General features: G+C 45.3%; 1 protein-coding gene and 1 pseudogene across 2 annotated transcripts; both read right to left on the bottom strand.

The window, feature by feature from the left end:
• Window positions 1–11468: 11468 nt before the first annotated feature.
• Window positions 11469–40208, bottom strand: TNFRSF6B (TNF receptor superfamily member 6b). 2 transcript variants are annotated; one of them, XM_063147425.1, is made up of 5 exons: window positions 40187–40208; window positions 27046–27211; window positions 18962–19337; window positions 12704–12904; window positions 11469–11788 (listed from the first exon to the last, which is right to left on the bottom strand). In XM_063147425.1, the coding sequence occupies exons 2-5, from the start codon at window positions 27091–27093 to the stop codon at window positions 11502–11504; spliced, it is 912 nt and encodes a 303-aa protein (XP_063003495.1). In that variant the 5' UTR covers window positions 27094–27211; window positions 40187–40208; the 3' UTR covers window positions 11469–11501. The 2 variants fall into 2 exon arrangements, with proteins under 2 accessions (XP_063003495.1, XP_063003496.1); XM_063147426.1 differs by lacking the exon at window positions 40187–40208 and adding an exon at window positions 39994–40015.
• LOC134413473 (U5 spliceosomal RNA) lies at window positions 12353–12420 on the bottom strand (annotated as a pseudogene).
• Window positions 40209–69292: the final 29084 nt, after the last annotated feature.

Genomic DNA, 69292 nt, shown 5'->3' on the forward strand with positions numbered 1-69292 from the left:
ACTCCGAGAGAGGCTCGGAGTGTGGCAATGAGGGACAGGGCCTTTTCGGTGGTGGCCCCCAGACTATGGAATGATCTCCCTGACGAGGCTCGCCTGGCACCAACGCTGCTATCTTTCCGGCGCCAGGTTAAGACTTTCCTCTTTGCCCAGGCATATGGCGGCACATCTTAATCACCCACATGTTTAGTTTTTAATGGTTTTTAATGCTTTATGTGTTCTGTGTTTTAGAATTTTAAATTTTATATACTCGTTTTTATCTTAATTTTAGAATTTCTGTGAACCGCCCAGAGAGCCCCAGCTATGGGAGCGGTATATAAGTGAAATAAAATAAATAAATAAATACCCCTGCTCTAAGCTCCCTTCTATACGACAATGGGATTGCTCCTCATTGAATATAAACCCAGATTTTCATTGATTCAAATCTAGCCAATGAGTGTCACACTGCAGCAGCAACAGCAATTTATTTCCTGATTTTTTTAATAGTGCAGTTATTAATGTGCATATGAGGACATTCACACATACAAGGCTATGGATTATAGCAGCAGAAGGTGGTTTTACTTTCACAGTATGAAGGTTACTAATATCTAGCACTCATGGTCGGAAAAGATAATTTAAGGAACACTCAGATCTTGGCCGTTGTCCAGATGAGAGGATGCTTTCGTTATGTTAGTGGAGGCTGCAGGCAGTTGCAAGGAAAGCAAAAGAGGAAGCTTAGTTCGTACTGGAACAAGAAATATGATCCCCGTGGACACAGGTGCCAGGAGAGTCAAAATGAAATGAAATGAAATGAAATGAACGGAGTGAGGTGTGGAAATCCGCCCTTTTCTTTTCCATGCTGGCTCAACATAAATTCTGCCAGGCATGAGACCATCATCAGTACTGGATTCTCCTGTACTGCAGAGAACTAGGCAGGGGGGAATCTACACAGCGTACTGAAGGCGCACGCAAGCGCCTTCAGTGCGCCCTGAAAACGCCTGTGTAGATCCTGCCTTCTGAGGCACAGGAAGAGGCGGAGGAGGTGGCGGTTGGGGAACCGGCCGCGTCCTTGCCACCACTGCCGCCTCCCTGCCGGCCTCCTGCTGCCGGAGTAAGAGCCACCAGGGTCGCCGAGCTCTCCGACCCGGGTGGCTCTTACCCCGGTGGGGAGGCCGGTGGGGAGGCAGCGGCGGCAGCGGCAAGGACGCGGCCGGTTCCCAAGCCTCCTCCTCCTCCGCCTCTTCCTGTGCCTCGGAAGGCAGGATCTACACAGGCGTTTTCGGGGCGCACTGAAGGCGCTTGCGTGCGCCTTCAGTATGCCGTGTAGATTCCCTCCAGGATCTACACTACTGCTTTAAGGTGCTTTAAAGCGCTTTATAACAGTTTTGACAACTGTTGGAGCCTAGGACACACTGCATATACAGTTTTCAAAATGTTTTCAAAGTGCTTTAAAGCACTTTAAAGGCAGTAACGTAGATCCCCCCCTAGTCATGAATGTTTATAAGAATTTGGGGCATTGAGTTGGGTGGGGGCAAGGGAGCAAGTTAGGGTGACCCTATGAAAAGGAGGACAGGGCTCCTGTATCTTTAACAGTTGTATAGAGAAGGGAATTTCAGCAGGTGTCATTTGTATGCATGCAGCACCTGGTGAAATTCCGTTCACAACAGTTAAAGCTGCTAAAGTTTATGTATTTTATATTTATTGTTCCCCGCCTCCATCCAAATGGAGAGGCGGGTAAGAAAATTATTATTATTATTATTATTATTATTATTATTATTATTATTATTATTATTATTATTATTATTATTACTAGACTTACCAGACACAAAAGAGGGCAGGGCTCCCACAGCTTTAACTGTTGTGATGAAGAGGGAATTTCACCAGGTGCTGCATGCATAAAAATGGCTCCTGCTGAAATTCCCTTTTCTAAACTACCATTAAAGATACAGGAGCCCTGTCCTCCTTTCCATAGGGTGCCCCTACTCCGTCTCCTGGCACTGATTACGTACTGCTGCCACCAGCACTAGCTAAACCCACCAGGGTAAAAGGGGGCTCTCTAATGTTTTCAGGGGAGGCTACATTCTTCTTCTTAGATGCTGCAACAACACCGACCTTATACAGAAGGCCTTGCCTAGCACGCCCTTCTCAAGCCAAGAGCCACCTCTTGAAAAGCCTGAGGAAAGCGTAAAAACAACACAACCTCTCCCCTGTATGTGAGGGAACAAGGTAAAGGGTTTTGGCAAATAGGTTCTATTACTGAGGTACGGAACAGCAGGTGTATTTTTAGGTGTTTTTACACAGTGTAATATAGCAGGTAATCACTCTGAGCTGACAGGTGGTTTGTGGTAACAGAACACAAAGTAAAGTTTATTGAAATTTAACAAGTCTTTGCATTCTGTTACCACAAACCACGTGTCAGCTGCATATTTTTATATTCAAAATAACAATCCCAAGTCCCTTAAAATTCTCACTCCTCACACCGAACACTCTCACGAAGCACAAGCCAGACTAAAACTCCCAGACTAAAACCAAACCTCCCACCGAACAAACAAAACTAACTCAATCTCCTCAGCCAACCTATTTATACTCCTCCCTCCCCCTCTCTCACCGCATCACTAGCCACACCCACTCAGTCAAACATTCCGCACTCACTAGACATACAAACCTCAGACATACCAGGTGGGTATCGCCACAGTGCCTTCTCCTATTAGAGGTTAGCTATCACTGCAGCCTGTATCTTTAACAGTTGCATACAAAAGGGAATTTCAGCAGGTGTCATTTGTATGCATGCAGCACCTGGTGAAATACCCTCTTCATCACAACAGTTAAAGCTGCAGGGTCAAGATGAAGAGGGGATTTCACCAGGTGCTGCATGCATACAAATAACACCTGCTGAAATTCCCTTTTCTTTGCAACTGTTAAAGATACAGGAGCCTTGCCCTCTTGTCCATAGGGTCACCATAACAAATAATGAATGTACGCGTTCCCTTCTTAGTGGCACATGTTTCATAACAAATGAAAAGAGAGCAAGAGAAAATTGTTTGGCTCAATTTTCCTTTCTTATGAAATGATTGCACATGCCGTAGAGCTGAGTTAACATTCCAGATGTATTTCCTTGAGGGCGTGTGGCTTACGTAAATAAGATTTATTTTTCTATTCTATTCCTTTTATTGGAGCTTCACAATGGATCATACGTGGCCTCTGGACAAGGGATGGAGCGCTGCTATAGGTGGAATAATAGATTCTTTCCATGCGATGCTGACTCACCCTTGTGACTGACATGGAACTTTCTAACTTTTGCCCGTTGATAGCTCACCCGCTTACGAAAACAGAGATGTTTTTGATTGTGCTTCCTCCATCACTGGGAATCACCCTGTGATGCTGGTTTGCCAACGTCAAGATGACAACAGCCTGGAGCTATAGTTAGCATTTGGGTGTATAGCCAATTATGAAGTGGGTTGTCAAGTTTTATGAGACAGCGAGAACGAAAGGCTGTGTCTGTGTTTGCGTAAAAATCACTGTTGCCTGGATACTCTTGCGATTCTTAAAACAACATTCGGTCCGCCGTTTGGTACAGACAGGCAGATAACAGTAAGCAGACCAAATATACTAGTTGTGTATAAAGTAGGGTGACCCTATGAAAAGGAGGACAGGGCTCCTGCATCTTTAACAGTTGTATTGAAAGGGGGAATTTCAGCAGGTGCCATTTGTATGCATGCAGCACCTGGTGAAATGCCCTCTTCATCACAACAGTGAAAGCTGCAGGAGCCCTGCCCTCTTTTATGTCTGCTCACTCTAATATAGCTCCTGTAGCTTTAACAGTTGTGATAAAGAGGGAATGTCACCAGGTGCTGCATGCATACAAATGACACCTGCTGAAATTCTCCTTTCAATACAACTGTTAAAGTTACAGGAGCCCTGTCCTCCTTTCCATACGGTCACCCTATACTTATGCAGACATTTAATATTTTGTTATTGTTTGTTTGTTTATTTCGGTCATAGACCAGCACAATTTTGTTATTGAGAAAGCATATGTGCAACTGGGAGGATTGGATTCCTCCACTTTAGGGTGGATTCCTGCGTTGAGCAGGGGGTTGGACTCGATGGCCTTGTAGGCTCCTTCCAACTCTGCTATTCTATGCTTCTATGATATTGACAAATGTGTTTAATGAATAGAGGTGATGAAAATGAAATATTAATATACAAAGCATTTTGTCCCTTTATAATAAATTTAAAAATATTTCAAACAATTCACATATGTACACAGGCCTCTGTGGCAATATGTCTAGTCAATTTTTACAATAATAATATATTTTTAATATATGTTGTCCCTACCCAGTTTTTACAGTGTTTTAAATGTTTACACACACACCCTCCCCGAGGAAGGCCTTAAAAGGATACAGGCTAGGGTGACCATATGAAAAGGAGGACAGGGCTCCTGTATCTTTAACAGTTGTATTGAAAAGGGAATTTCAGCAGGTGTCATTTGTAGGCATGCAGTGCCTGGTGAATTCCCTCTTCATCACACCAGTTAAAGCTGCAGGTGCCCTGCCCTCTTTTAAATCTGGTCACTCTGGTATAGCTCCTGCAGCTTTAACTGTGGTGATGAAGAGGGCATTTCACCAGGTTCGCCATATATACAAATGACACCTGCTGAACTTCCCTTTTCTTTGCAACTGTTAAAGATACAGGAGCCCTGTCCTCCTTTTCATAGGGTCACCCTAATACAGGCCGAAACAGGTCAGGCTTTTCAACCTACAAATAAAAAGCTCAACATCCTGAGAATTTTTTTCTCCCTTCTTTTCACCTGATTTGGTGCTTTTCTCCCCCTATTTTTGGTTTTTATTTCTTGAACACAAGCCAATTCGGAAATTCAAATTTTAAGAGCAGGCTAGACAGTTCTTAAATAAACAAACCACGTATGTTTTGGAGATGCTGCCAAAGCAGAGAACTGGTTATCCCACACACATCACAATGACTAATTTTGCATTCAGTTTCTGCCTCTTCCACGCAGTTCCCAAAATAAATTAACTGCTTTTATATATTTTCTCTGTCACCCAATAATCCAAGTTCTCTAATAGTTTCATCACACCAGGGTTATATTGTGCAATCACTACGAATTGTGCGCAAAGGACTCCGAAGTTTTCCGTCTTATAATCTGCTTTCACTGTGAAGCACTCCCGTGCATCCGGCTTTAATTGTGCTTCAAAGCCAAAAGACCCGACCTATTTTGCTACCTCTTTAGGAGCAAATCATTTGTTTTCCGAGCGGCCACTGGGGGCGCAGGAGGAGGATTTGACATGTTTAAAGTACAAATTAAACAAATGCTTACATCTGTGTAAGTTTTAAAGATAAAGACATCAAAATTGGCACAGTAATAGATATTAAGGAGAGCTTTAAGCATACCAAATTTGAATTGGATTGGGTCATCCGTTGATTTTTTTTAATGATTTTTTACATTTCCCCTCTTAAAAACCTCTTCCTGGTATGCAAAGGATGTCAGGAGCGCTGCCACCCAGGGTGTGATTTAGCTAGCAACAACAACGACAGCTTTACGCTGTAGGGGATAATTCGAGGGAAACAGGTACATGGTATGAAGCTTTAAGCAGTTCACAACACAAGACCGAAAACCACAAAATACAGCAACAGAATAAAACTATTTATTTATTTATTGTATTTCCATACGGCTGAAGCTCTCTGGGTGGTTCACAAAGATTAAAACCATGAAGTACAATTCAAAGTATAAAACGTTAACAATATAAAAAACACAATCTAAAAGTACAATATAAAAGCATAACCAGGATAAAACTGAGCAGCAATGCAGAGATGCATTCAGAGTTAAAACAGCTAAGTTAAAAGACTAAGATGATAAACTGTTAAAATACTGGGAAATTAAGGTCTTCAGCTGGTGTTGGAAAGAGTATAATGTAGGTCAAATGGTCCAGCTGGTGGTGGGGAGAAGTGGGCGGGGGGGGGGGGGTCAGTGCTTTTAACAACCCCATGAATAGGGTGACCATATGAAAAGGAGGACAGGGCTCCTGTATCTTTAACAGTTGCATAGAAAAGGGAATTTCATCTGGTGTTGTTTGTATATATGGAGAACCTGGTGAAATTCCCTCTTCAAGCTCCATCACACCAGCGATTTATCGCACTCCGCATGCCTGATATGTGGTTTTTCAGCCGGGTTGCTTACATGACACCATCCACGTCATACACTCATTTCGCCTCTTCCCCTCCATGTTTCGTTTCTTCTTGGAGCAGGGTAAGTCTGGATTATTTTCCCTCCCTGTGAAATAAATGCGCTCCTCCCTCTTGTGTATAGCTGTCATTGCATTGTATCTGACCATCCTGTTCTTTGTTGGGTGTGTGGGTGTGTAAGGGCGGTCTCGCTAACAAAAGAGGAGGGTGGGGCAGTTCTCTGCTCAACCATGGAGGGGGAGGGAGAGAGGTCCCATTTAATTCTATGTTCTTACTCCTGAGTAGGCATTTTCACCTTAAAAGAAATGTAGAAAATGCACCCTCCTTGGCCCCAGCTCTCTCATTTTTAAAAGATAAAGAGATCAAACTTGACACAGTGATAGCTCTTACATAGAGCTTTCAGCATGCCAAGTTTGAATCAGGTTGGTTCATCCCATTTTCCTGGTAGTCCACCAGTGCAACGGATCGCTCTTCCTTTCCTTTGATCATGCGAAGCTGTGCATCTCCAGGTTCATAAACTACAGATCTGCTGGTTCCCTTACTCAAGAGTAAATCCCATTGATTTCAACTGCATTTACATCCAAGTCATACTAAAATCAGACGCATGCTTACCTTTGAGTAAGCTCCATTGAACAGAGAGAGACTTACTTCTGAGTAACAGAAGTAAGACCTCAGAAGTAAGCATAGGGTTTCAGAGCACTTCTTTCCAGTTTGCTTTTCAGACTTCTTTTTTTTTAAAAAAAAAAGCTTCTGAGTGACCACACTATTAAAAGTCAGTTCTATATGTGTTCTAAATAATGTGTCAAACCTCTTTGCATTTTAAACTTAGGATGATTCCGGCTACAGACTAAAACCACAAGAGACCCTGAAGTTATTGGGTAAAATCCATTATATGTCCCACTTAGCATAGACTCATTGAAATGAATAGGACTTAAGTTGACCCAAGTCCTATCCATTTCAATGGGTCTACTCTAAGTAGGACTTATGTTTGAGTTCACCCATTGTTTTTCTTAGATAAACACCAGTATGTTCTTATAATAAATTAAAAGAGTTCCAGGTGCTGGGTGATGCTTTGAGACTTCAATCCTAGACGTACGAAACTGGGAGTACTACTAACGTCGATAGGCGATGACTGATTCTCATATGGAACTACTACATTAAAACATGGCTGCAGGTGAGATGCAACCATTTGAACAAACCAATTCCAACTAATACTGGCATTAAACAGGGTTGTATCTTAGCCCCTACTTTGTTCAACGTTCACATCTCTCCCTGGTTAAAAGGCTTTCTGGAATTGGCTCTCACCTTCCTAAACTGGCCAGTAGTCCTTTGTCTATTCTACTTAATGCAGATGATGTGGTGATGCTGTCTCTGACATGAATTGGCTTGAGATGGTTGTTAAGAGCTCTGGGCATTTATTGTAAAACTGAAAAAGCGATTAACTATGCCAAATCTAAAGTCTTAGTTTTCACTCAAACACGGACCGAACATCGCTGGCACATAACCAGGCAGGTAATTTGGGAGTAATTTTCCAGGCAGCTGTCTCATGGAGAATTCTTAATGCCATTGCAAATGCACAGAGAAGTATTAAATTGCTCATCTTCTTTTTATGCTGAAGGAGTCCAGCATATACCATCAGCCTCTCAAGTCTTCATTCCCACGGTGTGAACGCAAATGCTATATGGTGCGCAACTGTGTGTTTACAGTCATTTTGCCGCTATGGAATCCACTCAAACAAAATCCCTGAGAAATATTTTGGGTCTTCTGAGCTGTGCGTGCCCAATGTACGCCTACGTCTAGAGACAAATTTCGGTTGCATCCCAGTTTGGGATGTGTAAGTTAAATCTTTGGCTAAAAATGATATTTGCCCCTCGCGGTTTGGCTCCCTTGACTTTCACTGATGTATTTCAGTCAAAATGGAAAAGGGCGGTGGATGAGAAACGGCGTAATTTGGGTTTCTCACAAAACGCCATCCTGGCCCTGGGCCATATAGAAGCCAACGGTGATATCATAGAATCATAGAATAGCAGAGTTGGAAGGGGCCTACAAGGCCATCGAGTCCAACCCCCTGCTTAATGCAGGAATCCACCCTAAAGCATCCCTGACAGAGGGTTGTCCAGCTGCCTCTTGAAGGCCTCTAGTGTGGGAGAGGCCACAACCTCACCAGGCAACTGATTCCATTGTCATACTGCTCTAACAGTCATGAAGTTTTTCCTCATGTCCAGCTGGAATCTAGCTTCCTTTAACTTGAGCCCGTTATTCTGTGTCCTGCACTCTGGGAGGATCGAGAAGAGATCCTGGCCCTCCTCTGTGTGACAACCTTTTAAGTATTTGAAGAGTGCTATCATATCTCCCCTCAATCTTCTCTTCTCCAGGCTAAACATGCCCAGTTCTTTCAGTCTCTCTTCATAGGGCTTTGTTTCCAGACCCCTGATCATTCTGGTTGCCCTCCTCTGAACACGCTCCAACTTGTCTACGTCCTTCTTGAATTGTGGAGCCCAGAACTGGACGCAATACTCTAGATGAGGCCTAACCAGGGCTGAATAGAGAGGAACCAGTACCTCACGTGATTTGGAAGCTATTCTTCTATTAATGCAGCCCCAAATAGCATTTGCCTTTCTTGCAGCCATATCGCACTGTTGGCTCCTATTCAGCTTGCAATCTACAACATACGCCAGTGCATCAGGGATGAGTTACAAGATCATATAAGAGCAGCTACCCCACATTCTTAATTTAGAGATAGGGAATGGGCTTTTTTACCTACTATTCCAACATACAGGAAAGCATTTACGCTAGCTAAATTTAATGTGTTACCTTCTGAACTGTTGGAACAAAGATACAACAGTACCCATATTGTGAACACTTATGCTTCTGTGAAGCTGGTGTGGTGGAGACTGGGGGCCACATACTGCCGTATTGTTCTTTCTATCGTGATTTTCAGCATATTTTATAATTATCCCTATTTTACAAGAAATATCTTGGAAAACTGATGCATTTTATATAGATTGCCTCCTGACCATCAGAATCTACAGGTGGCTAGATTCTGCGCTGTTGCAATTACTTGCTGGCATGGGATGATGTTAAATGTCTAATAATGCTTTAACTTGTTAAACTTTGTATTATTATGAATGGAACATGTGCAATCTTCTTCTTCGTAGGTTTTATATTTTAATTAACTATAATCGCTTTGATGTTATTGTATTCACAGTGTTACTCTACTTTGCTGGTCTTGTGACCGTAATAAATTACTTACTATGGGAACTTGGGACCAAATCCCACAGAATTCAATGGCACTTACAGTACTGTGAAAAAGTCTTTCGCCACCCAATAAAATTAAGTTTAAAGTTATTTATCTGGGCGTTAAGTGTTTATTTGCTCAGTACAACACTGTATAATGTTAGAATAAATTCAAATAAACATTAATACAATTAAAAAGTAAGAAGAATTCCTTGTGTTTTCCAAGAAGTTATTGATATCTCCAAACCTCTTCTCAAGGGACCCCAACCATTCCATGTACTATATTGATTAAATTCCACCAGCAGCACACCTGATTCAATGTAATGAGGTATTGATTAGTTGACCAGGTGTGCTGGTGGTGGAATTTAACAAATACAGTAAATGGAATGAAACGTGGCATGGCAGGGGTGTCTCGAGGAGAGGTTTGGAAATGGCTAATCAACACAGTTTGACAGACATAAAATCATAGTTTTGCATCAACAAGGCAATTCTCAGTGAGCAATAGCCTGCCTAACCGGATTTTCAAGATGTGGTGTTCAAGCTGTCATAAAGAAATTTGAAGAAACTTGGCAAGTTTAAGGCCGAAAATGCAGTGGAGGACCCCAAAAGCTGTCGTCATCTGATGAACAGTACTTAAAGGTCACTACAGTTGGTCATGGCACCTACCAGAAGGGAGGCAACCCTGGACTTAATCCTAAGTGGTGCTGCCCAGGACCTAATACGAGATGTAACTATTGTTGAACCAATCGGTAACAGTGACCACAGTGCTATCAGATTCAATATATACTTAAGTGGGAAACTGCCCAGGAAGTCCAACACAGTCACATTTGACTTTAAAAGAGGAAACTTCTCTAAAATGAGGGAACTGGTGAAAACAGAGTTGAAAGGGGGAATCCTTGTAAAATGCATGGAGCTTACTCAAAAGCACAATAATAGAAGCTCAACTAAAATGTATTCCACAGGTTAGGAAAGGCAGCACCAAGTGCAAGAGGTCACCAGCATGGTTGACAAGCAGTGTCAAGGAAGCTATTGTAGAAAAGAGGGCTTCCTTCAGGAAATGGAAGACTGGCCCAAGTGAGGAGAATAAAAGGAAGCACAAGCTTGCACAAAGTTGATGCAAGCAAACAATAAGAGATGCAAAAAAAGCATTTGGAAGAGCACATCACTAATAACATCAAGGCCAACAATAAAAAATTCTTTAAAATATATCAGAAGCAGAAAACCAGCTAGGGACAATTGAGTTAAAGGAAGGTTACAACAACTGGGATTGTTTAGCTTGGAAAAGAGGCTAAGGGGAGACATGATAGAAGTGTAGAAAATTATGCATGGTACGGAGAATGTGGATAGGGAGACATTTTTCTCCCTCTCTCAAAATACTAGAGCCCGGGGTCATCCCATGAAGCTGATTGGTGGGAGATCCAGGGCAAAGAAAAGGAAGGACTCCTTCACACAGCGCATAGCTAAATTATGGAACTCACTACCACAAGTTGTAGTGATGGCCACCAATCTGGATGGCTTTAAAAGGGGGTTGGATCAATTCCTGGAGGAGAAGGCTATCCATGGCTACTAGCCCTGATGGTTGCGTGCTATCTCCAGTATCCGAGGCAGTAAGCCTGTGTGCACCAGTTGCTGGGGAACATGGATGGGAAGGTGCTGTTGCACCATGTCCTGCTTGTGGTTCCCTGGTTAGCAATTGGTTGGCCACTGTGTGAACAGAGGGCTGGACTAGAAGGACCCTGGGTCTGATTCAGCATCAGGGCATTTCTTATGTACTTATGGCAAACTTGCAAGAAGCTTGGAAGAATTTACAACAGGATTGCTTGAACATTTACACAACAGTCTACCAAAGCAAACTGCTTCAGTTTTGCATTTTAAGGGAGGCCACACACAATAATGATGTTTGAAAAACCCAAGAAGTACTTGTTACTTTCCGTTGTATTTTTTTCCATTGTATCTTTGTGTTTAATGCTACAGAGTGTTGTTTTGAACAAACACTTTCTGCTCAGCTAAATGGCTTTAATTTGTATTTTTCAGAGTGCTGCAAGACTTTTGCACAGTACTGTACTTCTGAGTGGATTGTCCTATTAACCTCATAAAACTACAGCGAAACGCTTCTTAATCTTTTCTGCTAGATGTTGCAGGTTCATACGCAAGTGAGCTTTATGGAGCTTCTGCAACACACTGTCTTTGCCTTCAGTGTCCTGGAGCTGGAGGAGGTATGTGTGGAGTTCTACCTGGAGCTCTTCAAGGTTCTTCTTACCACCCCCTTGATGGAGAGAGCTATTACTCAGGATTCGCTTCAAACGTTGCAGCCTTCTCAGTGACTTGATTTGGTAAGGCACAAAGTCAATCACAGCCTCCTGGCAATGCTCAGTTCCTAGAGAAGACAGGATGGAAAACAAATCAAAACCCAGCAGGAAGGGGTGTGTATAAAAGATAATGCCACCACAGTTCCTCATGGCTTTTGCATAGACCCCAACATCAGCCGTTGGGCTCCAGTTAAGAAGCAGCAGCAATACTGGAGTGGGATTTTAATTTGTAAGCATTTAATATCCCATGTTCCAATTCAAAATGGATGATCAGAGTGGATTACAAAGGGGGAAAAGCTTCCCAAAATGCTTCAAAATGATCCAATAATAAAAACAGGCCGACAAAGAACACACATTAAACATTTCTCAGCCTCTCTGACCCAGTGCAGGCCTCCGTGGTACCATCTAATATGGCCTTACATGAGAAGCTGGATCTGGTGGGCTTCAGGCCTTGGAATGGTGCATGAACATTAGAAGCACCCTGCTGGATCAGACCAAGGGTCCATCTAGTCCAGCACTCTGGTCACACAGTGGCCAACCAGGGACCAACAAAGCAGGACATGGTGCAACAACACCCTCCCACCCATGTTCCCCTGCTACTGGTGCACACAGGCTTACTACCTTGGATAAAAATAAATGTTCCTCTCCAAGGAAAACTTTAGTAAAAGGCAAAATATTTATACGATCCGAAGAGAAACCAGAGCATGGTACCGCCTCTATCCATGGCATTGCCTGTACTAGTCTTTCTGGAAGCGGAGACATTATTGGTGTGTTATACAATTCAGTTCTGTGAGCTCCCACTGGATGGCTGTAGTAGTCCCATTCAGACACAAGTTTCCCACCCCAGTGACGACTAGGTCTTATTTTAATGGCCAAATTTCACAGGGAACTCTGGGAAGCGTAATTCCCCGAACAGCTCTCTAACAAAGAGTTCTTCGCACTCTCACAAATTTACAGGATTTAAACGGAAGCCACTCTCTCACCTGATGACCCCTCCTCTGACCCAGCCTCGTCCAACTTGCAAGTGGTGCAGATGGTGTCATGGAGCTGGTTGCCGGGAACGTTGACTTCCGAGCCTTGCTCAGAGCAGTTCTGGTGGGGCTTGCACAGATCCGTCCTGGAACTGGAGGAGGAAAAGGTCCCCTGAGGACACAGCATACACTTGGTGTCTTCGTGTGGGTTGCCTACAAGATACAACAATGTGGTAAGAGCGTCAGCAAGCGAACACTCTTTACAAATTCCAGCTGGAATTCGATGCAGCTGGACATTGTGCAAAGTTATTTATTTTTTTATTTATTTATTTGTGTATATTATTTTAGGCTGCCTTTAAGGGTAGCATTCATATATATTGCAATGGTTCAGCTAGATCTACCCTTAAACTGGGTGAGTAGTCATGGCTTTCCATGAGGGATTCTGGGAATTGTCATTTCCTGTGGATGCTGAAAATTAATTCATAGAATCATAGAATAGCAGAGTTGGAAGGGGCCTACAAGGCCATTGAGTCCAACCCCCTGCTCAATGCAGGAATCCACCCTAAAGCATCCCTGACAGAGGGTTGTCCAGCTGCCTCTTGAAGGCCTCTAGTGTGGGAGAGCCCACAACCTCCCTAGGTAACTGGTTCCATTGCCGTACTGCTCTAACAGAAAGTTTTTCCTGATGTCCAGCCGGAATCTGGCTTCCTTTAACTTGAGCCCATGATTCCGTGTCCTGCACTCTGGGAGGATCGAGAAGAGATCCTGGCCCTCCTCTATGTGACAACCTTTTTAAGTTTTTGAAGTGTTAAACCAACTGACATTTCCAGGGCATAACTCTTATGGCTTTCTGCAAAGGAAATGGAATATGTGCAGTTCCGAAAAGCAGAATGAGAAATCCAACCGAGTTTTTCTTATCTTCCTCACGTTACTATGATGCGGCAGGGTCTTGCTATTTACTGTTTTACTCTGTACAGCACCATGTACATTGATGGTGCTATATAAATAAATAAATAAATAAATAAATAATAATAATAATAATAATAATAAACTGTTCTGTGTTCATTGCACGGATGAGACCTTAAAGCAGCCTTCTCTAACCCAGTGCCCTTGAGTTGATCTGGAGGGTGCGAGATTGGGGAAGGACTGCCTTGAAGGGTCCTGTCTTCTGACTAAAGAAATACCCTTCCCCCCAGGTTCCTTAGGGCAGGCTGTGACTGAGAAGCAGAGCGCGTGCGTTGCGCTGAGAAATCCCCAGACTCGGTTCCTGTGTGCTTGCGTCTATAAAAAGACGGCTACACAGTAGGTTGTACCATGTTACAGGTGAGGAAATCCCCAGCCAAAAAGGAAAAGCAAAAGTAAATGTGAAAGTGGAACAATGTGGAACTGATGGCAATTCTCCAGCTGTTCAAAAGGCCAACATGATCACACCCACCACTTGGGGAGTCCTTATTGTTAGCATAAGTGACTCCATTTTAAAAAGGAAACTATGAAGTAGCCTCTGTCTCCAACACGAAGGTTAGTTTACAGTTGAGCAACGAGATTGTTTAGCAAAGATTAAGAAGACCGTTATGCCCCAGTGTTACGCTCTGATTGGTTCATGCTGTTACTAGGCACTGCCCTTTGCAGGCTACAAATGCTGCACCGAATTCCCTGTTTCTTTGTCTGACTGCTCGCCTTTCAAGAGACCAGACCTTGATCAAAAATCAAAAAAGCGCTTTTGAACCCTCTGTCGCTGAAGTGTGGAGTTGTGCTTAGGGGCTGATTGGATCCCGTCCCTGGGGCGAAAAACTTGTCTAACATTATGGTCATTAGGGATGTGCTCCGCTTCTAATCGGACCGGCGAATTAGAAGCGGAGCGGGGGGCTTCGCCTGCCCTTAAGGCGGAGGCGAAGAGGATTGGGGGGCCGGCGGAGTGTGGCGAAGAGGATCGAGGTGAAGGCAGATCCTTCGCCTCGATCCGGAGCTCCGCCTGAAAGGTAAGTGGGGTTTACCGGGCCCTGCCACTGTCGCTGTCGCCCATGTGGCGACAGCGGCAGGGCCCGGTAAACCCCCCCTCCTCTCCCTTACCTGCGTCCATCCGCGGTCCATCAGCTTCTTCAATTGAGCTCACGGTTCAACCAGGAAGTCTAGGCCGCACTTGCGGCCCAGACTTCCTGGTTGAACCGCGGGCTCAATTGAAGAAGACGACGGACCGCGGACGGAGGCAGGTAAGGCCCCCCCTCCCCCTTGGTCCCTTACCGGGCTCTGCCGCCGTCGCCGCACGGGCGGCGACGACGGCAGGGCCCGGTAACCCCCCCTGTCCTCCTCTCCCGGCCTTACCTGGCGCCACTCCCCTCCACTGTGGAGCTCCGATTCAGAGCCAGAGCTCCGCGGCGAAGAGGAGTGGAGTATGGGCGGAGCGGCGCGGAGTGGGCCGATCCGAAATTCTCGGATCGGCCCGCAGGGCGGAGCGGGGGGTCCGTGCACACCCCTAATGGTCATAGCCACAGGCAATGCTCAGAGAACCCTGCCAGCGAGGAGAAGCATCATTGTGTTCAGCCCTGGAAAACCAGTAGCAGTCTAAAGAGGAACAAATCATTCTCAAAGTCCACTTCGGTCTCTCCCTGCCAAGGAATACTTCTCTAAAATGACTATGCAGCTGTCAAGGAATCCAGACACTTTCTCTTTTTATTCAAAAAGAGCTGCCTGCAGACTTTCAGCTGCCTCTCATCCCATTGATGAGAGAGTCAGTGTTGCATAAGAACAAGCATGTTGGCTTTAGACTGGAAAGACCAGGGAATCCAAGTCAGTCTCTCACAGCCTCACCAACCTCAGAAGAACCGCAGCAAGGATAAATGGGTAGGATATTCCCCCACACACACAGGCCCAAGGTCAACGCGAAAAGGGCAGGATTTAAGTCTATTAAATACGTTGACCCAAAGCTGTTGTTGTTTTTCTAAAGGAAGTTTGAAGGAAAAGACGGGTGTTTTTGAGTTCTTCACACAGCTCATAGTTAAACTATGGAAATCACGACCACAAGTTGTGGTGATGGCCACTAATTTGGATGGCTTTAATGGAACCAGTGACCTAGGGAGGTTGTGGGCTCTCCTACGCTAGAGGCCTTCGAAAGGCAGCTAGACAACCATCTGTTAAGTATGCTGTAGGGTGGATTCCTGCATTGAGCAAGGGGTTGGACTCGATGGCCTTGTAGGCCCCTTCCAACTCTGCTATTCTATGATTCTATGAAAAGGGGATTGGATAAATTCCTGGAGGCGAAGGCTATCCATGGCTACTAGTGCAGATGGCTGTGTACTACCTCCAGGATCAGAGACAATGAGCCCATATGTACTAGTTGCTGCAGGACATGGCTAGGAAGGTGGTGTTGCACCATGTCCAGCTTGTGGGTTCCTGGTCGACAGCTTGTTGGCCACTGTGTGAACACAGTGCTGGACTTGATGGACCCTTGGTCTGATCCAGCATGGCTCTTCTTATGTTCTTAGAAGTCAATGGCACTTACTTCTGAGCAGATATAGGCTCTTATGTTCTTATGAGTTGTTGACACATGCCCTTTCTGGTAGCGATTAATGGCCTTCCATCATTCAGGTGAACGTTTTTCCCTCTATATAAGTCAGCTGCAGGAGAGAGCCTACAGTAGACTTCCCCAATCTGGTGTCCTCCAACTGTGTTGGACTGTAACTCCCACCAGCCCCTGCCAACATAGCTAATGGGCAGGCATGCTGGGAGTTGTAGGCCGAAATGTCAGGACAGCACCAGATCCAGGAAAACATCCCATATTCAAACCCTGGCATTTTCACCCAAAGCAGAGGCAGGGAACATCTTTTCATGGAACCTCTAGGGGGGCGCATTCCAGTGGTGGGAGGTGCCAAAGGCAAAGGGGCCGAAATACACAGAAATGCCAGCATATTATAGCTTAAAGCTTTTATAGCCAGTAATGAAGCCTTAGAGGAAGCATTTCAACCTTTCAGGGGTAGAGAGTTGGGGGAGGAAATTGCACAGAAGCAGGCAGTCATCAAATGACCAGTGGTTGGGGAAAGGGGCCAGGCTGGGTCTTGCACATCTGGAGGGCACCAGGTTGGGGGAAGGTTCCTCTAAAGCTCCATCCTGTTGCAATCATAGAATAGCAGAGTTGGAAAGGACCTACAAGGCCATCGAGTCCAACCCCCTGCTCAATGCAGGAATCCACCCTAAAGCATCCCTGACAGATGGTTGTCCAGCTGCCTCTTGAAGGCCTCCAGTTTGGGAGAGCCCACCACCTCCCTAGGTAACTGATTCCATTGTCGTACTGCTCTAACAGTCAGGAAGTTTTTCCTGACGTCCAGCTGAAATCTGGCTTCCTTTAACTTGAGCCCGTTATTCCGTGTCCTGCACTCTGGGAGGATCGAGAAGAGATCCTGGCCCTCCTCTGTGTGACAACCTTTTAAGTATTTGAAGAGTGCTCTCAAGTCTCCCCTCAATCTTCTCTTCTTCTGGCTAAACATGCCCAGTTCTTTCAGTCTCTCTTCATAAGGCTTTGTTTCCAGACCCCTGATCATCCTGGTTGCCCTCTTCTGAACACGCTCCAGCTTGTCTGCGTCCTTTTCAAATTGTGGAGCCCAGAACTGGACGCAATACTCTAGATGAGGCCTAACCAGGGCCGAATAGAGAGGAACCAGGACCTCCCGTGATTTGGAAGCTATACTTCTATTAATGCAGCCCAAAATAGCATTGGCCTTTCTTGCAGCCATATTGCACTGTTGGCTCCTATTCAGCTTGCGATCTACAACAATTCCAAGAGCCTTCTTGTTTGTAGTATTGCTGAACCAAGTATCCCCCATCTTGTAACTGTGCCTTTGGTTTCTATTTCCTATTTATCCCAATCTCCAAGCTAAAGTGAAAGGACACTCATCTCGATACCAACCCACACAGAATGTCCTCCATTCTACTTGAAAAGCAAGGAAAGAGTCTGGTCTTGACATTGTGCTGCAAATGAGTCCTGTTAAGTGTGTAAAATGCAAAGCTGTGCGCTGCACGGCGCCTTCATGTTCATGCACATGAGTTGGCATGCATGCGTACGAGAGACAAGACGCATCACCTTCCTCCTAAAAGTTTTCATTTCTAGAGGTTCCAGGGAGGGAGTGGCTGAAGCATGACAACCATCAGGAACTTGTACATGCACCATTTTAACGGGGCATCTCCATAAGTGGCTGTTCTGAACCAGTGCCTGGGCACGGTAATGGACTGGATGAGGGCTAACAAACTGAGACTCAATCCAAACAAGACGGAGGTACTGTTAGCGGGTGGTTCATCTGTCCGGCGAGGTGATGTTTGGCCTGTCCTGGACGGGGTTGCACTCTCCCTAAAGAATTTGGTCCGTAGTTTGGGGGTGCTCTTGGATCCAGAACTGTCACTTCAGGCACAGGTGTACTCACTGGCAAAGACCACCTTTTATCAGCTTAGGCTGATATACCAACTGCGCCCTTATCTGGACAGAGATAGCCTAGCTACAGTGATCCATGCTCTGATAACCTCTCGTTTGGATTACTGCAATGCGTTATACGTGGGGCTGCCTTTGAAAACGGTCCGGAAGCTTCAGCTGGTACAAAACAGGGCAGCACAGTTACGAACAGGGACTGGCCGGCGAGATCACATCACACCAGTCCTTTTACAACTTCATTGGCTGCCAGTCCAGGTCCGGGCCTGATTCAAAGTGCTGGTATTGACATTTAAAGCCCTAAACGGTTTGGGGCCAGGCTATCCGAAGGAACGCCTCCTCCCATATGTACCTGCCCGGACCTTAAGTTCATCTACAGGGGCCCTTCTCCGTGAGCCCCTGCCAAAGGAAGTGAGGCAGGTGGCTACTAGGAGGAGGGCTTTCTCCGCTGTGGCACCCCGGTTGTGGAACGAGCTCCCCAGAGAGGTCCGCCTGGCGCCTACACTGTACTCCTTTCATCGCCAGCTGAAGACCTTTTTATTCTCTCAGTATTTTAACACTTAATTTTAACTTAAATTTAAATTTTACTGTTCTAACTCTGTATTTTAATCTTATATCAATTTTGCTGCGTGGCTTTTTATACTGTAATTTTGTATTTGTGCTTTTAACCTGTTGGTTGTTTTATTAGGGTTTTAATTTTTGTGAACCGCCCAGAGGGCTTCGGCTATTGGGCGGTATAAAAATGTAATAAAATAAATAAATAAAGACAAAAACAGAGATTGCCCCTGCTTAATTGGAGCAGTTGGGAGTATACGAGCTCAAGAACAGAGTTCTGGCATTCCGTTTGCAATACATACCAGGCTGAGCCAATCCACTTCCCGGGGGACACTCTGAGTGCTTGATGCAGAAATCCGACTCCGCGTGGTAGCCGGGCTTGCACTGGCAGACCCGGTTGTGTGTGCTGTTGCAGGGCTGCGCCTCCTCTTCCATACTGTTACAGAAGACGTTGCAGTACAGACATCGGTCGAGGTAGTTCCAGTACTGCGTGTAATGGAGACTGGGGCACGCCTTGCACACCGTCGGCGTGGTTTTGGTGCAGTGCTGAGCCACGCACGTTCCTGGCGGGCACTGGCTACACACTAGCCTCTCATTGGTCTGGCGATCTTTCCACGGGTAGGTGGGATCGGCGAGGGAACTGGCAAAACTCACAAGCAGGATGCAGCAGGCGAGCCACTAGAGGAGGAAACGGAAGAATGCAAATCAGCCGATGTTCCAGCTGTCTCTATTAACACGCTGCAATCCCTGTTTTCTGGTAACTGACCCTGGCAAGTCAATGCCCTGGATTTTTCCCTTTAGGGTGAGATTTCAATCACTTAGGCCGTTGCTAGACGAGGAGTTAGCGCGATGTGAGGCCTGGTCTCCCTTCTGTGCATCCAGATGACACACAGGGGATTCCGGGGTCAGGCCGGGCTAACGCCTCCCTTAAGCCGGGATAAGCGGATTCGCTTATGGCCCGGCTTTTCCGCAGCCCCTGCCTGAGGCCGGGGCTGTGGAAAGTCTAGCAGGGTCCGTGGCTTTTCCCGGCTGCTCGCTTACTCGAGAGTAGCTGGGAGAAGCCACGGACTGGGCACAGCGCTCATAGGAGCGCTGTGCCCATCGGGCCGGGGGGGGGGGGAATCACGGGGGTGGGGAGATAGGGGCCGGGGGAAAGGCCGGAGCCGGCAGGAGAAGGGGGGAGAAGGACAGGGGACAGGGCATCGGAGAAGGGGGAGGACGGGCGAGCGAGCAGGCAGGGGGGCATCCGGCATTGTGGGGGGGGGGAAATCAGGGGCGGGGGAGCGGGGAACCCTATATTTTTTTTAAAAAAAACTTACCTTTTCCGGCGGTGCGCTCCTGCACACATGGCCCTTTAAGGCGGGAAAACATGGAGCGTGCAACGGGGCTTTCCCTTGCCCCATCATGTGCTGACGTCTGGAAAAGGGCGACGGCACGCGCTAACTATAGCGCGCCGTCGCCCCACCTCCCAGACAGATTATCAGGTAGGGCTAGCAAGGCCCTTACTTAGGTTGTGTGCATATAGACACACATGCCGTTGCTTCTCTCTCTCTCTCTCTCTCTCTCTCATATACATACACCCACCCCACAGCTCCCCAAATCTGCTTGAGCACATAATAGATACAACCATGTCCATTCAGAAATTTAACTAAAAGATTTTTTAAAAAAAATGTTTAAACCCCTTAGAGGGCCCAAAATTGAGATGTAAATTTAGTAAAACAAAAAGGAAATATAAAAAGGTGTCTCCGGGGTGGTGCTGCGTAGATTATACGACGCAGCAGCCAACTCGAAGCCATTGCGGGGCTTTGCAGAGAAGCTCTGCATTTTAATAGTTGGGGGCACCATGGTGCTGACCAGTGGGGAAGCAGGAAGAGCAGAGGACGGTGGTGGCCATGGGGTTGGAGAGTAAGAAAAAGGAGGCAAAGGGGGCAGTGGTGGATGGAGTGGGGGGATGATAAGGTCATCATCATCAAATCATTTTACTGTATTTGACTAATAGCCATCACAAAGAGAACAGATTGATAGACCAAGCAATAACAGAATATCGCCATACAATTACAGAAATCAAATTAGCGAATCACCTGCACCATCCACTGCAATAGCATTTAGAGTGATTGTGCGACTAGGTTAGGCGGCTTTCGCAAACAAAGCTGTTTTGCGTGTAACAGAAGGGTCGCAATCTGACAATAACCAGCACATTTTCACATAGGACCTTTCCTCCTGTAAGGATGCTGAAATCTGCCCCAGGAATCTCTCCCTGGGATTTTTATATAGGTGACAATACAGTAAATAGTGTGAGATGTCCCCCACCTCTGCCATACCACAGATACAGAACCATAAGAGGGAGCCCCCTCCCTCTTCCTACCAACTGTCTCTGCAGAGGCCACCAGTGAGGGAGGAAGCAGCAGTCAGGCACCTCTCCATCGTGCCTGGGTCCAGCTCCAGCTGAGAGCCCCCTCCCTCTTCCTACCAACTGTCTCTGCAGAGGCCATCAGTGGGTGAGGAAGCAGCAGCCAGGCACCTCTCCATTGTGCCTGGGTCCAGCTCCAGCTGAGAGCCCCCTCCCTCTTCCTACCAACTGTCTCTGCAGAGGCCATCAGTAGGTGAGGAAGCAGCAGCCAGGCACCTCTCCATCATGCCTGGGTCCAGCTCCAGCTGAGATCCCTTCCCTCCTGCTACCAACTGTCACTGCTGAGGCCATCAGTGAGGGAGGAAGCAGCAGCCAAGCACCTCTCCATCATGCCTGGGTCCAGCTCCAGCTGAGATCCCCTCCCTCCTGCTACCAACTGTCACTGCTGAGGCCATCAGTGAGGGAGGAAGCAGCAGCCAGGCACCTCTCCATTGTGCCTGGGTCCAGCTCCAGCTGAGAGCCCCCTCCCTCCTGCTTGCAACTGTCAACTTTAACTGCTGAACTTTGCAACTAAGATTGTAGTGCCTGAATTTGCTTTCCTTTCCCCCCTCCTCCTCCCTCCCAGTCCCCTTTCCTTTTGTGTCATGTCTTTTAGATTGTAAGCCTGTGGGCAGGGACTGTCAAGAAATACTTTTGTAAGCCACCATGAGAGCCTTTTTTTGGCTGAATGGCGGCATAAAAATGCTTAAATAAATAAATAAATAAATAAGTTTCTTGGAAGGAAAGGAAAGGAACCTCTCTCGTGCAAGTCATTGCTGACTCCTAGAGGGATGCCTGCTTTTGCTGACGTTTTCTTGGCAGACTTTGTAGTGGGGTGGTTTTCCATTGCCTTCCCCAGTCGCAGTTACCTTTCCCCCCACTAGCTGGGTACTCATTTTACCGACCTCAGAAGAATGGAAGGCTGAGTCGACCTGAGCCGGCTGCCTGAGAATCAGCTTCCGCTGGGATCGAACTCAGGCCGTGGGGAGAGTTTCGGCTGCAGTAACTGCCGCTTACCACTCTGCGCCACGCGAGGCTCAGAACATGTCTATATATCTGCCATCCAAGAATGCTGTGGGCATAGTTTGGAAGCGTAGTTCCATAAATGAGGTTCTCAAAGAAGCAAAAGTCAGGGTTTGTAGGTATTGAGCTCTTTCACGATCTGATTTAAACAGGTAATATCACTGAGAAAAGTTTGAAGCTCTCATTAAATTTAAATCCTGACTGTTATCTATTCCATATATGCAGTCTCTCAATTTGTTCTTGGCTCCCGACAGGGTAAAAATGTCTGTTAGAAGGTTTTTGGAAGTTAGCAACTCTGGGCATGATGTCTCCCAGCCACCCTTCTTCATTGGTTGGGGAGGTGGACTTCTGGCATGATAAGTGCGGAGCCAGTGTGGCGTAGTGGCGACGGAAAGTGTAGGCAAGATGGTATGGGAAACTGACTTGAAGGAACAAATAGGGCAACAGAGTTGGGAAGGGATATGGAAACAACGAGTGTTGAGAAATATGTCTGTGAGGATAAAAGAAAATTATTATAAGACTGTATGGAGGTGGTACCTAACCCGGGTAAGATTAAATAAAATAAATAAGAGTAATTCAGCAAGCTGCTGGAGAGGTTGTCAAAAGAAAGGAACGTATTTACATATGTGGTGGGAATGTGAATTTGTACAAAAATTATGGAAAATGGTGTTTAATGAGATAAAAGAAATTTTAGGAATGGAGATTGAAGAGACCCCTATAGTGGCATTGTTATCATTATATGGAGAACTGAATTGTAATAAAGAGACAAAAGAAGTGATAACGAATTTGTTAACAGCAGCAAGATTAATGATATCTAGGAACTGGAAGGTTCAAGGGGATTATCATATAGAAGATTGGTATAAAGAAATATGGGATATTGCTATTAACGATAAATTAACATGTAATATAAAAGTTAGAAGAGGAATGATAAAAACGAATGATTTTGAGGGAATATGGAAACAGTTTCTAGAATTTGTATTATTAAAGGGGAGAGGGAAAACACTTCCAGAGGAAGCAATGAGATTTTGGAAACATGAATATTTTTATTTATTTATTTATTTATTTATTACATTTCTATACCGCCCAATAGCCAAAGCTCTCTGGGCGGTTCACAAAAAAGATCCCGTGGTTGGGGGGAACACTTTTATGTTAAGTATGATTATGTTAAGAGAATTAAGTTAGAATATATGTTTATCAAATGTTTGTTTCATATTATTGTGTATTATGTAGTATTGTTTTATTTTGTATTGATGCATTGTTTGATGTATAAAAAAAAAAAAAAAAAAAGTGTGGCGTAGTGGCTAAAGTGTTGGACTGGGAGTTGAGAGATCCGGGTTCTAATCCCCACTCGGCCATGGAAACCCACTGGGTAATGTTGGGCCAGTCACAGACTCTCAGCCCAACCTACCTCACAGGGTTGTTGTGAGGATAACATGGAGAGGAGGAGGAATATGTACACCGCCTTGGGTTCCTTGGAAGGAAAAAGGTGGGATATAAATGTAATAAATAAACAAATAAATAATAAGGAAGTGGGGGTGGTGTGGTGGCTGGGAGTGGGAGAACGTAAGGAAGAAGGCACTGGTGGATGCAAGAGAGAAGAGCGGACAGGTGAGGCACTAAAATAGGTTTAGACAATCCTGGTGTGTCTCAGCAGCAGGGCCTGATGCCAGCATGCTTTCCCCCCCAAGCAACTAGCATACAGAGGTATTGCCAAAGAGGCGCTCAGCCCCACCCCATAAAGTTTTGCCCCAAGCACTCCACTTAAGGGCGTGATTCATTTCTCCGGGGCAGGCAGGGTCACTTCCGAGAGGAGCTTAAAACATTTCAGACCAGCTATTGGCGGCGGTTTTGCAAAGAACTGCCAACTTACTTTTCCGTTTGACATTTTGGCAAGCCAAAAGGGGGCACAGGATGTGAGCAAGCAGTTATGAAGCCGTTTCTCTAGAAACTGGCAGAGAAAGAGAGATCTCTTCGTGGGGATGAGGTGTGGCTCATTGGTGGAGCACGTACCTCTGGGAGCAAGGAAAGGCCAGCGTGGCCTCTTGGACTTCCTGAGATAGAACAGGGGATCTTTGAAGTGCCTCTGCCGGTCCAATGGTCTAAGACAGCTTCATATGGTCATTATAGGGGAAGGGCACATAATTTGTATAAAGTTGCTGGCTCCGTTTTCAGCTACTCTTCTCCTTAAAGAAGTCCTCAGAGAGCAAGGCTGGGGAAGCCCTCTGCCACGGAGCTAGGCCAGGGGTGCAAAAAGTGCAGGCTGTAGGCAGCCCAGGGCCTGCCGCCAGCAAAAAACAGAGGAAACACTCTAGGCACAGACTCTATGGTTCTTGCCCTAGAAGCTTCATTCATAGCACATCTGCATCCTAGGATCATCCGCTTCCTAGGAGCATAGAATCATAGAATAGAAAAGTTGGAAGGGGCCTTTAAAACCATGGAGTCCAACCCCCTGCTTCATGGATTCCTGCATTGAGCGGCCGGGGGGGGGGGGGGGGGAAGGTTGGACTCAATGGCCTTATAGGCCCCTTCCAACTCTACTGTTCTATGATTCTGTGATCCTAGGAAGCGGACAGAACCCTTCAATCACTGCTTCCTAGGATGCTTTGGAAATGAAGGTTCTATGGCAGGAACCCTAGAGTTCATTCCTTGAGTGTTTCCTTCTTCTTTTTTTTCAGTAGCTGCAGAGGGAAGGGAAGGGTTAAAGCTTGAGTGTGTAGGGTGTGTATGTGTGTGTGTGAATGAGCCGGTTGGCCACTGTGCGAACAGAGTGCTGGACTAGATGGACCCTCGGTCTGATCCAGCATGGCACTCCTTATGAGTGGGTGAAGAAGTGGGGGCAGTTTGTGTGAGAGGTGGGCACAGGGAGACCCCAGTCCCTGACAGTTTACCACCAAGGAAACACGGCCCAAGTTGCCCATCCTGTCTTAAACGAAAGAGTTTTTAATATTAGACAAGCACAGTGTGAGTGATGGGGTGTTCTATGTGCCTGTATGTACGTGATGTTGATGTGCAGCTCCTGCTAATCCAGAGACCCGTCTACACAGGGTATTTACGCTGGTTCTATTGTGCCTCACAGATGACTGTGACACAAGACGTTCCCTCCTCCTTGCAGCAACCGCAGGCCATTTGGCCCCAAAACTGAGCCCTCCTCCCACTAACAAAGAGAGAGATGTTCTGATTTTTCCGACTAGGAGTAGGTTGCTACTGGCACATCTTATACTGTAGGCTGACCCTATGAAAAGGAGGACAGGGCTCCTGTATCTTTAACAGTTGCATAGAAAAAGGAATTTCAGCAGGTGTCATTTGTATGCATGTCGCACCTGGTGAAAGTCCCTCTTCATCACAACGGTTAAAGCTGCAGGAGCTATACTGCAGCTATACTGTGACCAGATTTAAAAGAGGGCAGGGCACCTGCATCTTTAACTGTTGTAATGAAGAAGAAATTTCACCAGGTTCCCCATATATACAAATGACACCTGCTGAAATTCCCTTTTCTATGCAACTGTTAAAGATACAGGAGCCCGGTCCTCCTTTTCATAGGGTCACCCTATATACTGGCATAAGGGCTGCAATCTTGACAGGTAATTTTAGGGGTGCCTACTTTCCTCCACCTCCTCGCCCTCCACTTCCTTTAATATGCAGAACTTGCAGTGACAAAGTTTGGTCATTCGGGAAACTCTGGACTTAATGGCTTTAGACGGTAATGTTGCTTCTTTGATGTTGCTTCAACATGTGGGAGGCCAGGCCTGCTGTGTCTGTGGGCCCTCCTGCTCATTCTGATCAGGGGGGCCCTGGGCATCTGCCCCCACAGTCCTGTCCTGATGGCACCACTGCCTGCTAGGTATGGCCATCTATTATTTATTTATTTATTGCATTTTTATACAGCCTAATAGCCAAAGCTCTCCAATCAGCCATTTCAACTGCAGCCAGTCAGACGCTTCTGGGAAGCTTTCAAGGAGAACATGGATTCAAGGAGAGCATTCAAGGAGAACATTCAAGGAGAACATGGATTCCTGCCTTGAGCAGGGGGTTGGACTCGATGGCCTTGTAGGCCCCTTCCAACTCTGCTATTCTATGATTCTATGATCCTCCCAGAGTGCAGGACACAGAATAATGGGCTCAAGTTACAGGAAGCCAGATTCCGGCTGGACATCAGGAAAAACTTCCTGACTGTTAGAGCAGTACGACAATGGAGCCAGTTACCTAGGGAGGTGGTGGGCTCTCCCACCCTAGAGGCCTTCAAGAGGCAGCTGGACAAGCATCTGCCAGGGATGCTTTAGGGTGGATTCCTGCCTTGAGCAGGGGGTTGGACTCGATGGCCTTGTAGGCCCCTTCCAACTCTGCTATTCTATGAAGAAAACCGCTTTTCTGTGTGGTTTGTCCCCCAGGCAAAGATAGGCTGTTCCTGAACATGGAGGTTTTATTTAGCTGTCATGGCTAACAACCCTCAATCGATCGATCGATCCCCCTTCGTTGCCTGAGATCTAGCATTACGGGAGGGATTGGAAGATTTCTCTCCACTCTCTCTGCCCCACAGCTATAGTACCTCTTTCAGCCTAAGACGTGAATCACATTTTGGAGCAGCTCCCAGGGGCTACATTTCAATGGTGGGAGGAGGCAAAAAGGCAAAAAGGCGGGGCTACAACATACAAGCGTATTTTAGCTTAATATTCCTACTGCCAGTAGCTAAGCCTTAAAAGAGGCGTCTCAATGTTTTTGAATGGGGAAAACAATGGCCTAAAAGGCAGGACAGCACCATACAGTTAGCGACCAGGGAGAAAGAGCAGGAAACACCTGGTGATAGCACCTGGGAAAAGGGTGTGTGTCCGTCTGGGGAACCCTGGAGGGCTAAAGCAAGACAACAGCATTTGGCCCATGGTCCTGAGGTTCAATACCCCTGCTCCATAACATTCAAACCTTATTTAGATTTCTAAACTTCCTCAGCCAAAAGCAAGGGCAGGCTGAGAGTATTACCTCTGAAAGGTGCCTCTTAAAAGAGTTCAGCTTGCAGCAGGATTGCATATTCTGGAGAGTTTCAAGCTTCTTATTCGATGTCTTGGAATGAAAGTTGGTCTGCAGCTGTGTGGACTCCTCCGACAAAGGAAAAGTTTCTCTGCTTGTGTCGGCTGATGGTGCAGTTCTGCGGAGGGACAACAAGACAGAAACAGAGAACAGATGATAAGCGATGGAAGAAGTTGACAGCAAACTGCCGTGACATTTTCTACTGACATTAAATATTGAAGCCTCCTGTGGCGCAGAGTGGTAAGGGGCAGTTACTGCGGCCGAAACTCTCCCCATGGCCTGAGTTCGATCCCAGCGGAAGCTGGTTTTCAGGCAGCCGGCTCAGGTCGAGTCAGCCTTCCATCCTTCCGAGGTCGGTAAAATGAGTACCCAGCTAGCCGGGTGAAAGGTAACCACGACTGGGGAAGGCAATGGCAAACCACCCCGCTACGAAGTCTGCCAAGAAAACGTCAGCGAAAGCAGGTGTCCCTCCAAGAGTCATTAATTACTCAAGTGCTTGCACGAGAGGTTCCTTCCCTTTCCTAAATATTGCTTTGTTGTTTATTCGTTCAGTCGCTTCTGACTCTTCGTGACTTCATGGACCAGCCCACGCCAGAGCTTTCTGTCGGCCGTCGCCACCCCCAGCTTCCCCAAGGTCAATTCTGTCACCTCCAGAATATCATCCCTCCATCTTGCCCTTGGTCGGCCCCTCTTCCTTTTGCCTTCCACTTCCCCTAGCATCAGCCTCTTCTCCAGGGTGTCCTGTCTTCTCCTTATGTGGCCAAAGTACTTCAGTTTTGCCTTTAATACCATTCCCTCAAGGGAGCAGTCTGGCTTTATTTCCTGGAGTATGGACTGGTTTGATCTTCTTGCAGTCCAAGGCACTCTCAGAATTTTCCTCCAACACCACAGTTCAAAAGCATCTATCTTCCTTTGCTCAGCTTTCCTTATGGTCCAGCTCTCGCAGCCATAGGTTACTATAAATATTGCTACATGGACCCTATAAGCCAATGGCCTCTGGAAACAGGTACATGCTAATAATTTTATTTTTAAAAAAACATACAAAAAACCAACATAAAATATGTCATCAACGTACACAAGAAGACAATCCAATGGGCGACTGTGCTGGCTTGGAAATGCTGGGAGTTGTAGGACTTGTCTAAACATGCGTAAGACTGCAGCTTAAACCTCACTGGAATCTATAATAAGCGACATTGATGTGGCATGTTTCCAAGCACTGAAAGCATCTCTCTCTGTCTCTCATGTATGCACATGGTCTCAGTAGTTACGTCTTTATTGCTGTTGTTCCCATAATGCAAGCGGGGGTGGGATGGGCCGTGGCCAAAAACAAGTGTCCTACATAAATTGTTTTTTGCACATTTGTACCCCACCTTTCCTCATTCGTGCCGGAAAACCACCAAATGATAGAGGGTTGGCGGAATGGGGATCCTCTGGGGAACCCCCCTCAAGACAGACTGAGTGTCAGGATCAGGCCAGGTCTCGCTTGTGTGAGCTTTATCACACCAGCGTTATACTGTGCAATCACTGCGAATTGCATGCAAAGGATTCAGAAGTTTTCCACCTTATAATCTCCTTTGATTGTGAAGTACGCCCAGGCATCCTGCCTTAATTGTGCAATCAAGCCAAAAGATTCGCCGTATTTAGCCCCTACTTTTTGAGTGTATCTTCTGAGCCGCCGGTGGGGCGTAGGAGCAGTTTTTTAAACAAATGCTTACATCTGCGTAAACTTTAAAGATAAAGACACCCAAATTGGCACAGTAATAGATATTAGGAAGAGCTTTAAGCATACCAAATTTGAAATGAATTGGGTCATCCGTTGATTTTTTATGGTTTTTTACATTTCCCCCCTTAAACTCACTTCCTGGTATGCAAAGGATCACTGTCGCCCGGTAGCAAAACCAACAACAACCGTGAAAGCTTAGCGCTACGGGGATAATCCGAGGGAAGCAGGTATGTGGGATGAAGCTCTGTATATCCCGAATCCAGAGGTGTGGACTGCAACTCCCATCATTCCAAGCCAGCACAGGAATGATGGGAATTGCAGCCTGACATCTCTGGAGGGTACTAGAGATGGAAGGCTGGGTGTCACAGCCTGGACGGCTGGGTATCACAAGCTGGGTATCACAGCAACTTTTTGGCTGACATGAACCCTAAACCAGAAATCCCCTGGTTCAAGTCCCATCATATTATTATTATTATTATTATTATTATTATTATTATTATTATTATTATTATTATTATTTGTATCCCGCCTTTTGCCCAATGCTGGACCTCAAGGCGGCCTTACAAAGTTTAAAACATACATTGGGGGGGGGGGACAAAACCATAAATGTTTAAAATACACAACAAAATTATAAGACATTAACATAGACGGAGGGCCAGATTATTCTCCAAAGGCCTGCCGGAACAAAGAGATTTTAGCCCACCCATCAAGGAGGGAGCCAGCCCAGCTCCCCCGGGAAGAGAGTTCCAAAGCACTGGAGCAGCCACCGAGAAGGCCCTCTCCCACGTTACCACCAAGCGTGCCTGTGAAGAAGGTGGGACTGAAAGAAGGGCTTCTCCAGAAGATCTCAAAGCACAGGCAGGCTCATAAGGGAGAATACGGTCTTTCAGATTTAGCTGCGATATTTATTTATTTATTTATTACATTTGTATACCGTTGCATAGCCAAAGCTCCCTGGGCGGTTTTTTTACATAAGATAAAAACACTTAAAAACAATATACAAAAAATTAAAATCACAAAAACATACAGTTTAGCTGCTGTATTCATGAAACTGACCCCTTGGCTTCTTGAAAACTTTTTTCCCCGTTTTCTGTTCTACAGTCAAAGTTTCCAAATATGATTCCAGCCTGACTTCATCGGGCATCACTGTTTAATTAAATGCACCTTTTCACACAGGCTTTCCCTGGCTGTAAGTGCTGCCGGGTTTTACTTTAGTTTTACATGGTACTTTTAAAGTTTTATATTGCGGCTTGACATGTCGCATTTTACGATTCTAATGATGCACGGCCCAGAGAGCCTCAGCTAGCAGCCAGTATATAAAAACGTAATAAATAAATAAAAATATTGTGGCGCCTGTTATTTAAGTTTGAGTTGGCTGTTTATGCTACCGATGATTTAACTATGTCTGCTTAGAGGCCCCTTGGTAAATCCCTCTGAACACAGAGAGGGATCAAGCGAATTAGGATAATTTCTGCACACAAAGAGGTGGGGAGTTTTTTTGCCTTGGGAGTTGTAGCAAAACAAAAATAAAAAATCCCATTGACAGTTGTTATCAACAGAAGCAAGATTTTGGCAGACCACCAAGATCTCATTTCAAGTCCAAGCTTGTGCTTCTCCCTTGGGCAATAAAGTCAGGGTTGTACATACTCCAGGCTCATAAGAACATCAGAAGAGCCCTGGTGGATCAGACCATGGTTCCATCTAGTCCAGCACTCTGTTCACACAGTGGCCAACCAGCTGTCGGCAGGAAATCCACAAGAATCAGTGACCTACGGAGGTGGTGGGCTCTCCCACACTAGAGGCCTTCAAGAGGCAGCTGGATAACCATCTGTCTGGGATGCTCTAAGGTGGATTCCTGCATTGAGCAGGGGTGATGGCTTTTGAGGCCCCTTCCAACTCTACTATTTTATGATTCTATGATGTCTTTTTGATCATCCTAGAGTGCAGGATACAAGATAATGTCCTCAACTTATAGAAAACCAGATTCCGTCTGGACATTAGGAAAAACTCCCTGACTGTTAGAGCAGTACAACAACGGATTCAATGATCTAGGGAGGTTGTGGGCTCTCCCACACTGGAGGCCTTCAAGAGGCAGCTGGACAACCATCTGTCAGGGATTCCTGCATTGAGCAGGGGGTTGGACTTGATGGCCTTGTAGGCCCCTTCCAACTCTGCTATTCTATGATTCTATGATTCTAAGCAGGACATAAGTCATTTTTCTGTCCAGAATCTCCCACCAATCATGAGAACATAAGAGCCATGATGGATCAGACCAAGGGTCCATCTAGTACAGCATTTTGTTCGCACAGTAAACAGCCTGCTTCATGGAATGATCCCGCATTCTAATATTATGAGAGAGGGAGAAATGATAAATTCAGATGGCAGGAGGGAGCATGGGCTACCCAGCCAAATAACCAGAACGCCCGTGCCCCCTACCCCCTGCCCTGACTTCCTGCACTTGCATCCGCCCCCAACAACATCCAGTGACTGAACTCAAACCAAGGCCACTATTGACATACTAAGAAACAATGTGATAACCTCAGAGCAACGACAACAGAAAATCACAGTAAAAACACACCACAAAAAAAGCTTAGTTTCAGTGGTAAAAGCCCGAAGTTGGCATCTGCGTCATATAAACGATGCAGTGCCACTGCACAGCCATGATGGGATAAACAGATCTTATAGACACCCTTCTGGAGAACAAGAGGCTGGGTTTCCCTGACCTTTCACAAAAGTAAAGACAGCTGGAAGCCTCTTAATGGAGCCTGGTTAAAAAGAGAGAGAGAGAGAGAGAGAGATAGAGAGAGAGAGAGAGAGAGCTATGTGCATATTAATAGAGCAGCTATTTCTCTGTTAGGATTTCTGACTACATATTTGGGTACTTCAGAATTAGAGTGTGATAGGGTTTTATTGGGGACTTTGCAGCAACCCTGACCAGTTCGAAACAATCCAGATGACGCTCTTCGATTTCAAACATTTCTTGGCACTCATAATTTTGTTACTGAAAGAGTGATGATTTACTCCAGGAAATGGCGGTGTTCCAAGTAAAGCATGCTATGGCCGGCATTGATCTTTGAGAGGACTGCCTCCCGTGGAAATATTCCAGGTCACCCCGCCTCCTCGGCTTCCATTACAATAAATAAGCAGCAAGCCTCTTTAACTCTTTCACTTGTGGACAGACAAGGGAAAATAGGCTAGCAGTATTCTGCAAATAAATTAAGTAACAATCCCTTGCTGGTCATCTCAGTGCTTTTGTGCGAATTGGCTAGAATGCTGGTTCAGGCTGACCCTTGAGGGCCCCATTCCAGCGCTGAGAGGGGCCTAAATACCAGCATATTTTAGCTTAAAGAGCTTAGTGCCATTAACTAAGCGTTAGGCGAGGCATGTCCCCCTTTTAGAATTGGGGAGCGGGCTGCACAGAAAACAACGAAATTATTGGCTGCCAGGGGAAGGGGCATATGGCCAGGAAAAGGAGCATGGCCACCTGAGGAATGGCCAGAGGCTGGATTGGGACCCCAAGATCCTCCTCCTCCTCGTCCTAATGGTATTGAAAAACAGCTTTAAATATTCACGTGTCTAAACAACCCTGAGGGCAGTACATACACTGAAGGAATAACTAAATAAATAACTTAAGAACATCAGAAGAGACACGCTGGACTAGACCAAGCCTCCAGCTGGTCCAGTTCACTGTTCACTCCGTGGCTGAACAGGCCTCAACCAGGAATCCCCAATAGCACCTCCCTGCCCATGTTCCCCAGTAAATGGAGTACATAGGCACACTGCCTGTGATAGGCACACTGCCTGGACTAGTCGCCATTGATAGCCTCCTCCTCCAGGAATTTGTCTAATTCCTTTTTAAAGCCATCAAATTGGTTGCCATCACGCCTTGTGGCAGTGAGTTCCATAGTTTAACTCTGAGCTGTGTGAAGAAGTTCTTCCTTGTTTATCTGTCCTGAATCTCCCACCCATCAGCTTCATGGGATGTGATCTCGTGGGGGTTCTAGCATTACGAGCGAGCGAGAAAAATATCTCCCAATCCACATCATAGGTTTGCGCAACTCATTTCATTAGGGTGTGCACCCAGGGATTTTTAAAAAAACGTGCTCATTTATTCAATACTCAATCATAAAGGACCTTATTTTTATTAATTTATTAAACACTGTAGATATTGATCATAGAATCATAGAATCATAGAAAAGCAGAGTTGGAAGGGTCCTACAAGGCCATCGAGTCCAATGCCCTGCTCAATGCAGGAATCCACCCTAAAGCATCCCTGACAGAGGGTTGTCCAGCTGCCTCTTGAAGGCCTCTAGTGTGGGAGAGCTCACAACCTCCCTAGGTAACTGGTTCCATTGTCGCACTGCTCTAACAGTCAGGAAGTTTTTCCTGATGGCCAGCTGGAATATGGCTTCCTTTAACTTGAGCCCGTTATTCCATGTCCTGCACTCTGGGAGGATCGAGAAGAGATCCTGATGCGGTACTCTGCGTTCAGCTTGCCTGACCACGTGAGGGCCATTGCAAAGAGGGGGGCGGATTAGAAGACATTGCTCAAGCGCAAGCATTGTGGTGACACTGCCCAGAGGAGGGGCATGCACAATTTTGTGCACCTCTATCAGGTCTCTGCTTACTCACCATTTTTCCAAGCTAAACAATCCCAGCTGATTTAACCTTCCTTCATAGGGGAGATGCTCCGTCCCCTTGATCATTTTCATTATTTTTCTACTTAGATTTGGGCTGTTGCTGTTTTACATTGACCTGCTATGACCCCAGCCATGTAGTCTTAAAACTCAGCCCACACAGAAACCAAATTTCTGTCTAGGGACTTGGCTTTCAAAAGATGTTAACATTGATGCAAGGTGACGACAGAGTAATACAAGCAGCACGAGTCCCTATTGGATAGTGGCTATGAAATCATTCCGTTAAGCCATCCAAGTTCCTCTTCCCACATCATATCTTTAATTTTGATTTAAAAGAGTAAGGGCTGTTGCTGCTGATGTTTTTGTATGAGGGCCAACTCATAACTAATGTCCGAGCCCAATTCAAGGTGCTGGTTTTAACCTATAAAGCAGTGGTTCCCAAACTTTTTCAGGTAACCGCCCCCTTGGTTCCACAAACTCATGCCCAGTGCCCCTGGGAGTTCAATGGGGTCGGGGGGGGTCGGGGTTAACGGCGGCAGCAAGCCCCACACCAAGGAGCGCCTGGCAGGGTCAAAACACTGCTGCAAGAGAACGCATGTGCTTAAAAAGCAGGTCAATCACAGCAGTATCCTAACTTACATTTTATTTAAAAAAACACTCCATTTTTTGCAAACCTCTGCTAGGAGGAGGCATTCTGAGGAAGGCCTTAGATGATGAGTGTAGTATATTTGGGTAGGTAGGGTGACCATATGAAAAGGAGGAAAGGGCTCCTGTATCTTTAACAGTTGCATAGAAAAGGAAATTTCAGCAGGTGTCATTTGTATATATGGGGAACCTGGGGAAATTCCCTCTTCATCACCACAATTAAAGCTGCAGGTGCCCTGCCCTCTTTTAAATCTGGTCACTCTGGTATAGCTCCTGCAACTTTAACTGCTGTGATGAAGAGGGAATTCCACCAGGTTCCCCATATATACAAATGACATCTGCTGAAATTTCCTGTTCTGTGCAACTGTTAAAAGATACAGGAGCCCTTTCCTCCTTCTCATATGGTCATCCTATGGGTAGGGTCATGCCGGGAGAGGTGCTCCATCAGCCCGAGTTGTCCGGAGCTGTGCTGCCAACAAGACCCTCCTCAATCCACACATGTATTAACCCCCCTCTCCCCACCCCAAAGTAAAAGAGCAGTCAGCAAGATCATAGAATCCACCCAACTCAGAAACGCTAGAGTCTAGGCCAGATTCCTATAATCTAATTTGAATTAAACACAGAGTACTTAAATGGATGTGCTTCACCAGCCTTTCCACAACCTGATGCCTTCTAGATGTATCAGACTACAACTCTCATCATCCCCAACCAGCATGGTCCACTAGCTGGAGGGTACCAGGTTCAGGAAGGCAGCCCTGCAGTCTCATACCTACCACGAATAAACTGCTCTCTACAGGTTAAGAGCACGCAAGACACCACAATTTCCCTTAGCCATATACTTACATAAGTAAGTATATGGCTCCTTACATCAGTAATGGTTTCCATAGTCTCACCATAGTCTTCCATAGCTTATAGGCCCCTTCCAACTCTACTATTCTATGATTCTATCCCAGTGGGAATAGCTGTGCTAATCTATTGCAGAAGGATAGAACAAAGAGTCTTCTGACACCTTAAAGATGAACAGATTTGTACATCGGTACAGAGTGATGTATATTTTATAGAATCATAGAATCATAGAATAGCAGAGTTGGAAGGGGCCTACAAGGCCATCGAGTCCAACCCCCTGCTCAATGCAGGAATCCGCCCTAAAGCATCCCTGACAGAGGGTTGTCCAGCTGCCTCTTGAAGGCCTCTAGTGTGGGAGAGCCCACAACCTCACCAGGCAACTGATTCCATTGTGGTACTGCTCTAACAGTCAGGAAGTTTTTCCTGATGTCCAGCTGGAATCTGGCTTCTTTTAACTTGAGCCCGTTATTCCGTATCCTGCACTCTGGGAGGATCGAGAAGAGATTTGATGTGTACCATGTATCCATGAGATTTTGGTTGGACATCAATTGTGGGTTGGTTTCATAAGATCATCAGAAGAGCCCTGATGCTGGATCAGACCAAAGGTCCATCTAGTCCAGCATTCTGTTCATATAGTGGCCAACCAGCTGCACATGGAAAACCCACAAGCAGGACAGCACCTTCCTACCCATTTTCCCCAGCAAGTGGTGCCTATAGGTGCAATAGTTTCCTGTGACTATAATTCAAATGGCAGGGGCACCTTCAAAGGCTTTATGACAAATAACATTTAAGTAATAACATTAATAATATTGAATAGTCATTCATTATTAAATTTATTGTTGTTTTTATTATTAAATAATTTATTATTATTAAATAATAATAATATCGATTAGTTAAATAATAAATTAGATTTTATTATTCTGGCGTAATTCATCAGCCTTTAAGGGAGAAAAGAAAAAGCAGGAAGGTGTCAATTGCAGGGGAAGGAAAAGAAGAACCTCCATATGGAGAGAGGAGTTTATGGGGCCCAAAGCATTTTGAGTTTTCCTCGGAGTCACTCTTGAGCAAACAATTTCAACCAGGTATCTGCACATTGCTCAAAACATCTCTGTTTCTCTTCACCATTTTTAGTCTTTTTAAAGTGTTTTACGTAGCTGAGTTTTACTGTCTTACTACTTACTTTATATGGAACACACAACTTAAAAGGTTGTCACACAGAGGAGGGCCAGGATCTCTTCTCGATCCTCCCAGAGTGCAGGACACGGAATAACGGGCTCAAGTTAAAGGAAGCCAGATTCCGGCTGGACATCAGGAAAAACTTCCTGACTGTTAGAGCAGTGCGACGGTGGAATCAGCTACCTAGGGAGGTTGTGGGCTCTCCCACACTAGAGGCATTCAAGAGGCAGCTGGACAACCATCTGTCAGGGATGCTTTAGGGTGGATTCCTGCATTGAGCAGGGGGTTGGACTCAATGGCCTTGTAGGCCCCTTCCAACTCTGCTATTCTATGATTCTATGAGAGTTGCTGTTTGAGTCATTAAAAAAACCAAAAAAAGCCACAACCCTGCAAAACCCACAGTTGGGCAATCCCTTCATTAGGACCAACCAAAATGTTGTGACACTTTGGTTGGTTCTAATAATAATAATAGTAATAATAATAATAATAATAATAATAATAATAATAATAATAATATATTTATTTGTTACCCGCCTCTCCCTCTGGATCGAGGTGGGGTACAAAACAAATAAAACACCATAAAATACATACAACTAATTGCCCAGTTGTGAATTTTGTAGTTATTGAGTTATTCCATTAAGTTGCATTTTTGTTGCACTGAAGTTTATTGTAAACTGCTCCGAAAGCCCCAGGGCTGGCATAATTTTGGACCCTTTTCAGAGGAACAAGGGGGCTGAAGACGCTGGTGGCCATTCTCAGCTGCTCCTGATAAGTTCCAAAATCTGCTTTGGAACTTACTGCTGCAATACCGCTGGTGGGACATTCATGCTCACGGATGTACCGGGTGGCCTCTGGCAGTGTAAGTGTTGCCTTGCATAAGGGGCCCTGTCTGGATGGGGAAACAGCAAATGCCACTTCCTCTAGCCCCTCCACCAGCTGAATGCAGGCTGTAGGGACGGACCAACTTTATGATTCTCAGGCAGGCTATAATAAAAGTTCAGCAAAGCAAAAATGCATTTTAAGTAGAATAAATTAACACAACAAAGCATTTTGCAATACCTTAAAAGACTTAGAGGTTCATCAGACGAGTGTTTTATCGCATGCTCACTACTGCCCACTTCTGAATGTGCGCGTGTCCTTTAGACGTCACTGTCTGCCTCCCACACGCCTCCCACTCCTTTTTCCATTGCAAAATAGACCCCTTTTAATCCGACTTTAAAACACAACGGAATGTGCCACGATCTCCTGCTGTGTATAGGAAAAGCTGCGCAATAAAAACAGCCCCGGAATGAGTCACATGATATTTGTTTACTTCCTCTTTCTCCTCCAGGCAGAAAGATGAAGTAATGAGGGACAAAAGCGGGGGCGGAGAAGTGACGGTAAGGAAACGGGATTTCCCCCCATGTGATGACGCTCCAACACATTCATTCTGACATACGCATTTGTGGACTGTAACCCACTTTCTGAGATGCATGGAGCATTACGGGGAGTTTGAGGTATTATACAGTACAGATGGTTCTCTTTGTGGTGGCGTGTGGGAGAAATAATTGTAAAGGGTGAAACCAGCAAGAAATTAAATGCCGACTGACAGTGACAATCACATTATTAACAGGAGACACTCACAGCGCAGTTGTTCCTGATAACGCAAATACGCAGGGACTAGGAAATGAACACATGTCACATTTCAAGTGCAAGAGTGTTCATATCATCAGCATCAACTGCACTGTGAATGACCACTGTTAATAATCTGATTGCCACTTTTTGCATTTATAGCTTCATCCCACGTACCTGTTTACCTCGAATTATTCCTACAGTGCTAAGCTGTCGCTGCTGCTGCTGTTGTTGCTACTGGGCGACAGCAATGCTTTGCATACCAGGAAGTGGGTTTAAGGGAGGAAATGTAAAAAAAAAATCATAAAAAATCAACGGATGACCCAATCCGATTCAAATTTGGTATGCTTAAAGCTCTCCTTAATATCTATTACTGTGCCAATTTTGATGTCTTTATCTTTAAAGCTTACGCAGATGTAAGCATTTGTTGAATTTTTCTTCAAATCCTGCTCCTGCGCCCCAGCGGCCGCTCAGATGATACGCTCAAAAACTAGTATCAAAATACAGTGAGTCTTTTGCTTTTATAGCACAATTAACGCCGGATGCATGGGAGTACTTCACAATCAAAGCAGATTATAAACTGGAAAACTTTGTAGTTCTCTGCATGCAATTCACAGTGATTGCACAGTATAACGCTGGTGTGATCAAGCTCTTAATTTCCTTCTGACCTCTGTTTACAACACCTTCCACCACCACCTTCCTGACACAACATACATACTGCATATTGACTAGAAAATCCCCATAACACTCCATAAACCTGATGAGATGGGCTACTATAGCCCACCAAAGCTTATGCCAGAGTAAATGTGTCAGTCTTTAAGAGGCCCCAGAACTCTGTTGTTTTTACTGCAATAGACGATCTTGGCTACCCGCTTCTGGAAACTGTATAAAGAATTAGTAAGACAGTAAAACTAAACAGCCTATAACAGTTTGGGGGTGGATGGGGTGGAAACACATACAAAAGACTAAAGATAGTGAAGACAAAAGGTCTTTGCGGCAGGTACCGGGGTGACGTTCAGGGGTCGTATCCCCTCCACTCCCAGGGAGATGTCTGTTCAAAGACATCCAGCTCAAAAACAACCCCAACTCCCCACTACTTCATTCTGCACCGGGAGATCCATCCTTCCTTTCTTCCTTCCCTGCCCCTGGCTCCTTGCTCTTCCCTATCTCATGTGGTAACAATAAACCATTTAAACTTTAAAGATACCCCAATGGGGTGCAATCCGACACCTGCTTAGCCAGAAAGACGTCCTATAACTCCCAGCATGCCCCAGTCGGCTGCGATTAGGGCATGCTGGGAATTGTAGGAGTCCGTGTCTCCCCCCCCCCCCCCCCGCTACACATACCGGTACATAGGATTGCGCCCCCAAGATTCTTGTTGGCGTTTGCACTTTGGCCAGATTTTTCACACACATGCACACACCTCTGCATCTCGTAGCCGATCGAGCTCTCCTGGCTTACACATGGTCCCACCGTGTAGGGTGACCCTATGAAAAGGAGGACTGGGCTCCTGTATCTTTAACAGTTGCATAGAAAAGGGAATTTCAGCAGGTGTCGTTTGTATATATGGAGAACCTGGAGAAATTCCCTCTTCATCACAACAGTTAAAGTGCAGGAGCTATACTAGAGTGACCAGATTTAAAAGAGGGCAGGACTCCTGCAGCTTTAACTGTGGTGATGAAGAGGAAATTCCACCAGGTTCTCCATATATACAAATGACACCTGCTGAAATTCCCTTTTCAATACAACTATTAAAGATACAGGAGCCCTGTCCTCCTTTTCATATGGTCACCCTATTTAACAGTTGCATAGAAAAGGGAATTTCAGCAGGTGTCAATTGTATATATGGGGAACCTGGAGAAATCCCCTCTTCATCACAACACTTAAAGTGCAGGGGCTATACTAGAGTGACCCGATTTAAAAGAGGGCAGGGCTCCTGCAGCTTTAACTGCGGTGATGAAGAGGGCATGTCACCAGGTGCTGCATGCACAACAATGGCACCTGCTGAAATTCCCTTTTCAATACAACTGTTCCAAGATACAGGAGCCCGGTCCTCCTTTTCTTATGGTCACCCTACATGGTCACCAAGGCCACCAATTTGGATGGCTTTAAAACGGGGTTGGATCCATTCCTGGAGGAGATACAGGAGCCCGGTCCTCCTTTTCTTATGGTCACCCTACATGGTCCCACCAGATGGTCTCTCCTTTTCTCCACCCACAGCCCGCATCAGACCCCCCACCCCACCCCACCCCACCCCCCTACCTGAGCAGGCGCGCCCCGACGCGCCTCCAGAAATTGGCATCTCCACGTCCTCGAACCCAGGCGCCTCTCCCCCATCCTTCCCCGACCTGGCGCTCTCCAGACGGGCCGGACTACAACACCCAGAATCCCCCTCCCAACCAGCCCCAGCCCCAGCCCCAGCCCCAGCCCCAGCCCGCCCATTGCGCGGCTCTACCTCGGCTTCGCCGCTCTTTCTCCGCCGGGCGCCTGGCTTGCTCCGGCAGGGTCCTGTTCCTTATATGCGGTGCTCCACCGCGCCTGGGGGTGGGCGTGAGGGGCGGCGGTCGATGAGCAAGGCGGAAACCATCCCCGGCTTGGAGAACCCCCCCCCCCCCACGCACACACACACGCCAGACGGCCCGTGGCTCTTCCGCCAAGGCAGCCAGCAGAGTTATTTGTTCGTGGTTGCATTTATATCCCGCCTTGTTTCCTCCAAGGCCACCAATCTGGACGGCTTTAAAACGGGGTTGGATCAATTCCTGGAAGAGAAGGCTATCAATGGTTGGGTGCTACTTCCAGTATTCGAGGCAGGAAGCCTGTGTGCCCCAGTGGCTGGGGAACATGGGTGGGAGGGTGCTGTTGCACCATGTCCTGCTTGTTCACCCCTGGCCGATGGCTGGTCGGCCGCTGTGTGGACAGAGTGCTGGACTCGATGGACCCTTGGCCTGATCCAGCAGGGCACTTCTGATGTTCTTACATTCTCCTCTCAAGTTTTGCCTCGCAACAACAACCCTGTGAGGTAGGCTGGGATGAGAGGCTGTGACTGGCCCAAAGTCACCATCTGGGTTTCCGTGGCGGGGTGGGGACTAGGACCCAGATCTCCCAACTCCCAGTCCAGCACTTTAGCTACTACACCACACTGGCTCTCAAAGAGGCTCAAGAGAATCCCTCTAAACCATCACCACCGGGGTTCGAGAGAGGAAGACCCATCCCAAAGGGCCCAGGTCCGATCCCGGCGTCTCCACATAAAGCTGGAAGAAATCCCGCCTGAAAGCCCAGACTACTGCTGGGTGCCAATCAGTGCCAACAAGACTGAGCTAAGGGGACAAATCTGCAGAAGTCAGTTGCCTACATTCTTATGAGGATGGGGCAGTTTAGGCTGTAGCCCGCGAAGATGCCCTAGAGCGGCGTTCCGCCAACCCAGTGCGTTCCAGATGTGTGGCAGCTGGAATACAGCCGGCTGCCAGTGATGAGGAGTTGTAGCCCAACACCTCTGGAAATCACCAGGTTGGGGACGGAAGATAGAGCGCTGCCTTATCCCAAATCAGAACACTGGTCCAGTATTGACAACACTGACTGGCAGCAATGGGTCTCCAGGGTTTCAGGCTGTTTTTCCAGCCTTACCTGGAGTTGCCAGGTCATCAAAACTGCCACCTTGTGCATGCAAAGCGTGTCTGAAACCACTGGCCTATGGCTCCCTCCAAAGGCTGACCAAGAAGTTTGTGGGACTGTTAAACATATATGGGGAATCATTTTAAGGTTTAAGGTCTTCCTCAGCAGGGGCAGAGACCTTAGCTGCACTTGCAGATATGTATAAAGGCATGGATATGTCAAAGAGGGAAATAGTTAATTTATGGAAGGAAAGGAAAGGAACCTCTTGTGAAAGCACTTGAGTCACTGCTGACTCTTAGAGGGACGCCTGCTTTCGCTGACGTTTTCTTGGCAGGCCTTATAGCGGGGTGGTTTGCCGTTGCCTTCCCTAGTCGCAGTTACCTTTCCCCCAGCTAGCTGGGTCCTCATTTTACCAACCTCGGAAGGATGGAAGGTTGAGTCGACCCGAGCCAGCTGCCTGAGAACCAGCTTCCGCTGGGATCGAACTCAGGCCGTGGGGAGAGTTTCGGCTGCAGTAACTGCCGCTTTACCACTTTGCGCCACACGAGGCTTGTAATTTATGGAACTCACTACCAAAAGATATAGTGATGGCCACCAATTTGGATGGCCTTAAAAGGGGATTGGATGAATTCTTGGAGGCAAAGGCTATCCATGGCTACTAGCCTTGATGGTTGTGTGCTACCTCCAGTATCCGAGGCAGTAAGCCTGGGTGCACCAGTTGCTGGGGAACATGGGTGGGAGGGTGCTGTTGCACCATGTCCTGCTTTGTTGGTCCCTGGCTGTCGGCTGGTTGGCTACTGTGTGAACAGAATGCTGGACTAGATGGACCTTTGGTTTGATCCAGCATCAGGGCTCTTCTTACATTCTTATGTTCTTAAATAGTAGGTAGGGGGCAAAAATGGAAATCAAATGCAAACTCAGCCACCTGTGATAATTCATGCCAGGATCTCTTCTCGATCCTCCCAGAGTGCAGGACACGGAATAACGGGCTCAAGTGACAGGAAGCCAGATTCCGGCTGGACATCAGGAAAAACTTCCTGACTGTTAGAGCAGTACGACAATGGAATCAGTTCCCTAGGGAGGTTGTGGGCTCTCCCACACTAGAGGCATTCAAACGGCAGCTGGACAACCATCTGTCAGGGATGCTCTAAGGTGGATTCCTGAGTTGAGCAGTGGTGATGGCCTTTGAGGCCCCTTCCAACTCTACTATTTTATGATTCTATGATGTCTTTTTGATCATCCTAGAGTGCAGGATACAAGATAATGTCCTCAACTTATAGAAAACCAGATTCCGTCTGGACATCAGGAAAAACTCCCTGACTGTTAGAGCAGTACGACCATGGAATCAGTTACCTAGGGAGGTTGTGGGCTCTCCCACACTAGAGGCCTTCAAGAGGCAGCTGAACAACCCTCTGTCAGGGATGCTTTAGGGTGGACTCCTGCATTGAGCAGGGGGTTGGACTCGATGGCCTTGTAGGCCCCTTCCAACTCTGCTATTCTATGATTCTACGTGCTCACCCGTATGCAATTATGGTTGGGGGCCACTCACAGCAAGCAGAAATTGGCAATATCACCAAATAGCCAATGTTGACAGTCCCTCCCCACCCGTAATGGTATATGCATCTATGGGGGAATTTATCCCCATAGAAGGCCCACTGGGAAATGCTGTTTGCCCACTTAAAGCACAGTCCTATGCATGTTTAGACAGAAAAAGCCCTACAATTCCCAGTATTTCCCAGCCAGCCAGAATTTTTTCTGCCGAAACATGCATAGGATTGCATTCTTAGTCATTGATAAAAATGACGAAAAGCGGGGACAGACGGACCAGTATCCACTCAGTTCACCAATGAAGATATTATGGGGGAACTGTGCCAAATACATTGCTGAAATGAAGATAAATTACTCCTGCAACATTTACACACCCACTAACTTAATAATCTTTTTTTTTTTTTAAAGGTGGGAGAGATAATAGTAGTTTTGTAAGATTTATTCTTGAGAAATCCATGCTGGTTTCGCTAATCATGGTAATGATGATAAATGCGAGCAGCGAACGGATCTGGTGTCTTAATAATAATAATAATAATAATAATAATAATAATAATAATAATAATAATAATTTTATTTCTTACCCACCTCTCCATTCTGATCGAGGCGGGGAACAACAGTAAATATAAAATACATAAAACTGAATTAAAACATAATATACATTGTTAAAACATCCTAAAATCATTAAAAAAAACATCCTAAAACCATTTTAAAAACATCCTAAAACCATTTAAAAACATCCTAAAATTACGCTGGGTAGGCCTGCCGGAAGAGATCAATCTTAATAGCTTAATACTAAACTTAAAAGCAGTTGCTGTGTGTGAGTTTGATAGAGTGAGTTAGTCTTCAAGATGCCACAAGAGGGACTCTCTGAGCTCCATCACATCTAGTCAAACACTTCGCTTCCCTCGCTTCTTCTGCTCCCACTTCGCTTCCTGAAAACAGGAAGTAATTAGCCCCATTCAGTCTGGTAGGAGAGAGCAGCAACTGGACTTAATGAAGTTTTTTTTTTGCAGCACTATAATGGCCAGAAGGGGCGAAAGACGGGCGACATCATGTGAGTAATTTGCAAGTCCCCAGTAACAAGCGTGAAGTAAAATAGGGTGACCATATGGAAAGGAGGACAGGGCTCCTGTATCTTTAACCGTTGTATTGAAAAGGGAATTTCAGCTGGTGTCATTTGTATATATGGGGAACCTGGGGAAATTTCCTCTTCATTGCAACAGTTAAAGCTGCAGGTGCCCTGCCCTCTTTTAAATCTGGTCACTCTAGCATAGCTCCTGCAGCTTTAACTGGTGTGATGAAGAGGGAATTTCACCAGGTTCTCCATATATACAAATGACACCTGCTGAAATTCCCTTTTCTATGCAACTGTTAAAGATACAAGAGCCCTGTCCTCCTTTTCATATGGTCATCCTTAGAGCACATTCTGTGGTTCATGGAAACTCCAGCAAAAAAAAGGATCACATGGAAGGTGATGGAAAGACCCCTATCATCTTACTGTCAATGATGTTACGCTTACTCCGGTCAAGGAAGCTCGTAGCCTTGGCTTTATATTTGACTCCTCGCTCTCCTTTATTCCTCATATTGAGGCAGTAGCTAAATCTTGTCGTTTTTTCCTGTATAATATTGCCAGGATTCGATCATTTTTGTCTGTCTCTTCTGCCAAGACGCTTGTTCATGCACTGGTTATTTCACGGTTGGACTACTGCAACCTTCTTCTCTCTGGCCTTCCTTCGTCTCACATCAGTCCGTTGGTTTCTGTTCACCACTCTGCCGCAAAGATCATCTTCTTGGCTTGCCGCTCTGACCATGTTACTCCGCTTCTGAAATCTCTTCATTGGCTTCCAATTCACTTCAGAATCCAATATAAACTTCTCCTGTTATCCTTCAAAGCTTTTCACGGTCTAGCTCCTTCCTATCTCTCCTCTCTCATCTCACACTATTGCCCCGCTCGTGCTCTTCGCTCCTCTGATGCCATGTTTCTCGCCTGCCCAAGGGCCTCTACTTCCCTTGCTCGGCTTCATCCATTCTCTTCTGCTGCCCCTTACGCCTGGAACGCTCTTCCAGAACATTTGAGAACTACAAGTTCAATCGCAGCTTTTAAAGCTCAACTAAAAACTTTTCTTTTTCCTAAAGCTTTTAAAACTTGATGTTGTGCGGACTTTACACTGTTAGTTTTACCCTACCCTGTGCCTGCTTACCCTACCCTGTGCCTGTTGGCATTCTCTTCCCCTCCTTATTGTTTTACTATGATTTTATTAGATTGTAAGCCTATGCGGCAGGGCCTTGCTATTTACTGTTTTACTCTGTACAGCACCATGTACATTGATGGTGCTATATAAATAAATAAATAAATAAATAATAATAATAATAATAATAATAATAATAATAATAATTTCGGAGTTCTGGAGTGATGCTGCTAGTCAGAGTTGGAAGGCCCATTATCTGCCCTGGTGGAAAATAGCTTCTTAAGACCTTTTATTGTTTCAGCTTATGTCCTGGGGCGAGGGACCACAGCTCAGTAGTTGAGCACACGCTTTGCAACAGAAGGGCCCAATTTCAGCCCAACCCCAAAGGATCTACTCTCCCTCTAGTAGGAGGGTTGGGGAGAGATCCATACCTGTTTCGTGCCTGAGTCTTTCTATACGAGGCATTTATTGTGCACTTGTGATTCCTCACTCATGGTAATTTGCAGTTTCTTTACATAGAATCATAGAATAGCAGAGTTGGAAGGGGCCTACAAGGCCATCGAGTCCAACCCCCTGCTCAATACCACCACCTCTTCCTCCTCCAGGACTTCTCCCTTGCTTTGTAATCTTTTTAGTGGGTTTGTTTTCCTACTGAGGAAAGTCTAGTATTTCCTGAAAGGTGGCATAAAACCCACCATGTATTTCTGCAATTCCACTATTCCATAGTGCCACCTAGTGGTTGTGTAATGGAACATAATGAAAGGCAGAGAAAGAAAAATCCTGGGGGAAGGGGGTGGAAATCTGGAAAGGAGCTGACCTTAACCTCACAAAGACCCCGGAAACAGAAGCCTCGGCAAAGTGGTAGGTTAAAAGTTTGATGTGGAAAAGCCCCCTGTCTCTTTCTCAGGCAGAATGAATAGCAATTGGAGCTGTGGAATTTCAATAAGGAATATCACATACCGTCGCGTCCTCCGACCTTTCGGGGCCAGCGGGCACCTTTGGCAATTTGAGAAACTGTCTTGAGCACCACCACAAAATGGCTGGAATCTGTGGCTAGTCACAAAAGGCAAGTCCAAAAGACTGACTGCAAAGCAGAGGTGGGTGCCGACTGAGCTCCTTTGAAGCCACAGTTCTATTGCAGGGAAAGCAACTCTTTCTTTCTTCCCCCAGCCTTCTGAGGGCCAGTTTTTCTCTTTCACCGTCTGCCGCCCGTTTTTCTCCTTAGCCCTGGCTCATCACCCTACACACTGCCTCACCCAGATCACCACCCACACATGCACTCTGTCACCCTGGATCACCACCCATGCAGACACAAATCCTCTCACAAATATCCCCCCTCACACACACACACATCCCCACCCATCCATCCATCCATACACACACACACACACACACACACACACATGCAAGCACCCCATGAACTCATCATGCATGTGCGCACATGTCCTTGCCTTCTTGTGTCCTCACTGGAACCACATGAAAAACCACACGGATTCTCTTTCAGCATCCCTCCAAAATCCCCCCTCTCTGGATCACCCCTAAACCACTTCTCTCTCAACCTTTCTTTCTCACACACATCCATTCAGAAATGCAAGCATGCCCCTGGTTCCCCATTCCAATTCCTGCCCCCCTCCCCCCAGCTTCCCTTTCCCCCTAACCGGCTTACCACTTCTGTCTTTAAACCCCCTCCCCTTCCCCAAACCAAGTGGCTCCAACACAAGTCCTGTTTTCTTCTTGTCTTGGGCGCTGGAAGTGCTGAAGAGGCAAGCCTTGGTCCTCAGCCACCTGCCGCCTTCACTTATTTATTTATTTATTTATTGCATCTCTATACCGCCCAATAGCTGAAGCTCTCTGGGCGCTTCACAAAAATTCGGACCATGAAAACCATTCAGAATATAAAACAACAGTATAAAAACACAGTATAAAATACAAAATACAAGCACAACCAGGATAAAACCGAGCAGCAATGCAGAAATTAATACAGATTTCAAATACAAATTTAAAACAGTAAAGTTTATGTGGATAAATAAGTGGATAAACTGTTAAAAGACAGAGGAAATAAAAAGGTCTTCACCTGGCATCTAAAAGAGTATAATGTAGGTGCCAAGCGAACCTCTCTAGGGAGCTCATTCCACAGCCGGGGTGCCACCGCAGAAAAGGCCCTCCTCCTAGTAGCCACCTGCCTCACTTCCTTTGGCAGGGGCTCACGGAGAAGGACCCCTGTAGATGATCTTAAGGTCCGGGCAGGCACATATGGGAGGAGGCATTCCTTCAAATAACCTGGCCCCCAAACCGTTTAGGGCTTTGAATGTTAGCGCCAGCATTTTGAATTGGGCCCGGACCTGGACTGGCAGCCAATGAAGTTGTAGAAGGGCTGGCATGATGCGGTCTGATGCAAAGTGCACAAGAGCCATTTCCCTCGCATGATAGGGAAACATTCTAAATGATGTTTAGAATGAAGGAGGGGCCTTGGCTCCATGGTAGAGCATTTGCTTTAAATGCAGCAAGTTGCAGGTTCAATCCCCGGCATCTCCAGGTAGGGCTGGGAAAAACCTTGTCTGAAACCCTGGCAAGCTGCTGCCAGTCAGTATCGACAATACTGGGCTAGATGGACCAATGGTCTGACTGCGGTGGTCTTGCCAGTCCTTTTCCAGCTAAGAATGTCTTTGAGTTCCAGCTGCAGCCTGGATAAATTCATGGATAATGAAAATGGCAGCAACTTGAGGCCCACAACTCACTTGGAAGAGATCCCAGCTGCTGGTATGTTGTTGTTGTTGTTGTTGTTGTATTATTATTATTATTATTATTATTATTATTATTATTATTATTATTAAAAATTGGAAGCAGTGCAATGCCTTAGCAAGCACCAGGGAATGTTTCTGGGGACACACTGGTGCTTGTGGGTCCACGATGCCCATGTGTATAGCACAGGGGAATCAAGGCTTAAACAGCCTTGTTCCAAACCAAATTCACCCACACTCAGCAGCTGACGTCTTTTAAAAGAAGCCGTCATGTGATCAAGTCTGTTTTTAGCCCACAGACAATATTCAGCTAAATGGAAGCATGGTGTATAAGGAGAAGGTTTAGGAGGAATGTTGTTGTCATGCTTATGTTGTTGTCATACTTCCTTTATACAAATCTATGGTGCAACCACACTTAGAATATTGTGTACAGCTCTGGTCACCACACCTAAAAAAAGATCCTGCAAAGCTGAAAATAGTGCAGAAAAGGGCAACTCAAATGATCAAGGGGCTGGAGTATCTCCCCTATGAAGGAAGGTTACAACAGCTGGGATTGTTGAGCCTGGAAAAAAGGAGGCTATGGGGAGACCTGATAGAGGTGTACAGAATTCTGCATGGTGTGGAGAATGTGGACGGGGAGATAGTTTTTGCCCTCTCTCATAATACTGGAACCCAGGTCATCTTATGAAGCTGATTGGTGGGAGATTCAAGACAGATAAAATGAAGGACTTTTCCACACAAGACATAGTTTAACTATGGAATTCGTACCAAATGATGTGGTGGTGTGCATCAATTTGGATGTCTTTAAAAGGGGGTTGGATCAATTCCTGGAGGAGAAGGCTATCAGTGACTACTAGTCATGATGGCTATGTGCTACCTCCAATACCAGAGGCAGTAAGCCTATATACACCAGTTGCTGGGGAACATGGATGGGAGGATACTGTTGCACTCATGTCCTGCTTGTGGGTCCCTGGTTGACAGCTGGTCGGCCACTATGTGAACAGAGTGCTGGACTGGATGGACTCTTGGACTGGATGGACCCTGAAAGAACTGGGCATGTTTAGCATGGAGAAGAGAAGATTGAGGTGAGACATGATAGCACTCTTCAAATACTTAAAAGGTTGTCACACAAAGGAGGGCCAGGATCTGTTCTCAATCCTCCCAGAGTGCAGGACACGGAATAATGGGCTCAAGTGACAGGAAGCCAGATTCCAGCTGGACATCAGGAAAAACTTCCTGACTGTTAGAGCAGTATGACAATGGAACCAGTGACCTAGGGAGGTTGTGGGCTCTCCCACATTGGAGGCCTTCAAGAGGCAGCTGGACAACCCTCTGTCAGGGATGCTTTAGGGTGGATTCCTGCATTGAGCAGGGGGTTGGACTCGATGGCCTTGTAGACCCCTTCCAACTCTGCTATTCTATGATCTGATCCAGCATGTTTTTAACCATCTGTGATCATTCACATGCTTAACTGTACGCAGTTAGGCACAGGGACCACTCACTCAAAAAATTGCCATATCGTCAAATAGTCACTATTTACAAGCCCCTTTATGAGTATGTTTGTCATCCATGGGAGAGATTTATTTATTTTATTTCATTTATTGCATTTATATCCCTCCTTTGTTCCTCCAAGGAGGCGGTGTCCATAATCCTCCTCCTCTCCATTTTATCCTCACAACAACAACCTTGTGAGGTAGGCTGGGCTGAGAGTCTGTGACTGGCCCAAAGTCACCCAGTGAGCTTCCATGGCTGAGAGGGGGCTAGAACCCGGATCTCCTGACTCCCAGTCCAACGCTCTAAGCACTGCACCACATTGGCTCTCCGTAAGCTGTCTGGAGAATGCTGATTACATGCTTAGTCACTGGTAAAAACGCTGATGAGTCACAAGCTGCCCCTCCAGTATGACAAGTTACCTTTAAATATGATTTTCTAAGCAACAATGCATCTGTGTCAAATGCTTTGCTGAAATCACAGTAAACTAGTCCTGTAGAATCTCCACATCCTACTGAGTAATCTAATTAAAAAAGAGAGGTGGGGGCAGGGCTGTTGCCAGACTATTTTGCGCCCTAGGCAAGGTGAGCTACTTTCACACACACACCACAAAAAACGCCAACTTTGATTTTTAAGAACAGATGTTTCCTGGAAAAAATAAGAAGCACAAAACTTGAAACTGCTAAATTTATTTTAAAGTACAAGAAATACGTCATGCCAATTATAGCAAGCAAATTGGAAAGGAATGTCTGTGGGTCTAAAATGCATTATTTAATAGGAATATCACCTCCAAATCATCCCCCACAACTCACACGCGAGCGCACACATGCACTCAGCATCACTCACTCCAAACAAACACACGCATGATTATTATTATTATTATTTATTTATTTATTTATTTATTTATTTATATAGCACCATCAATGTACATGGTGCTGTACAGATAACACAGTAAATAGCAAGACCCTGCCGCATAGGCTTACAATCTAATAAAGTTGTAGTAAACAATAAAGAGGGAAGGAGAATGCAAACAGGCACAGGGAAGTGTAAACAGGCACCGGGTAGGGTGAAGCTAACAGTATAGAGTCAGAACAAACTCAATATTTGAAGGCTATAGGGAAAAGAAAAGTTTTTAGCTGAGTTTTAAAAGCAGTGATTGAGTTTGTAGTTCTCAAGTGTTCTGGAAGAGCGTTCCAGGCGTAAGGGGCAGCAGAAGAAAAAGGACGAATTCGAGTACGGGAAGTGGAGGTCCTTGGGCAGGCGAGAAGCATGGCATCAGAGGAGCGGAGAGCACGAGCGGGGCAATAGTGTGAGATGAGAGAGGAGAGATAGGTAGGAGCTAGACCGTGAAGAGCTTTGAAGGTCAGCAGGAGAAGTTTATATTGGATTCCGGAGTGAATTGGAAGCCAATGAAGAGATTTCAGAAGTGGAGTGACATGGTCAGAGCGGCGGGCCAAGACCCCATGCAGCTCATTCACCCATACATTCTCTCTCTCTCTCTCTCTCTCTCTCTCTCTCTTCCAGGCAAATTCCGGAAGTCCGAATGTGGAGCCACCCCCACCCCAGTGTCCCTGGCTTTGCTTCTGCTGGGCGGGCGTGGGGTGCCATCTTGCCCTCCCAGGCCCAGCTAAATCCTCGGGCCGGGCCGGCTCACAGCCACCGCGCGTGAGTGCTGCGCTGTGCCCGGCGCCCCTTAGCTTGGCGCTCTAGGCGGCCGCCTGAGTGGCCTCTATGGTAGCACCGGCCCTGGGTGGGGGTAAGATTAGTTCGGTAATACTAATTCTTGAGAAGACCATGCTTGTTTCAGTAATCACTGCAATGATGAGAGCAGCGAACAGATTTGATAACTTTCTTCTTTTTCCCCCCAAGGAAAGTTAAAAGCAGCTGCTATGTGTGGCTGCGAAAGAGTGCGTGGGTCTTTAAAGTACCGCCAGAGGGACTCTATAGCACATGCAGAGGAAGATCACGGACTCATGGAATCTCCAGTGAAGAAATAATCGCATGAAAGGTGATGGAAAGACCTCTCCAAGTCCGAGGGTGAGCCTATGAAAAGGAGGACAGGGCTCCTAAAGGGCTCTTAAAGGGCTCTTAAAGAGTTGTATTGAGAGGGGAATTTCAGCAGGTGTCATTTGTATGCGGAATCTGGTGAAATTCCCTCTTCCTCCCAACAGTGAAAGCTGCAGGAGCCCTGCCCTCTTTTTGTATCTGGTTACTCTAGTATAGCTCCTGCAGCTTCCACTGTTGTGTTAATGAGGAAATTTCACCAGGTGCTGTATGCATGAATGACCCTTGCTGAAATTCCCTTTTGTATGCAGCTGTGAAAGATACAGGAGCCCTGTCCTCCTTTCCATAGCATCACCCTAGCCAGGTCCAGAGCCCTGGAGTGCTGCTGTTAGTCAGAGTAGAAGGACTCGTTTTCTGCCCTGGTAGAAAATAGCTTCTTAAGACCCTTTCTTGTTTCTGAAGATGCGCTTAAGTCCTAGAGATGGACCACGTGCTTTGCAGCCAGAGGGATCCAAATGCAGACCCCCACTACGTCCAGTTAACGGACCTGCTCTTCCCTCCACTGGGAGCGGAGGAGAGGGGAGAGGCATACCTGTTTTGTGCTTGTCGCTTTCTCCAGCAGAATGAATTCCAGTTGGAGAGGCGGAATTTCAGTAAGGAATATCACATACTGTAGGGCGCGCCAACCTTTGGTCAACCCGTGGCCATATCTGGCTGTTTGAGCAAATGTCCTTTCACACACACACTCAGCAGCTGATGCCTTTTTTAAAAAAAAGTCATCAGGAGGTCATGTGACCACGGTTCTCATCTGTCATCTGTTTTTAGCTCAATGGAAGCACGAGGAGAGGGACAGCAGGCACCCAAACCACCTCTCCGCCCTCTGGCTGCCTGTTCCTCCCCACTTTTTAATTTTTATTATCTGTCTCTGCGCAGTTGCGCAGAGACAGATAATAACAACAATAAAAAGTGGGGGAGGAAGGAGAGGAATGGGGCTTGTTCCTCCCCCACTTTTTATGCAGCTCCATCACAGCTCCATTTATGCCAACTTTCAAAGTCAAAGGACAAATTTATCATAAAGCCGGCTCCTTCCTTCCGTTTCAAGATAGTCAACATAAATTCCTACAAATGTATTTCATTGGTGATGGCAATGATGAATTGAATGCACGCTGCGGAATTTATACCGGCATAAAAAGGGCCATCGTTTCAAAACTGCAACAGCTACTTCACGAAAAAAACAATTTAGTACGTTTGTTCAAAACAGCAATTGACATGATGCCATCTGATACACACAAGATTGTTATTCATGCTGACAAAACGCCTGCTGGAGAACATGTGCGAAGATTCAATGCTCCAACTATAGACGAAGTGGCAATTGTTATAGTCGGAGATCAATCTTGACAGGACCTTTCAAAGGTGAAGATGTCCTCATTCCTCGCATTCCTATGATTCCAACAGATATGCCATTTCAATTTAAGAGATTGCAATTCCCAATTCGATTGGCGTTTGCAATCACCATCAACAAAGCTCAGGGCCAATCTTTAGAATTGTGCGGTTTAGATCTAGACACAGATTGCTTCTCACATGGACAATTATATGTTGCGTGTTCTAGAGTCGGCAAACCAGACAATCTCTATATCTACACAGACAATGGAACAACTAAAATATTGTATATCCACAAGCATTGTGAAATTAAACATATTAGAAACATCCGCTTTGTCTTTTCTTTCTTTTCAATTTAACCAGACTGAGCCACAGCAACGCGTGGCAGGGTACAGCTAGTATATATATATGTGTGTGTGTGTGTGTGTGTGTGTGTGTGTATAATATCCAATTGGACAGTTCAACTACATTTTCATTTATTTATTTCTTACATTTCTATACCACCCCAAAGCCAAAACTCTCTAGGCGGTTTACAAAAGATTAAAACTTTAATCCGGCTGGGCATCAGGAAAAACATCCTGACTGTTAGAGCAGTACGGCAATGGAACCCATGACCTAGGGAGGTGGTGGGCTCTTACACACTAGAGGCATTCAAGAGGCAGCTGGACAACCATCTGTCAGGGATGCTTTAGGGTGGATTCCTGCAATGAGCAGGGGGTTGGACTTGATGGCCTCATAGGCCCCTTCCAACTCTACTATTCTATGATTCTGTACTCTTCAGCCTTCAAGTTTGAAGGTTTACAAATATCAAGGGTGCAATCAATAGGATTGTGCTCTAAGATGCTGCAAGATACTGTTGTTCATTTCTTTTCCCCTGAAACAGAAAAGCACAGCTATGTGTCTAGAAACGTTTTTTAAAAATCACAAAATTTGATTGACTTCTGGGGAAATGTTTGGGGAAGGGGACTTACATGAAGTTTCCCTTTCTGCTCCCCAGATCATAATTTCCTTGGCTGTAAAAGTTTATTTCCCTTTCAGGCATGGATTTGTTTGTGATGCACCATGTAAGCATCGAATTGACACAATAACCTTTCCAGACTCACCCACCCAGTTCCCCGCCCCCATAGTTATATGGGGGTGGGGGCACAGCCTACTATACCTATGATAAAAACCAAAGAAATGTGAAGACAGTGATACTGAGTCACCTTTCGGTCCCCTGGGGAAAGGTGTGGAAATATTCTGGAATGTGTTTTTTTCTTCTTTTTTCTGGGGATAGGATTTCCGCCCCCCCTTCTTGTTTTGTGGTGGTAGGGAATTTGGGTGGTTTCCCCATCCCCATTATCTACCTTTAGAAACTGTTGTTTTCCTCTGAAGTCAACCTGCAAGCTTTAAACTGATAGCTTGCTTCACCAGTTAATTGTGCAATTCCGTACTGAACTCAATGGGTCTTACTTGGTATAGGGTTGCAGCCGTATTTGAGTAACCCATTTGCACAATCACAGGAAAATTTTAATCGAAGGGGCTGCAAATTAAGGACATCAACACATGCAAATCGATTAACATCAACACAGTGCATCTAAATTGATGATAAGTAAAATATATGTAAAACTTGCACTCATTTGAAGAAGGCAGTTTATTATGAATAGTGCCAACTGAATCATCACAAAGTTGGGGACTCTTCTTCTTCTTCTTCTTCTTCTTCTTCTTCTTCTTCTTCTTCTTCTTCTTCTTCTTCTTCTTCTGTCAGGGATTTTCTTAAAGCAGTTTTCAAAAGCTTGAAGGGAACCTCTTTGAGACTTGGGCTTCAGCCAGAGCGCCCTGCTCATGGTATGCTTCCACAGACCCTGGAGATGCTTTGCTTCTTAAATTTTGGAGGGGTTTCCTTTTCGCCTCGCAGGTCCGGATTTAAACTTCTTGTATCGCTAAGCTATAACATGAGCGAGGCCCTTCCCTACTCAACAAATAATATTTTTTAAAAAAATGCAAATTACAGGCTGTACAATTAAACGGAATTTGATAGTTGTCTAATATAGGTATTAAAAATGCAAGTTATAGGTGTGCACATTCTTTTGTCAATCACAACACAATTAAACAATATAAGGTTATAGTATAAGGTTATAATATATAAATTAGATGTAAATCACAATAAGTAATTGTTCTTTGCACATTTTCTTTGGTTTTTGTAAGAACAATACATGTAAATCAAAAATGTACACTATTTTCAACAGGCCTCGTAATTTCAAGAGTAACAGAGTTGGGGGGAAACCTCAATCTCTTTGCGATCAGAGGCACTGAGTAAGGGACCCCTGGAGATAATTTAGACTGACCCCAACCACATAACACTATTCCCCCTTCTGAAGAGGTCTTCATTTTGTATGATGTTTATGGTTTCTCGGTGGCAATGTTGTAAATGGTTCTTTCTTTCTTTCAATGTGAGGCCCTAAACTGTAGCTTGTTTTGCTTGTTCATAAATCCGGCCCTGCGCCTCGGATACCCTCGAAAAGGATGCAACTTCCAGTGAAAGAAGATGGGTTTAGCTTTCTCAGTCTTGCTTATACCAGAGGGCTTATATGTTGACTACAAAGCTGATTGGTGGGAGATTCAGGACAGATAAAAGGAAGGACTTCTTCACACAGCACATAGTTAAACTATGGAACTCACTGCCACAAGGTGTGATGGCCACCAATCTGGATGGCTTCAAAAGGGGGTTGGATCAATTCCTGGAGGCGGAGGCTATCAATGGCTACTAGCCCTGATGGTTGTGTGCGATCTCCAGTATTCGAGGAAATATTTATTTATTTATTTATTTATTTATCATATTTATACCCCGCTCCTCAGCCAAAAAAGGCTCTCAGAGCAGCTTACACTCAGCAAAAAAGACAGTCCCTGCCCTCAGGCTTACAGTCTAATAAAGACATGACACACAAGGAAAAGGAGTCCAGGAGGGAAGAGGTAAAGAGAGAGAGAGAATAAGCCTGTGTGCACCAGTTGCTGGGGAACATGGGTGGGAGGGTGCTGTTACACCACGTCTTGCCTTGTTGGTCCCTGGCTGATGGCTGGTTGGCCACTGTGTGAACAGAGTGCTGGACTAGATGGACCCTTGGTCTGATCCAGCATCAGGGCACTTCTCATGTTCTTATGAGATTTGCAGAGTAGCCAGAAAAAGACATCGGACTTTGAGGGAACGCCGCCAGCACTCCTGACCGCGACAAGGGAGAGCCAGAAAAAGACGATGGGTGGGAGTGTAACCCTTTATCAGGACTTAAGTTGAAATTGACAAAAGTATTGTCATGAATTTAATAGTATTAATGATGTTAGAGCTACTAATGTTTAATGAAGTAAGTGGGTTCTTCACATATGCAAAGGAAACATGCCAGTGTAAAATAGTAGTAAGAGATCATAGAATCATAGAATAGCAGAGTTGGAAGGGGCCTACAAGGCCATCGAGTCCAACCCCCTGCTCAATGCAGGAATCCACCCTAAAGCATCCCTGACAGATGGTTGTCCAGCCGCCTCTTGAAGGCCTCTAGTGTGGGAGAGCCCACACGTTGAAACGAGTCAGATGCAATACCATAGGCCTTCAGTCACATATGAAAAAGATGAATTAGTAATAACAACAGGTTTTTTTAAAAAAAAGCAACATTATGCATACAGCCAGCAGGGCCCCAAGGAAAAGCCATGATTGTCCTTATAAAGAGTGTTTCCAAACAATCCACACTCTTTGAGTCACATCATTGACACACATTCAGGTCAAGAAGTCTCAGACTACCAAACGAGCAGTGAGCTGTTGCCTCTTGAATTACTTGACACGGAGACAGAACATGAGTGGAAAGCCAACACTTTCCTAAATTTCATAGAAAAAGTCGCACAAACAAAGGATAAACCATGTTAGATCTGTGCACACACTCCCATCCACCATAAGGGAGGAGTGCCTCTTGTGGGAATCCCGTTCTCCTTAAGAGAATTAGCCACAGATTAAGTAATCCAACATTGAAACTTGATACAAGTGCATAAGTTTAACCTTCTAAAAATGTTTTGTGGAAAACTGAGAAAACTTGGCACACCTTCATGCCTTGAAAAGAATAGCAGCAAGATTGAGCCTTGAAAGATCTCATGTGTGTTAACTAACTGCTGTAACCACAGAGTGGGGCTCATATTTCCTTGCTTGTATGGGCCTGAGGCAACTGCATCAAATAAACACATTTTTGGAATCTCACCCGCTTCTCCATCTCACATTGACTCTCGGCTGGACAACGAACTCCCTCCAGCCAGCCTGGCTGAGATCTGTAACTGGATGTCTAGGAGTAAACTAAAGCTTAACCCCGGAGAAGACTGAGCTGATGGTGATTGGCCGAGGTCAGCGGCTGGCAGATTTCAGGCAGGAGCTCGTAGATCTGCCTATTTCAGGAATCCGACCAAGGATTGTGACTGAGGCGCGGGACCTGGGTGTTATTCTTGACCAGTCCCTAACTATGTCATCACAGGTGGGGGCCATGGTTTGGAGTTGCTTTTATCAACTCCATGTGCTCCGCCAAGTTTGCCCCTTTCTGTCAGAGGCTGATCTTACCACCACAGTCCAGGCCCTGGTTCTTTCCAGACTGGACTATTGCAACCTGTTTTATACAGGGCTTCCTTTGAAGCAAATCTAACGCCTACAGGCTGTACAAAATGCAGCAGCCAGGTTGGTCAAGGGGCTCCCGAAGTGGTCTTCTATCACTTTGGTGCTTCAAGAGCTCCATTGGCTGCCAGTGGCTGCTAGGGTGAGCTACAAGGTTTTGTTGACCATGTATAAAGCCCTGCATTGCTTGGGTCCTGGATACCTGAGCACTCGCCTCTCTGCTGTGTCTCACCATTGGCAGACTCGCTCTCAGGAGCATGGTCCCCCGCTACAAATTGGAATGTGCGGGGGCCAGGGCTTTTTCAGTGGCTGGCCCCCGGTTATGGAATAATGTGCCACTGGAGATTGGACAGGCTCCCACTTTCAATTGCTTCAAATGCCTTTGTGAGGCATTTTTATTTTCACAAGAGTTTGGAGAGGGGGTGGTTTAAATTGGGGTTGAGGGCTTTTAATGGTTTGAGGGTGAGGGTTTTAATGGAATTGTCTTAATGTGGGTTGAGGGGTTTTAATGGAATTGTTTTATATGTGATTGTAAAGCGCCTCGATGCCAGAAATGGTGAGGCGGCGCTATAAAAATGCTATAAATAAATAAATAAATAAATAAATACAAAGGGAGGAGCGGTGTTCCCGCTCTTACCACACACACAACACTATAATATCAACCTTTGCCTTAGCAGAGGGTGACTTTGGCAGGCGTGTCTTTCAGAGGTGCCTACAACCCTTCCAGGAGGCTGACTAGAGGGACCGCTGGCCCACCTGGGGATGAGGTGCTTTTTACATTCCCAAGCTAGCTGGTCTTCTTCTGCACTTGAGGTGAGAAATGGAAGTTCTACTCACAGATGAATGACTGTTCTTGAGTGAAGACGTTGATGCCAAACTTAGTGCCCACTGCAGTAGGGTGACCATATGAAAAAGAGGACAGGGCTCCTGTATCTTTAACAGTTATATTGAAAAGGGAATTTCAGCAGGTGTCATTTGTATGCATGCAGCACCTGGTGAAATGCCCTCTTCATCACACCAGTTAAAGCTGCAGGTGCCCTGCCCTCTTTTAAATCTGGTCACTCTGGTACAGCTCCTGCACTTTAAGTGTTGTGATGAAGAGGGAATTTCACCAGGTTCTTCTCCATATATACAAATGACACCTGCTGAAATTCCCTTTTCTATGCAACTGTTAAAGATACGGGAGCCCTATCCTCCTTTTCATAGGGTCACCCTACACTGCAGCCCAGAACTCCTGAGCTCAAGCGATCCACCAGCCTCAGCCTCCTGAGTAGCTGGACAACGAACTCCCTCCATAGGAAGGAGCGGCGTTCCCGCTCTTACCACAACGTAGGCCATGTGTGATCGTATCTCTTGAGGTTCCCATTGTTAAAAGCAGCTAAAATTGGATCAGGGCATCAGTGTTGAGATAATTTTTTAAAAAATAATTAGATAATGGGCCTGGCTTTGCATGGGCTGGAGTAGCCCTTAGTTTGATACAGCAATGCCTTCCGTCAAATTTACACAGCTGTCAGACACATCAGGCCTGCCTCATCTCAGTGAAGCCATGCCCACTCACACTTCTTCCATGGTGCACCCATCTAGCCCATTGAGGGAGGGGGGTCTGTCCACTCTATTTCCTGGAGGGGGCTGCCCCATAGCAGGGGGGAGGAGCAGGCTCAGAACAGTCCCTCAGTTTATTCATCTCCCCTGATTCGATCGACTACAAAACTATGCACCAGTTAGAGAAGTCTGTCCCTAGTGACTGAAAATACTGGATGGCTCTGTTCCCTCCATTCCCCTGAGGGGTGGGGGGCTGCCCCATAGCATGGGGAAAGGGCAGGCTTATAGCCTATCAATCACCCCGGCTTCAAATTGTATGGATTGCAAAACTATTGTATAGTTAGTTGTATAGGTAGCTAGGGGAGTCTGCCCCTAATGGCTGAAGATGTTACTGCCGGCATTTCACACCATCAAGGGCACTTTCACCTGCATCCTTATATAATTTGTGTTACATGCTATTCCTGACTTTGTTGTTTATTTATTTATTAAATTTATATACCGCCCCATAGCCGAAGCTCTCTGTGCAGTTTACAAAAGTTAAAAACAATGAACATTAAAAACAGATATACAAAATTTAAAACCACCAAAAAGTATAAAAAGCGACAATATCCATTTAAAACAACTATTCTTGGGTCAGTTAAAAACTCAGCATATGCTGTTAAATGCTGTTAAATGCCTGGGAGAAGAGAAAAGTCTTGACCTGGCACTGAAAAGATAACAATGTTGGTGCCTGGCGAGCCTCGTTGGGGATTATTCCATAATTGGGGGGCCACCACTGAGAAGGCCCTCTCCCTGGTTGCCATCCTCTGAGCTTCTCTCAGAGTAGGCACTCAGAGGAGGACCTTAGATGTTGAGCGTTAAGTTCTTAATAAACACACATACAGAGTACATAACATGTGTCTTATTTTTATTACCACTTTTTCCAACTGCACATTTTCCCCCAACTGCACATTTTGTGTCCAACTGCACACTAAAAAAACCTGCTATGATAAATTATACAAAATGTCTGTTTACCACTCCAGTTCTTTTGATATCATTTAATATTTTAGCAGTTGTGTGCTGGTTAGAATCATTCTATTGTGTCTATTCTGACAGCTGCCTTCTGTATTGTTGTGTTGTGAAGAGGGGATTTCACCAGGTGCTGCATGCATACAAATGACACTGGCTGAAATTCCTTTTTCAATACAACTGTTAAGGATACAGGAGCCCTGTCTTCTTTTTCATAGGGTCACCTTAGAGCACATACTGATCGTGGGAAGAAAATGGAAACAGAAAGCTGCAGCAAATTGCAGGATTTACCCTGGTCTAGAAATGCTCTTTCCATAACTTCACCTGGGAAGTTATAAAGCTTGTTGCCCACTCTTGGAGAACCCTTCCCCTTAGCAGGGTTAGGGCGCAATCCTATGTCCCCTAAACAGTTTCTGGATCCAAGGTCAGAACTAGGGCTCTGACCTTGGAACTCAGAAATCACACTGCCCTTTCTCTTCCTAGTCAGAGCTGTTTTCTCTGCATTGGCTATATTTCTGCACTTCAAAATGAAGCACGAAGATAGCGAAAAGGGGGTGGTCCTGGGAGCAGAGAGGGGAGGAGACCACGGAAGCTGCTTTACACAGCTTCCTGTGTAAATCCCAGCGTCCTCCCCTCCCCAAAGCTGCACCTAGTCTTGCAAAATCAACCATCTAGGTAAAATGCAGGGCGGCCGGATCATAATGGTGAGGATTCCCTCCGTGCCCTGGCTGCCCTACATTGGATACACGGTAGCCTCTGACTTCAGAGGCTCTTGACTATTGAGATAGGTTTGCATCCCTAGTCCATTCCATCTTAAAAACCCTCTCAAGGAAATCAGTGAAGGAAGGCTGCTTTGGAGGCCCCTGAGAGATGTCTGCCTTTGTTCCTTTAGGAACACAGAGCCGGGTTCAGTTGAAGGAGATCATCGAATCATAAAATAGTAGAGTTGGAAGGGGGCTATAGCGTGTGAGAGCCCACAACCTCCCTAGGTAACTGGTTCCATTGTCGTACTGCTCTAACAGTCAGGACGTTTTTCCTGATGTCCAGCCGGAATCTGGCTTCCTGTAACTTGAGCCCGTTGTTCCGTGTCCTGCACTCTGGGAGGATCGAGAAGAGATCCTGGACCTCCTCTGTGTGACAACCTTTCAAGGATTTGAAGAGTGCTATCATGTCTCCCCTCAATCTTCTCTTCTCCAGGCTAAACATGCCCCAGATGGGGTGTCTGAATTGAGCTGCAAGGTGCAGGTAGCCTTGGCTAGCATAACCAGGAGGTCTACTGCAAAAAAATCCTTTTTCTATGTGTAAGGATTTTAAGAAATATATTTCATTACATTTGTTTGTTTCATTTCTATACCTCCCAATAGCCAAAGTCATGTGAAGAATTTGACGTGATACAGTGCACAGATTTACCACTTCCATAAGAAGTGAAAAGTCATTGAGACGACCTCTAGATGTCTAAAAATAAAACTACACACCCACACCCACTTCTTTGAAAGGGCAGTTGAGTCAAAATGGTTCTTATCAGTTTCCTGAGTGTCATTTTTTAAATAATGAGCTACCGATGGCGTAGGTGTAACGTCCCTTTGAAGACTGCACTGTCATCGTCAAAAGAGATAAGGTTGAAAGGGAGGGAAACACCAGCCAGGGAACCACAACATGGAACAGAGAGTGCTGATGGTGAGGGACTTTCTTCCCACACCCACTTACCTTGTGATAGACAGAAGAACCAAAGGGGAGTCTTGCTGGTTTGGATCAAATGGCCACCTTATCAGCATTCCTTTTTTATTTATTTATTTATTTATTCATTACATTTCTATACCGACCAATAGCCGGAGCTCTCTGGGCGGTTCACAAAAATTAAAACCATTCAAAGTATAAAACAACAATATAAAACCATAATATAAAATACAATATAAAAGCTCAACCAGATAAAAAGAGCAGAATTGCAAAATTACAAATTTAAAACCCCAAGTTTAAATTTATTTATAGACTATTAAAATGCCGGGAGAATAAAAAGGTCTTCACCTGGCATCTAAAAACATATGATGTAGGGTGACCATATTTTGGAAACCAAAAAGGAGGACAACATGGTCGCCCCCAAGGGGGCGTGTCCAGTACCAAGGGGGCGTGTCCACCCAAACATAGCCTTGGACACATGTCTGATTTTACAGCACACATTTAAGACAAATCTGTTCTACATAACATCTTAATGTTAAAATCACTGAAATAAAGAACAAGTGAGAGATTCAATGTATCTGAAATTAACTTCACTCACTCCTACTTTTGTAGGTTTTGCTGTACTTTGAAGCTTTTGCTATACTCTCTGTGTTACATTCTCCCCTTCCCTCAAATATCTTTTCTGACTGTATCTTCACTCATTGCAAGCTGCTGCTGTTGTTAATAGGGTTTGCTACTGGCCCCAGATCTGTTTCAAATTTGGTATGGCTAAAGCTCTACCTAAAAGCTATCATGGTGCCAACTTTCAGCTCTTTATCTTTAAAAATGACAGCTTAAAAAATAATAATTTTAAAACCTCATTTTAAAAAAAAATCAATGGATGAACGGATCTGTTTCAAATTTGGTGTGGCTAAAGCCAGAACTACCATTGTGCCAAGTTTCATGTCTTTATCTTAAAAAATGACAGAGTTATAAGCATTTTTGTTAATTCCCATTAGAGCTGCTCTTTGAAAAAAATCCGGATTTCCCCTCCCCCTCCCGGATTTGCCATCAAAAACTTGTGGCATCTTAAAGACTAACAAATTGATTTTGGCAGGCACTTTCATGGGCACAGTCCTCTTCAGAAACACAAGGCTCTTTGTTAAAGTTGCCAAGGATCCATACGGTAGTATACTTGTTCCTGATTTTAATTCTTAATTTATTTAGGATTAGCAATGCCCCCGAGTTCATTAGCAAATACACTTTACACCTCTATGTGTAGAGAAAAAGCTTCGGTTATGTCAAGGGAGGGGAAACGGAATGCAACAAGATTTCTAGCTGGAAATTATTTTCTATCCCTCCAAAATCTTTCCTATAGACGGTAGGAACAGCATATTCTCCATGATCAAAATAAAATTTAGAAAAGCTCAATTAATAACGTATCGAGGGTATAAACAACTTGCACAAAATAAAATATAAATCTTCTAGGTGCTATAAAGGATTAAAGGATTGACATACCAAATCATTTATGTTATTTTATGGATAATTAAGTTTGTTTTCATCTACATTTACGTATAGTACAATCCTAACTGAAGGTTTTGTTGGCTGGAGGGGGTTAAGATGGCAGAGGATTCCCCACACCCTGCTAGCAGAAAGTGCCGTACTTTAGGTTGTGCCAGGCTGCTACCTGACCTAGCACTCAGCTGCGAGATCTGGTCCACTGGAGACAATCTGCTGTGAGAGGAGTTTGATATGGGCTTGGTGTGGGCATGGCATGGGCAAAGAACACTAATAACTCAAAAGAACGTAAGAAGTGCCATGCTGTGACCCAACCATCAGCAGAGGATATTTAAGAACATCAGAAGTGCCCTGATGCTGGATCAGACCAAGGGTCCATCTAGTCCAGCACTCTGTTCACACAGTGGCCAACCAGCCATCAGCCAGGGACCAACAAGCAGGACATGGTGCAACAGCACCCTGCCACCCATGTTCCCCAGCAACTGGTGCACACAAGCTTACTGCCTTGAATACTGGAGATAGCACACAACCATCAGGGCTAGTAGCCGTGGATAGACTTCGCCTCCAGGAATTGATCCAACCCCTTTTTAAAGCCATCCAAAAACACCCACTGGGTGGTTTACAAAGCCCTATGAAGAGAGACTGAAACTACTGGGCATGTTTAGCCTGGAAAAGAGAAGATTGAGAGGAGACATGAGAGCACTCTTCAAATACTTAAAAGGCTGTCGCACAGAGGAGGGCCAGGATCTCTTCTCGATCATCCCAGAGTGCAGGACATGGAATAACGGGCTCAAGTTAAAGGAAGCCAGATTCCAGCTGGACATCAGGAAAAACTTCCTGACTGTTAGAACAGTACGACAATGGAATCAGTTACGTAGGGAGGTTGTGGGCTCTCCCACACTGGAGGCCTTCAAGAGGCAGCTGGACAACCCTCTGTCAGGGATGCTTTAGGGTGGATTCCTGCATTGAGCAGGGGGTTGGACTCGATGGCCTTATAGGCCCCTTCCAACTCTACTATTCTATGATTCTGTGGTGGCCATCACAACATCTTGTGGTAGTGAGTTCCATAATTTCACTATGCACTGTGTGAAGAAGTACTTCCTTTTATTTGTTTACTTCCTCATCCACCCCTTCTCCATTCCAAGAACATGACCATGACCATGACCATGATTGAAACAACATCCCATTGTTTCAATCATTTCGCAATGGCTTTACCATCCCTCTGAAATTAAGGTTCCAAAGGTGAGACAGAGATAAGGTTGCCATTTTCTGAATCCACAAAACCGGGACAAATTTTTTTGCCGGGGGTAGGGGTAGGATTTTTTTAAAAAAACTGAGCAATATGTAAAGGTCTAGGGAAAGAAAGAAAGCTTTAGTTATCTAACACTGCAATCCTATGTGTGTCTACTCAGAAACAAATCCTATTAAGTTAAATAGGACTTATTCCCAGGTAAGTATGCATAGGATTGCAGCCTAAAGTACTTAAGCACCTGCAAATACTTAAAAGGTTTTCACACAGAGGAGGGCCAAGAACAGGCCCTCCTTAACAGTCAAAGAACAGTTTAAGCAAACAAACAGGGGTGGGGGGAAATGACACTAAATTACATTTCTCCACTAGTTTTCAAAAGCTAGAGGAGACTTCAGTATGGAGACTTACACTCCACTGAGCAGGCTCAAGGCACCATTTTGGAGGTTGGGATTTCTCCGGCCGGCTGGGATAGGAATCCAGGATTCTTGACTGACTGGCCATGACGTTTTGGAAATGCTTGGAAACTGACATTCCCGGTTTTCTGGGACGTATGGTAGGGTGATCCTATGAAAAGGAGGGCAGGGCTCCTGTATCTTTAACAGTAATGTAGAAAAAGGAATTGCAGCAGGTGTCAATTGAAGAGGGTGAAATTCCCTCATCATCACAACAGTTAAAGCTACACTAGCTATAGTAGAGTGGCCAGATAAAAAGAGGGCAGGGCTTCTGCAGCTTTAACTGTTGTGATGAAGAGGGAATTTCACCAGGTTCTTCATATATACTCATGTCTCCCCTCAATCTTCTCTTTTCCAGGCTAAACATGCCCAGTTCTTTCGGTCTCTCTTCATAGGGCTTTGTTTCCAGACCCCTGATCATCCTGGTTGCCCTCCTCTGAACACGCTCCAGCTTGTCTGCATCCTTCTTGAATTGTGGAGCCCAGAACTGGACGCAATACTCTAGATGAGGCCTAACCAGGGCCGAAGAGAGAGGAACCAGTACCTCACGTGATTTGGAAGCTAAGTCCAGATCAAGCGGGATTTATTAATAACAGACAGGGGGCTGATCATTTGAGATTAGTTGTGGGTACGATAGCTTTAAACAGAGATAGAATGGATCAGGTGGCCATTGTCTCTTTGGATGCTGAGAAGGCAAAATACATTGGAAGTTTATGCTTGCTACACTGAGCACTTTTGGCTTTCTAAAAGAATTTTTGAAGTGGGTTAGAATCTTATACTCGACTCCAAGAGCAAGAGTTATGACCAATGGTTGGTTGTCGGCATTTTCCATGCTTGAGCAAGGTACTAGGCCAGGATGTCTGCTTTCCCCATTGATATTTGATCTATGTTTGGAATCCCTGGCTTGTGCAATTAGAGAGAATAGTAGTATTCACAGGTTGCTACATGCTGACCTAGAATTTAAAAATATTCTTTATGCTGATGATTTTTTATTGTTTATTTCTAAACTCCAGGCATCTGTTCCTGCTTTGATGGAATTGATTAACACCTTCGGTGATCTTTCTGGCTACTCAATTAATTGGTCAATGTCAGAGTTGGTGCCGATGGGAGAGAGTGTATTTCCTAGTGTGTTGGCGAATAGCCAATTTCGGGGGTGCCCTGATTTTATCACCTATCTGGGAATATTCATTCTAAGAGAGAGATCTCAATTGATCAAAATAAACTTAAATAAACTGATTAGTGAGATGACACGAGATATAGACAGATGGGCACCGTTAAAGTTGAGTCTGTGGGGTAAAGTCAACACACTTAAGATGAATCTTATACCTCGAATTCTTTATGTTATGCATGGGATTCCTTTACTTATACCTGGCAAATATTTTCAACTACTTAATGCTTTGTTTTGTAAATTCTTCTGGGATTCTTTTGTAAACCGCCCAGAGAGCTTCGGCTATGGGGCGGTATATAAATTAAATAAATAAATAAATAAATAAATAAAATTCTTCCCCACCTCGAATATCTTTGAAATGGATGCAGCTTCCAATTAAAGAAGGTGGGTTTGGTTTTCCAGACCTAACTTAGTACCATCGGGCTTACCTATTGGCTAGTACTAAGTTTTTGTCTTCTTCTGCTCCCTCAGAACTGCCACCATGGTCAGGTCTGGAAGCCTTATGGTTAGAACCTCTTTCCAAATGGATAGCACTTGGTTCTCATCATATCAGAATAAGTAACCCCCCTCTTACAATTTTGGCTGCTAGAGAGACGTAGCATATAATAGCACATCAATTACAGTTTGACTCATTCTCTCATGCAAAATTGACTATATGGGGAAACCCAGATTTAAGAATTGGAAGGAAAATATTTCTGTGGAGGACATGGATGGATAAGATGATTTTGACTTTGCTCAGACTAGTTTTTGCAATACTTGCAATTGCAACACCTGCTGGAATCTAGGTTTGGCTCAGCTGCTTTTACAGTTTCAGAGCCTCCAAGCACTGTTAGAAACCCTTATGACAGCTGAACTGACACATCGATCCATGACCCATATATATATTTAGTAACAGTAAGTAAATATGATACCCATAGGTTAGGACTAGATTGGAATAGAGAATTGGAGTACCCTATCTTGCCTAATCAATGGACGGTTGCTCTAGCATCTGTATCTGAAATGTCTATGGATCTTAAGTTACGTCTTGTTCAGCAAAAAAAATTCTTTCAGGTTTATTGAACTCAACAATGCCTTTTCAATAAGGGTTTCTCTAACATGCACAATTGTTGGAGATGTAACACATCTAATGCTTCTTTAACTCATATGTTTTGGCAATGCCCCGTAGTTGCCCCTTTTGGGAGGAGGTTATAATAACGATAAACTTTGTACTGAAACAATCTATAATATGGAATAATGTACATCTCCTCCTAAATTACCTACCAGCTTCTTGGAAGTTAACACATAGTCTGCACAGATGGATCTTCAGAGCCCTTCTGACTTATACTATCATATTGGAAGGACAAATCCACACCTCCCATAATGCAATGGGTCGAGGACCTAATAATATTATCAACTTTTGAATGGGTATTATATAGACACAACTTGCAAATGGATTAATATATCTGGTCTACTTTTCTTGAAACCTTTGTATAACTCCTCCCCTTTTTTAATGAACAGTACGTATGATGGAAAATGATGATAATCTTATATACATAATGTATGGGGTTTTTGTTTTCATGATGTGTTTTCTGTTGTGCACCAGTTGCTAGGGAACGTGGGTGGGAGGGTGCTGTTGCACCATGTCCTGCCTTGCTGGTCATAGAATCATAGAATAGCAGAGTTGGAAGGGGCCTACAAGGCCATCAAGTCCAACCCCCTGCTCAATGCAGGAATCCACCCTAAAGCATCCCTGACAGATGGTTGTCCAGCTGCCTATTGAAGGTGTTTCAAAGATAGGTTTGTTGCAAATGAGGAATGCAGTATTATATAAAAATAAAACTTTTATTGCCTCAAACAAACATAGCTTCTAACTAACTTCTCTCCAGCCCTGACTGACTCCTGAGAGTACTGAGTCACTGCCTGCTGTGTCACCTCCTGATTGGGTGAGTATTCCTTCAATCAAAGTCTGTGTCCCTGACTTCCTCTTCCATCTGACTTCCTGTGTGTCTCACTTAGTTCTACCTATTGATACAGAAGGCCTCTAGTGTGGGAGAGCCCACAACCTCCCTAGGTAACTGATTCCATTGTCGTACTGCTCTAACAGTCAGGAAGTTTTTCCTGATGTCCAGCTGGAATCCTGCACTCTGGGAGGATCGAGAAGAGATCTTGGCCCTCCTCTGTGTGACAACCTTTTAAGTATTTGAAGAGTGCTATCAGGTCTCCCCTCCATCTTCTCTTCTCTAGGCTAAACATGCCCAGTTCTTTCAGTCTCTCTTCATAGGGCTTTGTTTCCAGACCCCTGATCATCCTGGTTGCTCTCCTCTGAACACGCTCCAGCTTGTCTGCGTCCTTCTTGAATTGTGGAGCCCAGAACTGGACGCAATACTCTAGATGAGGCCTAACCAGCCCAAAATAGCATTTGCCTTTCTTGCAGCCATATCGCACTGTTGGCTCATATTCAGCTTGTGATCTTTAACAATTTCAAGATCTTTCTCATTTGTAGTATTGCTGAGCCAAGTATCCCCCATCCCCTGGCCAATGGCTGGTTGGCCACTGTGTGAACAGAGTGCTGGACTAGATGGACCCTTGGTCTGATCCAGCAGGGCACTTCTGATGTTCTTATGATATTCAATAATGGAATGGATACATTTGTTTAAAATCACCCATGTCGCAAATATTTCTGCAACATGAATTACTAAATTGGGAATTCAGGAACATGGTCCACCATAAGCAACTGGAGATTGCCATATCAAATTGTAACACCAAATACAAATACTTCTATCCTATCCTCAATACTTGGGGGGAAATTCCAACACATTCATTTGGGCCATGGCTGCCTCCTTGTGATGACAGTATTGGGCTGCTGTTGTAGAACCGTGGGATTCAGAACTTAAGAACGGCTGTGTGGATCCTACCAATGGCCTGCCAAGCACATGCCAATGGTACAGAGAGACCCACTGCCTCTGGTATTGGAGATAATATCAGTGGCTAGCCACCCCTGCTAGCTTTATCCTCCATGAATTTGTCTGATCTCCATGAAGCCATTCAAGCTGATGGCCATTGCTAGATCTTGTGGGAGTGAATCCCATAGTTTAACTATGCGCTCTCCTTTTATCTGTCCTGAATCGCCCACCATTCAGCTTCATTGAATGGGCCCAGATTCTAGTATTATGTGAGAGGAAGAATAAATTCACTCGATCCGCTTTCTCTGCTTATACATAAATTATACACTGCTATCATGTTCTCTCGCTTACTTGCCTTTTTTCAAAGCTAAAAAGCCCCAAATGTTGTAACCTTTCCTCATATGGAAGTTGTTTCAGCCCCTTGATCAATTTGGTTACCCTTTTCTAACCCTACAATATCCTCTTTGAGGCGCAGTGACCAGAATCATGCACAGTCATCACAC

Source organism: Elgaria multicarinata, chromosome 1, assembly GCF_023053635.1.
Source record: "Elgaria multicarinata webbii isolate HBS135686 ecotype San Diego chromosome 1, rElgMul1.1.pri, whole genome shotgun sequence".
NCBI lineage: Eukaryota > Metazoa > Chordata > Lepidosauria > Squamata > Anguidae > Elgaria > Elgaria multicarinata.

Excerpts from the sequence above, each read along its gene's own strand:
- TNFRSF6B (XM_063147425.1), bottom strand. The coding sequence starts at position 27,093 with ATGCAATCCTGCTGCAAGCTGAACTCTTTTAAGAGGCACCTTTCAGAG. Across the intron at positions 19,338-27,045 it reads TTAAGAGGCACCTTTCAGAG|TGGCTCGCCTGCTGCATCCT; the intron begins GTAATACTCTCA and ends TTCCTCCTCTAG. Across the intron at positions 11,789-12,703 it reads GTCAGAGGAGGGGTCATCAG|GAACTGAGCATTGCCAGGAG; the intron begins GTGAGAGAGTGG and ends TGTCTTCTCTAG.